This window comes from Dermacentor andersoni, chromosome 1 (genome assembly GCF_023375885.2).
Source record: "Dermacentor andersoni chromosome 1, qqDerAnde1_hic_scaffold, whole genome shotgun sequence".
NCBI lineage: Eukaryota > Metazoa > Arthropoda > Arachnida > Ixodida > Ixodidae > Dermacentor > Dermacentor andersoni.
Window position 1 is genome coordinate 30,599,813 of NC_092814.1, and position 72,089 is coordinate 30,671,901.

The window sequence follows — 72,089 nt, forward strand, 5'->3', positions numbered from 1 at the left end:
GATAATTTTTATGTTTTGCGGAATTTGTAGAAATGGCCTGTGGCAGATATCATAATTCTTGTCACTGAGCTGAATTATTCGAAGAGGTGGACATTATTAGAAGGCGAACTCGAAAGACATCTTCAAGTAATTAGCAAAAATTGACAAATTAACCTTGCTGCACATATTGAAATTAACGAATTGTAGCCTGTGAGTTTGCAAGATGCATCCACTTTAAATGAATTTCCAGAATTACGCCAGTTTCGATATATAATTTTCTGAAGTGCGAGGCGAAATAAATGGGCGTTCCAGTTACTTTTGTGCTCCAATACATAAAAGAGCGTTTTGTTAAAAAAGTAAGTAGACCAAATTTTACGGAGAGTTTCATGACACATATTTTCAACTGGTGTCATTCTGGAGAGTAAGTCCAAGTGGATACGCCTGGCAATCTCAATGGCTACAATTCGTAGATTGCGACATGTGCCGTAATGTAATAAATTAGGAAGTTAATTATTGAATTTTTTAAAATTAGTTCAATATGTGTTTCGATTTTTCGTGCAGGTAATCTCCTCTGAAGGACCCAGCTGAAGGACTAGAATTACGGTATCTTCAACAGGCGATTTGTTAAAAATTGCATAAAACTTAAAAATTATCACGCAGCATATGTGAAGTGCTTGCCAGTTTGCGTAAGCCCCTTTTGTCTCCAATAGCCCATTTGAATATAGTGCCGTGCAATGTTTGTGCCCAATGTTGCACAAACGTCTATTAAATACTAGTGCGTATATGTCAATCTGCCCAACGCAATAGAAGCACATTTATGCTGTGCTTTCACTGCAAGTGCGTGCTCGCAAACACGTAGCCTCGAATGGCAGGCTTTTGAATTGGTGCAAAACAGCAATAACATTAAAGACTGGCCCTCAAGCTCTTGTGTTATTCAGCAGAAGAATGCTTCTTGGGAGCCTGAGTTACATCACACACCAAGTTCAAAATACAAATGAGCTCATTTGAATTCTATTTACACTAAAGCAACACTCAATGGCGCTAAACAATTTAACAATCATTGCATAGCTCCTGCAGCTCAGGTTGAGAGCCTCGTGAGAGCTCAGGTTGAGGCCTTGAGCCACATAAACTGTAAAAGGGGCTGTGATGAAGGTACACTGTGGTACTGCCCAAAGGCTGTTGATACAATCCACATGATTTTGGTAAAGCTCACTGTTTACTAGAACTGAGTGGATTGAAGTCATGATTGTTTTAAATTTCACTCACTATGCCTAAATATTTCTTTCAGATGGTGTACAAGGCGATGTGCAAGTGCATTTCACACCTTGGGGAGCTACAAGATATGCTTTCACAATCCTTGCTGCAAGTGTTCAAATAAAGGGTTTCAAGTTTCAGCACCATGCTGTTTTGCCTGCATGTATTTTCACCGGACCAGTTGGTCCTGTGGCCAGTCACATTAGGAACTAACTGTGACTTGCGACAGCAAGCTGATCCATGCGAGTTCTAGCCAGTTTGTATCCTGCTTGATGCGAGGTTACACCCTGGGATTTCACCTGGGCATGGCTCAACACCATGGCGACCAGTGCTGTGTGCCAGCCCGGACTGTGAGTCTATAGGCGCAACTTCAAGGGGAGTATGGTAGCGCGATTCAAAGACGGGACAAGAGAAGACACAAAGGGACACACACAGCGCTGTGTGTGTCCCTTTGTGTCTTCTCTTGTCCCGTCTTTGAATCGCGCTACCATACTCCCCTTGAAGATGCATTACCAGCAAGCCCACATCGCAACCCTCGTGAACTATAGACGCAAAGTCCGGGCTGGAGATTCTAGCTGGAACCTCTTCCAGCTGAATTACAGCTGGCATTTCTTGCAGCTGGATCCAGCTGGAACCTCTTCCAGCTGAATTACAGCTGGCATTTCTTGCAGCTGGATCCAGCTGGAAGACGTTCCAGTTGGGATATATTCCAGCTGGATTATGGAACCGGAAATTTCACCCAGCTGGATTTTTTCCAGCTGCCTTCCCAGCTAGAAAAGTATCCAGCTGGGTGAAATTTCCAGTTCCATAATCCAGCTGGAAGTAAAAACATTTTCACCTGTATCCAGCGCGCCCGATGCGCCGCTTCGCGAGGCCTTGAAAGAAAACGGTAGAATCTGATGTTAGGATTCAGGCCTTATTGTTCATGCCAGCCCACGACGCAGAAGTAACGACAGTGACGCTTTTTCGAGGCTGAGCTAGGTCTCTCCGGATCGGCGTCGCCGATTCCTTCTGCTTCCAGCATTACGTCTCACGGAGAGTCCGTTTTCGTTAAACTATAGGCTGCGGCTAGCTCGCATTGTGGTCAGCGTGGTCTGTGAGAAGTGACGAGCCTTTTCGCATTCGCAACAGGGCAAAAAAGAGTGCGAATCGACGCAAAACTCGGGCTAGAAACGTGCTTCGCCACAGCCAGTCGCTTGCGCTGCATGCAGCCGGTTCGCGCTACGAAATGCGCCTACCTAATCATGATCTATTGACGCAAAACATCTTTGCTAAAGCTTACCGTTCAGTGTAGTTAACGTGTGATGCCACAAAGAAGACACGCATACACAGACACCAACGTTCAGGCAGACACCACACACCGGTATACAAGCGTTTACGTGCCTGGCGCACTCGTTGAGAATTCAAACTGACGCCATATGCTGACGCGGACGACGCACCGCTGCGCATGCGCAAGAGCTCCGCGCGGCGGGCGTGCGCGCTCCGAGGAGTGTGAGCGCCTTTTCCTTTCTTTCTTCTTTTTTTTTGTCTCTTTCTCTCTCTTTCTCTGCGCGCCATGCCAAAGCCACCTAGAAAAAATGGCTGTGGCTTAGCTAAGGTTAAGCCCAGGATGCGAAGCATACTAGCCTTTATTTTAGTTGTTGAACCACTGTTTAGCCTGGTGAACTGCTGTTGCTTGGCTATATTTGGTTCGGCTAGTAGAAGAAACAACTCATGCGTTACTCTACTTCGTCTTCAAGAGTGGAACGCGACAGCGTTCCCGTCGACCCGCCAAGGGGTGTTAGACAATGGGCTACGGCGCAGCGACTACGCGCCCCGCATTGGACGCGGTGAGCGTCGAGCAACGCAGCGTTCGGCGCGGCAACGAAATGTGCGCCTGAGCAAGCGACGCACGCCTGAGCCTTAGAAACAGCTCGTTTCTAAGGCAACACCGCTAAGGCGCTTTTGTACCGCTTTGAAGCATCGTACTCGTGGCTCAGTGGTAGCGTCTCCGTCTCACACTCAGGAGACCCTGGTTCGATTCCCACCCAGCCCATCTTGCAAGAGTTGAGCCAAAGCCACCTAGAAACAAGCGCAGCTGCTTATATACCGCCGCGACGCCGCGAGCGACGGCGCGAGTTGGAGCCCCGTTTCTCCTCTGTCGTGACGTCACGGTGTCACGTGGTCAGCCTTGAAAGCGACGGCGCGAGTTGGAGCCCCGTTTTTCCTCTGTCGTGACGTCACGGTGTCACGTGGTATGGCATGGGGTCACTAAAGGTCATTGAAGGCGACACCGCCGCGCCTGAGGAGCTGGGTTGAGCCAACACCTAGAGGGTGTTGGTTGAGCTCTAGTAATATGCTTCGCATAAAAAAAGGAAGGCCACCGCACGCCGGTGTGACGTCACGCTAGTCGGACGAGCCGGACAGTCGACGCCGTCGGCGTCTCCGCTCCTAGGTTCGTTGCGCTTGCAGGGTGTCTCTTTGCGCGTCGCGGATACTATGGCATGGGAAAATTAGTGCTGTCCTTAAAGTGCCAGCACCTTATAAATGCATATGCTTCGGTTCGAAAGCAAGACACGTATAGCTGACGCAAAAAATAAGGGGGAGCCGCTGGTTCACCGCAGTCAACACCACCATAGAAAGCAACATTATTTCATACCTTTCTTAGATTACTTGCCTGGCAACATTTCTTTTTTGCGTCTATCGCAACACGACCTGCCTTATTGTGCTTGTGATGTTTGGTCGGGACTAAGACAAGCAAACTGCATGCAGCTTAGTCACTTTAACCTTAGACGGAAAGAAAGAAAGAGGAAAACTGCATATTGAAGACACCGAATATACTTTATTCACAAATTATAAGAACTGCATTCAGAAACAAACATTTTAAATCTTCCATATACAATTATCATTCCCACTCTTGCATTGCGTAAAACAGTCCTCGCTGGACACACGAATATCGAGGTTCATTTTATTGTTAAAATTTTATTATTATAGGGTCACGCACAACTAATTCTCAAATAGAATAAGCTTCCGTCTTTGTTGTACCACTTCTTGTGGTTATTTTATTTCCACCCGCCTTGTTTGCAGGCCTTATTGGTCTTCATAAAATACTGAGATAATGGTGAAAAGTAAGTAAAAAACGAGAGGCCTACTCTCAGTCCTAAAGGAAAACATGCAATTAATGGATTGCGGTAGCATGGAGAGTTCGAATCATAAACAGGTAGCACAATGCACTCAAATAACATTTGAATTGGCCAAAATGCAGGGTTTAAATTTTCATAATGTAGGCAAATAAGTCCTAGCTACGCCACAGGTTTCTTTTTACAAGGGTTCTGTCAACACAAACATACGTAGATGTTCAACAAAACAGAGCTTCATGAATAAAAGATAAATAATGAGAAACATCTCGGGCCTTCAAGGTCTGCAATTTTCGGTCGCTCTTGGCGTTGCGTAATTTGTCGTTTCCTGTGCGGCACAAGTTGTTCAGCAGTGTATTCGCTGCAGCACTTACAACATGCCCCATTACCTCCTGTGCAGGATGACCGAAATCACACACATCGACATCCTCAAAGTCATGAAGGGTAGCGAACACAAGGCCGACAAGAGTATCTTTCTGCCTAGGAAGGCTGAAAAATCGTACGGCATATTCTGGTGTCCTGAGCTTGTCCAATATAATTTCAGTAAAGAGTACAGCATTAACTACAACTGCTCGTGGAAACTTCAGGCCACCCCTTGTCATCTTCGTGATTAATGCATTCTCAGGGTCATCTAGATCGACGTCTTGCATCACAAGGCTTTCACTGCAAGATGCCCATGTCAGCTTTTTTATAGCTGCATGGGCACAATAGCCGGCAACATAGGTTAGTGCCGGTAGCCTTGACGTTTTTTTCTCAATGTCGGAGTCGGTCACAGTGACTTGAAACTGGCCGTTTCCTGAATGTACACTTGTCTCCAACGTGTTCGCGCTCGGTGGTAGTGGAATGTCCAAATCTGGCAGGTCCAGAACCTTCTGCAAACGCAATTTGTTTTCAGATTCATATATCTGCCTTATAGACACGTGGTAATTGGCACCAGACAATTGCCGGTACTTTCCAAAGCGATCCTCTAAGCTATCAGTTTGAAATTTGCCCAAAAGAACATACTCGAAATGAAGCTCTTTGAGACAGTATATGGCAAGTTCGTGCAAGGCATGGGTAGTGTGGCTGAAAGCTATGTGCGTTTCACGTTTCAAGCGGCCATTGTCATGTTCGAGGCTTCTCCAGTGATCAAGCCATTGAACTATTCTCTCTAAGAATTCTAGTTGAGGACATGACGATGAAACTATTGGACCTTGCAATTGATTTCGCAACCGCTGTCCTTTTCTTGGCGTCTTGACGTTAACAATGTTCCACCAAGTCAAAATGGTGTCGACATATTGAGAGGTTTCCTTTGCATGCTGGAACGTTGCAACACTGAGAGCAGCAACAGTAGATGAGTTAAAAATCTTTAAGGCCAGTTTAACGTTCTGCCGTTTCATGTTTGAGGGGTTCAGTGCCTTCAAAGTGAGCGTTGGTGCTAGCTTCAAGAGCTCATGCTTTTCAGCTTCATGCAGCTGGCATAATACCTTGAAAGATGCTGTAAGTATCTTTGGTTCAGCCTCATCACTCTTCGGTTCAGGAAAGTACATGCATTTGCCAATGTTTCTTTGATTCAGCCAGTTATTTCTTATACACTTTAGTGTGTGAACTGGGTCCACCACAAAAAACAGGGGTCGTGATGGGTCAGCAGGATGCTGGTAAACAATGCTGACACTTGCCGGCTTAGCGAAGTAGGACATGGCTTTTCTGTTTATGGAGTTATTGTCCGAGATCACTGCGATTATTCTAAAACCAGATGCCTCTAGATCAAGAACAATCTTCCGAAGGAAGTCGTGCAGTGCCTTAGCATCGATTTGTGCCACAGGAAGGATGTGTACAGCATCCTTGTTTGAAGAAAGCAGGCTCTGTATCATAAATACGTGGGCAGTTTTTGCTGCAGTCGATGAATTTACCGCAGCACCAGTAACCAACCCAGCCTTGTAATCAAAAAATGATTGAAGGTGAATCTCATCAATCATTAACGTTACAGTCTTTTCATGCTCTTTATATGTGCTTACAATACGCTTTGCATAGGAAAGAAAGCTACATTCTTGCTGCTCCGTTTCAGGGCGTACATCGTACGATGAACACAGTCTTCTGATCGTATCAGGATGCGGCATCTTAAGCTTCATCGAACTTCTCAGGAATCTATATGCATGAGGTGAAATTGTGAACAAAAGGCTAGCAAAAACCAATAAATCGGGGGGATATCGGTCAGCATCATTCAAAACAAGATCAACTTGACTCTTCAAGAATTTAAGCACTTCCAAATGCCATTCTTGCAACTCGCATGCGAAATGTTTTCCACTTACTTCCTCTAGCAATGTCGAAACCAATGTCAGTAGATGACGAGCCTTTTCAGAACGCTCAATGCTGATATCCTTACGTGTCTGTTCGATCATGTGTAACACACTTTTCAAATCTCTTAAGTCGCACAGCTTTTCAGGAACTAAAACATCACCACACTTCCTCACACCCGTTTCACCAAAAAAATACTTCGACGCGCAGGTCTGTGGACACGATCACCGAAGTACGGACTGCAGGAGCAGATTGAAGTGACAAGTCCAAAAAGAAAACCTTGGAGCCCTTGTTCAGAACTGTCCAGAAGTCCGAACACTGAAAGCTTGGCAAGGCCTTCATCAAGTCCGCAAAGCTACCAACCAGATTTTTGGCGTCCTCTTCTGCTTGGGTTTGCTGAGAAAGCATTATTGCTTTTTGCAAATATGTGGCTTCCAAGCGCGCTCTTTTGGCAGCCGGCGCTTCTCGAACGCACACTTGCGGACGCGATAAATAGGCAGGGCAATTGGGAAACAAGCTCGCAACTGCAGTTTTCTTCAGACGGATGTTTTTCATGGCAACTTCGACCACTTTTCCTGTCTTGACGTCCGTGTAAGATGTCGTCTTCAAGTAATCCGATGGCAAGAAATGCTTTTCACAGAGCTGAAATAAAAAAAAAAACAAGCCGTTACAGGTAGGAAGCTCGACGAAAACGTTGAATTTACAAACGCGTTGACAGGTGCAGAGACCCATCTATTGTGCACGCGTGCACGAATGCATTGCGCACTATGCTGACGAAACCTATTCGTCTGGAAACACAGAATAACAATAGAGAGAAGAAATACTTACCACTGTGTACTTCGTTGGCGAGAAGTCCTTCCGAGGAACTGCTCTCGTCCATGCTTCCCGAGTGGCTCGGTCAGATGGGAACTTGTGCACTCGGACACTTTGTCCTCCGTCATAATTGGACTTGCAGTTTGGTGCGCAACAACAGCCAGGCATCGTTGCGCTTCCGTGTACGACGAACCACGCACAATCGAAGAAAAGCAATCGCGTTTACGGTGCAGCATGCCCCACCAAAGCCACCAAGCAAATGCTCCACGCGTTGCCGCTCTAGCGTTGCAGCCACGGAGAAAACTTGTTTTCAGAACGCGCGCCGCGTTCTAGAAACGCAGCGCTCCCCCATCCACCGCTACCATCCGACTCTCGTGACGTATTGACAGGGGAGAGGAGGTGATGCGGAGGCCTTACATTTTTTTCTAGGTGGCTTTGGCCATGCGCGCCGGAACGGGTTGCTTTTCTTTTCCATTTTTCATCCTTTTTTCGTGAACGAAGGAAATGCGCTGGCAGGTTGTATTACAAACGCTGTGGGCTATCGTATGAGACTGGAACGCCCACATGGATGAATGCGCTGTTTGAAAAAGCCGTTACAGGGCCCTTCAGGCGCTTGCATTATCGCCAGCGACGATGAGTAATACAGCGCATTTGTAGCATATCTTCCAGCGTACCGCCAAATGTGATGCCCGCACGTACGTTAGTGCTAATTTTCCGCTCCGATGATAGGTCAAAGCAATCAGTACGGCAATGAGGTACTCATATGCGTGGCCGCGCAGGCATACCGCCTGCAAAATACTGGGTGGGCTCAGAGAATTTGGCACATATTTAAAGTGAATGAGAAACTTTGATGAGTTTATAGTGCAGGATATCAGTCAACGAAAAGATGCAGCCGAGATATGAAGACAATGTGAAAAGTATCTCAGAATCGGACGACACACAAAGCACACAACACATGCGCAACATCGGTTCATCGCACACTCACAAAGTCCTCGTTGTCAGCTACAAACATTACGAGTCTCTGTGCTGTTTGCTTGATGCCATGTTTGGAATCCGCTTGTAGCTAAAGTTGGCGTTCATATCCTCTATTATCACAATTGGATCGGTGTTTTGCTTTCTTTATTCTACTGCCGCAAAAGTCATGCTGTGACAACTGTGAAGACTGTCTTGGGATTACCGAGAGCGACTACGTAGATCATATCATGTGGTCAACAAATGCGGAGGTATACACTATGTGTATACTAAAGTCTACAAATAGGCTCTACAGCAATCTCAGCAGTATACAACTTCAGTGGCTTATGTCAAACGCAGCTCCGTATTATCCACCGGTAGCTGCGCTTGTTTACAGCGTACACGGGTTGGGCCCAGATTAACGATTTTTGTCTATTGTCAATCTATAGACGGCATGTAAACCTGAAGCAGTAAGAATTTTACAGTATCGGCTGTTTTCTACTTCACCTCACGCCTTACCACAATCGGTATACGGGCTGTTCGCACAAGTTAACATGACCTTTGGTGACGTCCCACCCTATGGCTTTCATCGGCGGTGATATAGAAAACCGTGGAGAATAATTCGAATGCAAAGAAGTATACGGGATATTTCACTTAATTTGAGCCAGACTTTAACATATGCAAATGCTACGTAGCTGGAGAGAACCAAGGTAATGTTCTTTGCCATCGCTTGGAGATACTCAGATTATTTTTTTGCATTCCCCTGATTAGATAATTAGTGTTAATTAACTTCTCAATTATGTTAATTAGATGAATATTCTCAATGATAAAATTGTAGAGCAACATTAGAAACTCCCGATACAGCTTTCTGTTGCTCGATACGAGCTCCATAGAAGTGTGTGTATATATATATATATATATATATATATATATATATATATATATATATATATATATAGACATATGTATGGGGGGTGCGGTGTACGTGAATGTGTGAAGGTGCGTGTGTGTGAAGAACTAGGTAGAGTGGGAATAGACGAGAAATATACAATCTTATTGACTCTCGTCTATAGACTGCGAATACACAAAAAGAAATAGAAATCGTATTGACTTTCGTCTACAGAAAGCCTATAGATAAATAATAGAGAAAAATAAATAGAGCCTGTATCGACTTTTGTCTATAGGTAGTCTACAGAGGAGAAGTAGACAAAAAAGAAACAAACACCATATCGACTTTTTTCTATAGACCGTCTATAGACTGCGAATAGACAAAAAGAAATAGAAACTTTATCGAATTTCGTCTATAGACTTTGTATCAACAAAAGTCCAAATCTATAGAAAGGCAAGGTCGTCTATAAAAAGTCTATAGACTTTCTATAAGGGCGCCCACGTCCGAGCGCGCGAACTCACCGCGCTGGGCAACCTGGGAGATCTTCGGACTCCAGTCTAGCGGTCTTTAGGGACGTTCTCCTCACTTTTAATGAGATCATCAAACGTACATCATCAGTTGGGCAGGATGGTCTTCCCCCTCCCTCGTGAGAAGCCTTCTATAGAGCCTATAGAGCACAGGCATCTATACCTCCGCATGCTTCAAACCAGGTCATACCCTAGTCTTTATTCCTACAGCCATTTCATCGAAGGCCTTGATCCAACATGCCCAGATTGTGACGCCGATTGTACGTTAGATGCAATTTACAGAATTGCGATACTTTTCATTGCTGAGTTAGGGCTGTAAGCTTCATTGTTTCGTTTTCTGAAAATTTGCGATTTTTTATCAATCTTTAATAAATAATTAAAGACCTAAATAAAAGATTCGCAACCAACAATCACTAGATTTTAGTTTTTTCTTCTGAATTCAACAAACATAATCCAATGCGGTGTAGTGGTTGCCGAGAAAAACGATTTCTCCTTTCTCCTGTGTTTGTATAGGAGGTACTTGGCAGCCACAAATTCGCTGCCAAGCACTCCACAGAGCTATCCTAACCAGTTGTCTTTTATTTTGTCAGAAGGATATTAAAGCAGCTCAACCAAGCAGCAAGAGAAAAAAATAATAATAAAGAGGCTGAAGCCTTGCATAGCTTAAGGCAACATCCAGCTGAGACTCGGGGATAATTAATCTATTGCTGATAAAGTTATGTGCGATAAAGCCATGAAAAAAAAAAGCCTTTCAGTTTCAGTTTCTCCACAGTATTAACCTTATATAGTGGCTCCACGATTGCATGACAAGCTTACACTCAAAGGTGCATCGAGCAAAAGATAATTCCAAAATGGACACGGTCATTCGTGCCAATTAGATAAATGTCAGTGAATGCAGAGTAAGAGCCATTATAATGTCTCGCAGGTTAGCGCACAATGATTTCAGACCAATGAAACATTGAAATATTGGCAAAAGATACCACTTTCCCAGCTTGAGCAACCTCGGCCAGCTCTCCTTAACATGAATGGATCACATAAATATTTGCAGATATCATTTTGCATTCGCAATACTTGTAATAAAAATGTGGAACTTGTAATACTTGTAATAAAAATGTGGAACTTTGAAAATGTGCCTTATCAAAGAATGGTTGTATTATGGCTGGATTATTTCATTGGCGTAAGGTTCGTGCTGATGTCGTGGTCGGTCTATATCATGAAAGGGCAACGTTGAATGTTAACGTAATTAACACCAACGAAAAGCAAGCAACATGTGGCACAAGTGCAGTGCCACAAACACCGCTACCACTACCCGGCACCACTGCAGCGGGGCCGTATATCCCGGCAAGCTTGGAGCAGCTGGTTTTAACGCGACAGCGTTAAGGAGCTCGTGTCGCAGAAAAGCCGGTGTCGGCGCCGGCGGCGTTGGCCGTGAGCGATAAATCCCAGCAGGCACATTATGAATAAAAAACAACTTGCAAGATGAGCAGGGTGGGAATCGAACCAGGGTCTCCGGAGTGTGAGACGGAGACGTTACCATTGAGCCACGAGTTCGATGCTTCAAAGCGGTACAAAAGCGCCTCTAGTGAACGCGGTGTTGCCTTAGAAACGAGCTGTTTCTAAGGCTCAGGCGTGCGTCGCTTGCTCAGGCGCACATTTCGTTGTCGCGCCGAACGCTGCGTTGCTCGACGCTCACCGCGTCCGATGCGGGGCGCGTAGTCGCTGCGCCGTAGCGCGTCTTACACCCCTTGGCGGGTCGACGGGAACGCTGTCGCGTTCCACTCTTGAAGGCGAAGCTTAAGCGTCCTCCAGTTTTTTCGTACCACTCTAGTCGGGTGCATAGGCGTATGTACCGGGAGGGGGGGGAGCACTTGTCCCTCCCACTCTCAGAACTGGGGGGGGGTTGCGCCCACATAGGTACGATTTCTTTATACGTATCCCCTGCTTGAGCAGCTAGGATTGTCTTTCGGGCGTCGCCGCTACGTTCTGTAGAAGATGACGCTCGGCTGTCTGCACTAAGGGTTACTTTGCGGTGCGAGACGCCTGCTGGACGTGCCTTGCAAGCCTGCATTGCTGAGTAAGCTGTCGCCGGGCAGTCCGAAAGAAGTTTAATCTACCATCCCTTGCATCATCCCGTGTTTGTTGTGGCCGTCCTAACCTAACCATATTTTAAAACACAAAATCAGATTTACTTTTTATAGTTTACCGGTATTTAAAGGGCCCCTCACCAGGTCCCCTAGCAAACTTTGGCTATATGCGGGAAGCTGTTAAGTGTCTTCTAGGGAACGTTCTGCCACAAAAAAATTCAAATCGACACATTAATAGCCGAGATAGAAATATTTCAGTGCCGCGAACCCATTATTTCAGGAGGCGAGCTCCACTGCCCAGCGAGACACTCTTTCCAATTGTCGCGTCTAGCCTCCGCAAGCAAAATTCCTTCCCTGCGTTCTCCCATACCGGACATCGAAGGTCGCGTGACGCATACTTCACGGGGTTCACGGGCCCCGCCGTCATTTTTTTTTCTCCTCGCTTTTTTGCGGCGCGGCGCACTTCCGCTGACGGCGTCGCGCGCGAGCTGTTGTGATTGTCTTGTTTCGCGCAGCGTACGACTTTGCGCGCTGTGCACGAGGTCACCTGATTAGCGGTGTAAGTCAGTGCTACACGAATACTGAGGCAGACATAAGAGGATCACAGAATACGATCCCGCGCTGGAGCACGGTAGAATATGACATGGTTTCGATGTCAACGGACGCGACTGCACGACGTGGGAACAAGCAGACGAAATGGAAGTACATCTCTCTTGCTACGGTGCGAAGAAAACCAAAACCATGCGGACATTCGGTTTGTGTGTATTATTTTTTTTCTCTAAGCTTTAATTCGTCCATTCAATCAACATTTTACAGAAGTAACAGATGTTAACTAGAATAATTCTCAAAGTCACGTGTCACCACGAGCGACGTCACAGCAAACACCTGTACGTAGGCGCACTGGCACGTGCACGTCATCCTCCGGCTGGGAAAACGGCGTTCGGTTTGAAATGTCAGATCTTTCAGCGGCGCGTAGCGATGTAATACTTTGCAGGCACGATCGGTATCGCGCATTGTATGCTCTGCACTTGTCAGCTCAATATGGCCAGACCTGATGAGAGGCCCTTTACTCAGTGTTGCCAATTTAACGATGTTGCCGCTAGATCAGCAACCTTCTTTAGCGACTTAAATGAACAATTGGCGATAGTTGAACGACTTATAAGTTAAAAGGGCGCTTACGAAACGGTCTTCTAGAACACAGTTTAATCAAGAGCTACATGTAAGTGGCCGATCGCTGTACGGTGCATAGGCTCCGTGACCATGATGATCCAACAGTTGCCTTCACATTGGTAGCCTTCACATTGCGATCGTGCTTCACAGCACAGTGGTCATCATATCCATCATAGTTCTCACAAAATTTTAAAGTATTTAGTTTTACTTTAAAGTAAAAAGTTTCTTTATGATTTACAAAACCTATTTGAATGCGTTTAAATGCTGCGGATTCAGTGGTGTCACTAAATTCACTGGATGAGCAAGCGGGTCGGAGAGCTAATTTGCGAAAACCAAATAGAATAAATATTGTGTTCAGGTTTAGAACACAGAAGGTGAACGAAACATACTGACTGCGTAAAACAGGCGTAAATATCGGACCAGCTCAGCTCATTCACGCGCGTCTGAAAAAATCGTTTGCGTACGTTTCTCACGGCTTTTGCACCAATCAGTACTTCACGGCGGCTTTCAGGCAGATCAAGGGCGAAAATGTGGTATTTGAACTGTACAAAGCCCGTGTAATTGTCATTGCCATGTTAGCAACATGCGGCCAAGCGCGTTCCGCAGAATGCAGTTTGCTACCACAAACTTCGAGAAGCACAAAATATTTAGCGATAATATGAGATGTGGATAATATGTGCATTTTCATGCTAGGAAAGCTAATTAGTAGTTTGCATTTTTTTAATCGTGCTGTATTTGCAACCTCCCAATCTGAAGGTAATAAAAAATTTAAGATGTCGCAATTCGTTACATAAATATTAGAGGTAGGCGATCGAATATCGACTTTTTCTAATAATAGTGACTACAGTGACGGGGCCCGTCACTTTAACAACAACACTGTAGCGACGGGGCCGTCATGTCCACCGTTTATAGATCCTTTTCCTTTATAAACGGTGGTCATGTCGGGGGGGGGGTCATGTCGGGAGGGGGGGGGGCGAGGACTTACGGAGTCGCCATCTGTCGGAAGCGCCTCACTTGCGTAGTCTGAGGGATAACGCGGCGCGCTCCGCATAGGTTTGGCTATCGGCGCTAAATAAACATACTACGCGGGAGCTCTCCTGGACATTTTTGCAAGTACTCTCGAAATGACAGAAGCACCTTACCTTTAAAATAATAATATTGGACAAACAGAAGGCACAGAATGGTTTACAGACGCTATCTCTTTACCTATACGTACGGTAAGCTGGGACATCGCGCGCGGCCGCCGCGATCGATTCCCCCGAACCGGTTTCTTGCAAAGGTATCAATCGCTAAGAGAAAACTATGTGAAATATGTTCTTATAGTGGGCCGTCTGTGTAACCAAATGGAGCATCACAGAATGAAGCTTCAATGCAGCGATCGCACGGGTTCGCGGTGACCGACTGCGCGTCTACATGCATGTCCGCGCACAATGTTTCGCTTTCGCTGCGAGAGCGTTTTCGCACCGTGCCGTGAGCTTTGTGCCGCAGTATATGAGCATTTGATCGTGCGCAAGCAACCATTGTTGCATGTACGCTATCAGAGCTGTTAAAAAATAATTTCATTATAGCTAGGGACTTCGACGTCTATACGGCGACTTGTGCTGTGCCGTCGCGATGATTCAGTGTTTTCTTTTTCTTTTCTTCTAAAGTCTTCGTAGCTTCAATATCATTATTTCTCAAGTAGCATCACACTGGATGTTTATCGGTCTTCTAAGCGAGCAATTACCCGCTGCTTCTTTTTCTTAATCCAGTACAGTATTCATTGTCTGGTGCTACACAAGCATCAACATATGTGCCATGCCTTTTTTAATGCGCTTTGTACCATTCCCTTTCCATTCCAGTAAACCTTCTTTCTTTCTTTATTATCATCATCATAGGTGTTACAGTGCATACGCAAAAGACTGTTGAACCCAATAGCCGCAGGCTAGTGGATGGGTCCGGATGCGAAATATAATACACATTCGGTACAAGCATAGGGGGATCAATGCAGAGGATGAATGCAACACATTAGCACATTAAAAACAGGAAAAAAAAATTTTTTTACAGCAGGCATAAAAATTATCACCAGTTACATAAATTATCAAACCGCAGAGAGAACGCCAAGCAAGAATACAGGCACCAAATCAGTGGTTTATAGCTAATAAATATGATTGTAGTGCTTTGCCGAAATTTTGTGCCTTTTTTTTATGGAGGGTATGTTGTTCCATGTCTCCAAAGGCTATCAGGGGACACAAGATTGGTGAAAAAGAAATTAAGTCGCCTTTGAGAAAGTTCCTTCAGCAGTTCTGAACGACAGAGTTGAGACAGGTGAAATCCGGAACTATTTCACCGATGATGGGTGGGCCGCGCTCACTGCAACAATTACTCAGAAGCGTAATCATAGTTTGTGGGCATGTAGTGCATGTTGGCAAAGGGTTCATGATAGCGCCATTGGGTGTGACGCGTGTCTGAAGTGGCTGCACTTTAAATGTGTGTCTGTCACATCTACGCCAAAAAGTAAGGTGCGATTTTGTCGGAATTGTGTGAAATTTTCAAAATATGCAAGATTTTCTCAATATGGGCGTGTTCAGATTACGCTAATCAAAGTCCCATTACCATTTCTTTTTGTTTTCTATAGAATTTTATATGTGATGGGCGAATATGTTGACACAAAGGAATAACCCTTAGCTCTGCATGAAACGCTCTAGTTTTCTTGGGAAAACGTTTTATATGAGAAGAAATGGAGCATGCTATTTTTGCGATTTCGCAAAGTTCCAAGTCTGGGGCCCTCCTGCATGCACAATTTTCTTTTGTCATGCTTGTGTATTTTCTCGTGTAAGCCTAACAACTTGTATTGTTTCAAACACTATATTTCCTTTGTTGTCTTCTTATTCTGGGAAAAATTCCTAAACATTTCTCCATGAGCTACGCGCTATGAAGAAACCACTTTTCAGCCTAACCTTCACGCAAGATGTATCGAGATTTGATCACTGATCGCTGAGAAAATATTCATGCCCAACAAAAATGTATCGTGTATGCAGGGGGGCCCCAAACATGGAACTTGGCAAATCGCAAAAATGCTATAATATTCTCCACCTTTTGTCGTATACGATCATAGTCATGGAACCTCGATTACCGTTCTTATATCAACATGTCCATATATATGTTCGTATTTTTGTCATACGTCAATGTGGTGAGCCCGTCTCTGTAGTGCAGATGTTAAAGTGCCGGACTCCGTCACTGTAGCGTAAATGTTAAAGTACCGGGCCCCGTCACTGTTGTATTTACCTTTTCTAATACAAATCGAATACGAATAGTAAGTATCGAATATTGGACAGACATACGCAGGCACACATATTTAAAGCAGGGTATTTATTTCGGTATAGTTAGGAACACGCTTGTACTGAATGGACCGTCAGCTATCACGGACAATTAGGCTTGTTTTAAACACGAGATCACTACAAATAGCCACTTGACACCTTTAGAGCTGCATGGTGGCAAACGAGCTTTCCAAGAATGACAGGCTGCTGAATGACCAACTTTCCATGAACGCAAAATAAATAGTTGTTGAAAAAATATCAGAAGTTATGGAAAAGGAAAAGAAAAAGCTAATGAGGTATTCGTGCGCCCTAGGCACAATAAAAGTCCTGTCACAAGGAAAACATCACTGGTTGTAATGTAAAAGTTAAACCTGCTACATGAATAGACTGCAAGAAAGACTAATTGGCAGGCCAGAAGCAAAAATAATCGTTTGTCATGTATCGTTCGAAAAGAAGGGGAACCGAGCGGCCAGGTTTTGCAAGGGCGCAATTTTTATAAGAACGCTCGTGCATATTTGTTAGTCAGGATCATATGAAACCAACAGATAATGACGAAAAAGAAAGCATAGGGGAAATTATTTGTAGTTTTTAATTAAAGTGTAAAATTGAAAAGCTAAAGGGAAATGGAGGGAAAAAACTACTTGCTGATGGCAAGAGCCAAACCCACAACCTTCGCATTAAGTGCGCATTGCATTACCGATTGTGTTATGGCGACGACAGCAGTTCCCATGTCCACGCATTCTTGCGTATTTATGAATTTATGTATTTACAAGATCTAACCCAATGAGTGTTAACCAGCGCCACATTTCCACTGCAAAATTGAAAAAAACACTTGCATTACTGATTTTGTTTCTGCATTGCTTCGAAAACTTTGTTGCTGATTTACATCTGTTACCTATAATTTGCGATGCTTTCTTGCACAGATGGAGGCCAGTAACCCAATTTTAACATTCAGTTGCGAAATATTTGGTTAGTTCTGATATTCGAAAATGCCAAATAGTTCATTTTCGAATACGAATAAAATATTACACATTAACTACTCGTATTCGAAACTTCAAATATTCACCCACCCTATTGGGGGCGAGCTCCACCACTGGAAAAGCTGGCGCCACCGTCAGAGTGACGTGGCATGAGCGATCACGTGGACACAGCGGCCGCGTCGGCTGCTTCAGAAGCGAGCTGAAAATGAAAGTTTAATGTCCCACCTGCGCTACGGTTCTGATTAAGTGGTGGGGCTTTCCCGCCTTGGGTGTCTGCTTGACAACATTTGAAAGCATTATTATAGGTAGCGGCTGCCTTTGGAAGCGTGCAGCATGGTAGGCTACTGTTCGGTGCCGCAGTGCCGGACGTACGCAACAGAACCGCAAAGACCTGACGTATCCTCAAGGCTCTAATGGACCCAACGAAGACTAAGTGAGAAAGTAACAAGGCCATCCAAAGACTAGTACACCGATTTGAAGGGACAGAAGAAGAGCTACTGGAAAAAGTCCGTGTAAAGTGCTACGGGCAAGATAAACCCGAAGCGTACACGGAGAGATACCGAGGCGAAGAAAACCCCGACCTAGACAGACCCATCACCAGGGAGGAAGTTTTCGCAGCAGTTAAGGCATCAACCCGGAACACAGCAGCAGGTGCGGACAAGATTAGGAACGCACTAATCCGCAACCTTAGTGATGAGGCGGTCACACAGCTGACGAACTTCCTCAACACACATAGGGAAGCTGGGACACTGCCAGAGGAATGGAAACATGCGGAAGGAGTTATGACCCCCAAGCCAGCAAAACAGCTGCTAGTAGAAAACCTACGGCCGATATCACTCTCTTCGTGCCTTGGCAAGTTGTACGAGCGAACCGCGACAAGGAGGCTACAACAATACATGGAAGATGAAGATCTGTATCCCCACAGTATGTTCGGCTTTCGCACCAAATTATCAACCCAAGTCGTCCTACCACAAATTAAAGGGGGGGTTCTAAGCAACATCCCCTACAACGGAGAAAACATAATAATGGCACTCGATGTCAAAGGAGCATTCGACAACGTCAGCCACGCGGCCATCCTCAAGGGACTGGACGATCTCAACAGCGGACGAAGAATCCACGGCTACGTGACAGCGTTCCTATCAAACAGAACAGCCAAGGTGGGGTTAGGAGACCTGCGGACAGACAAGTTCCACACGCCTAACAAAGGAACCCCACAGGGATCCGTGATCTCACCGATCCTTTTCAACATTGAAATGATTGGGATAGCCCGGAAGCTGGAAGAGATCGACGGCATACATCACACCATTTATGCCGACAATATCACCGTCTGGACTAACCAAGGCTCTCTCAGCCAAAAAGAAGAACGACTACAAGCCGCAGCAACATGCGTGGAAGAATGTGTTAGGGAAAGAGGCCTCGCCTGCTCGACGTAGAAGTCAGAGCTCCTGCGAGTCAGAAGAGGAAAACGCTCGGATGAACAAATCAGCGTCACCCTAGAAGGACAAAAGATACGAGAAAAAGAAGCCGTCAGGATTCTGGGAATGTGGGTGCAGAGCAATCAACGCTGCACACACACCATAAACCTACTCAAGCAAGCGACAGCACAGGTGGCACGTATGATCACCCGCATCTCGCAAAAAAGAAGCGTCATGAAGGAGGAAGATACAGTCAAGTTGGTTAAGAGCCTCATAATCAGCCGGATTACGTACGCCCTCCCATATTACAACACAAACAAAGGCGAACGGGACCAGGCCGACGCCATCATAAGGAAAGCATTCAAAACAGCGCTTCGCCTGCCGGCCAACACCTCGACAGAGAAGCTGCTGGCCCTCGAACTCCACAACACGGTCGAGGAGCTCAAAGCACAATTAGGGTCGCAGCTACTCAGACTCCAGCAGACTACCACGTGCAGAAAGCTCCTAAAAAAACTGGGGCACAAAGAAATTGAAAGGGAAGAACAAAGAACGGCAAACCTATCCGATGAGTATCGCAGTACCATCAAGGTAGGGTCCCTGCCAAGAAACATGGACCCGAATTTACACACAGCCAGGCGGAACGCTAGGGCAAAATATGTAGAAAAATACCTAGCAACCAAGGCGAACACGGCATACACGGACGCCGCGGTAGATCCTCGAGAACGAAGGGTAACAGAACAAAGAGTCATCGCGGCAGTAATAGACTCGGACTATAGGGAAATCGCTTGCGCGTCGGCACGGGATTGTACGATAACCGAGGGAGAGGAAATGGCTGTTGCTCTAGCAGCTGTGGAGGGCTACCGCACAAATAGATCCCTTATAGTTCTAACAGACTCCAAGGAAGCATGCCGAAACTACATTAACGGCAGAATCAGTCAAAAAGCGCTCCGAATCTTCCGCCGCGCTGGCCAACAGAATAAACACATTAGACACACCATCTTTTGGGTACCGGGGCACACTGAGATTGAGGGCAACCAAAGGGTCGATAGGATCGTTCGCGAGCATACAAACTGAGCGGACCTAAACAGAGATCCTGAGGACTTCATGACAGTGATCCCAACGTACTCTGACATACTAAATTACCATAGAGGGACGAGGATCAGATATCCCCCGCCTCGCAATACACTCACTCAACAACAGGCAATTTACTGGCGAAAGCTGCAGACAGGAACTTTCCCAAATTTACATATACTATGCAAAATGTTCCCAAGTCAATACACGGACACATGCCCGTGGTGTGGCGCAATACCCACACTTTATCACATCACATGGGAGTGCAATACGAATAAGGCATTCCACAAAATAGAAAATCCGAGTGCGGAGCAGTGGGAGAGCGTGCTCTCCAGCGGCGACCCTAGCCTCCAACGGAGGCTAGTGGATCATGCCCGATGAGCAGCCACACTCAGTGGTGCCCTGGAATAGGGGCGCCAACCATGCAGGCCGGAAATCGTCATCAACCAATAGAAGAGGAAGACATCTGGCCGGACCGCTGAATTACTCTTTCTAGAGCAATAAAGTTTACTTCCTCCTCCTCCTCCTCCGGTGTCAACTTTATTCACACGTAGCCCAGGACAAGAACGCTTAGAACCGGCAAACAGCCATAGGCTACAACTCGGGTATGCAGCAAGCATAGACGTGAAGATTTCTGCTACGGCGCCGGGACTGCCATATGTTCAGCGAGTATATTGCAGAAAACTCGCAGTGAGACGCTCGCCCTCGCTCGCTGCCCCGCTAATGTCATAACAGTTTGGGCTATGAACTTGTTCATGCTAGATACTGGCAAGTTCAGTGGAATGGAAAGGAAGCGGTAAGAAGCCCATTAAAAGAAGCATGGCATATGGTTATGTTCGTGTTATGAATTAACACACTGGATTACGTACAATACAGACGCAGCGGGAAATCGCATGCTGCAGAATACCGGTAAACATTCAGCGCAACGCAACTTGAGAAATAATATTGAAACATCCAAGAATTTAGAAAAAATAAATAAAGATTGAATCGTCGATCGCGACGGCACATCACAGTAGACGCGTAGGCGTCGAAGTCTCTATAACGAAATTATTTTTGAACAACTCTAATAGAGTCCACTCAACAATGGTTGCTTGTGTACTGTCAAATGCTCATATTCTGCGGCCTAAAGCTCACGGCACGGTGCGACAACGCGCTCGCAACGAAAGCGGAACATTACATGCATGTAGACACCCAGTCGGTCGCTGCGAACATGTGCGATCGCTGCACTGAGGCTTCATTCTGTTATGCTCCATTTGGTTATACAGAAAGCCCTCTATAAGAACATATTTCACATAGTTTGCTCTCAGCGTTTGCCTACCTTTCACGCAAGAAGCCGGTTCGGGAGACTGGATCGCAGGCAGTGGCGTTCACTGTACATATTCGGCAAACAGATGGTCTGTAAACGATTCTGTGCTTTCTGTTTGCCCAAGATTACTATTTCGACAGTAAGAAACTTCCCCTGCTTTGAGAGTACTTAGAGAAATGTCCAGGAGGGTTGCCGTGTGGTGTTTTTACTGAGCGCCGTAAGCCAAACTTATGAGGAGCACGCCATGTGATCCCTCATACTACACAAGGGAAGCGCTTCAGACAGATGGAGACTCCGTAACTCCTCGGCTAAGTAGCCCTATACCCTGCTGGTAAATTCATTGATTTCCTTCAGCTGCAAGAACATTACACCAACACGACACGTCTAGGTAAACTCAGAACGACAGAAAGCTGAGCTAGTTGGTAAGGATTCATTATGCAAAAAACAGGTGAGGCGTGCAGACAGGACACAAGAGTAGAGAAGTGGACAACACGAACGCCGACTATCAACTGAAGGGAGCACTGAGGCCAAAAAAGAAGACACAAACTCATCTGCGCAAGCTCAGGTATGGTATCACCACGTGTCAGTCGGGTACATGTGTCGGTCTACGTGAGAGATAACAATTAAGGCACACAATCTCTTCCTTATGTAAAGTAATCGAAGGCAGACTCACACGCACTTCTACCATTATAGATATGCCATGCCTCTACCATAAGACACATATCTTCATTCTTATGCCTGTACAACATCGCGCATTCATCTAACTCTGGCATGCAGTCACAACCTTGGCAATGTAGGGAAAGATTAGAAGGCGATCCACCGGTTGACCTTTTATGTTCCATTAGCCCATGATTGATACACCGTCCTGTTTGCCCCGAGCAGAACTGGCCACAGCTAAGGGGAATTTTATAAACCACACCCATACGACAGTCACTAAAACTCGTTCTTATTGTGCTTCACTGGACAAATATCTGTTCTTTTTTTGCCTTTTACCTGCTCCTTTTTCCTCTGTTCGGTAGCGCATATCTTACCTAGCTTATTGGGAACAGTGAAAGCAACATTAACATCATATCTACTTGCAACTTTTTTAAGCCTGTGCGACACTGAATGAATGTGCGGAATAGCCACTACTCTTTTTTTGCTATTACTGCTTTCTGTAATGACGTCCGTCCCCCCTCGAAATAGACTTCTTTAGGCGCTCAGCCACAGTGGCCACTGCCACAGTAGGATAACCTGCTTCTAATAGGCACCGGACCTGCGCATTAAAACTGGCGCTCATTTTGTGCATGCAGGATCTGGTGAGAGAAGACTCAAGGCACGACATGGCAATTCCGTTTTTTACTACTTTGGAATGCTTGGATTGAAAATTTAGCAACGACTTCGAAGATCTTGGGGAGTACTGCCAACAAACGTGATTTTGTTCGGAGACCAAGGCAATGTCAAGAAACTGAATTATGCGTCGCTGAGGAAATTCGTTGGTAAACTTTAATCCTCCTCCATCAAGTTTAAATTGCTCACTTACTGAGGTAGCAGTGGAATCGAATTCTTCCTTATTGCAGAAAATCAGGTAATCATCAACGTAACGAAATATCTTGATAATGCTATCACCTAAGGCTTTCTCTAAGCAGCTTCTCTACTCTTGTGTCCTGTCTGCACGCCTCACCTCTTTTTTGCATAGGTAAACTCACTTCATGATAGCTTATATTAGAGTGTTTCAAAACACCTGCGTTCTTAAAATCAACTTCAGTTATAGCGAGAATTTTACTTTTTGTCTCACTTCAGTGACATGCTTCAGAAAATATTGGTAACACTAGACTGTAATGTTTCGTAAAGTGCGACTGAAAACCAGGGGGGGGGGGGTAACCTGCAAGTGTCCACCTAGAGGACATGTCTGTTTCATCTGCTGCTGAAGTACTGATTGGCTGGGCTGGGGTACGCGTGAGAAGGGGACAGCACTTCAGCAGCAGACGAAACGAACATGTCCACTAGATGGACAATTACAGAATACCGTCCCAGATCTGTCGATGGCAAAGGTAACTTTCACTGACGCATTCTTCAGCCTTATTTTTCATTGCAATGGCAATCGGGTAATCCGCAAAGGAGGCGATGTTTACAGTACATGCCACTTGGGCCCACTCGGAGTATGCTCCGCCTAATCATGAACTTCTGTATAACCTCCAATGAATATTTTACAATAAGTCAACATGTCATTAACACATAAAATAATGTGTCATTGCTTATCGGTCTGCGGCCGCTAAAGCGGCACCTACCTAACCCCCTCCCACCCACGCTGTGCGCCGGCTTGCTCTGCTACCCTTGGCAGGAGCACTCCGTATCAGGCTTTGTGGTAAACCTTATGAAAAACAAAGATATACTGCACAAGTCAAAGGGGAAATTATATAGAGGTTTACAGCAGTAGGGCTTCCATTGTTGGCGTGGCGTCTGAGCTGACACGGTAGTCACGGCAGGGCAATCCCAGGCAGCACATACTGCGAAGATCCTTTCCAATACCACCCGACCCATCCCCATCTCTTTCGCTCTCTACATATATAGGGTATGTATATATATATATAATTCAATGAGAAGTTCTGTAGGTCCGGTGCACGGCCTGACAAAGGCCGTGCCACGGCCGAAACGTTAAAAACATTAAAGATGCAATTTTCTTAGTGTGCACCTTCGTTTCTAAAACTACATACATATATATATATATACTATAAGCACACAAAAGGTACGAACGAATGCACAAAATGCTTTTTTCCCCCCAATGTTAGGGCTGGGGTCCTGTTTTTGCCACTAAAATCTTACTCATATATATATGTAGACCGATAGATAGGGATGGCTTGCACCCTCACTCGAAAATTAGTTGGTACGCCACTGGTCGTGTGGCACTCTGCAAAAGCTGCGGGCGCACGAGGGTTGCTTACATGGTTGCCTAGGCTGGAGTATAGAATTATACTATGGACTTGAAAGATGGAGAGACTGAAATGCCTCTGCCCATAGCTTCCTAGATTGGGCCGCGCATTCTGCCTGATCTTGGAGTCTTTCCTCTACTCCAACTACTTCTCAGCAGAGTGTGCTCCATGTCAAACTCCGCACTGAACACATGCGTGTTGTCGCTCTTTGGTGTTTCAGCTTGCATGCGGAAAATAATAAAATAAAATAATTTAAGAAAGTTAATAAAAAGATACCATATGCTTCAAATTTTGGATGCACATGGCTGTCATACATGTTTTGCACATCTGCCAGTACCGCTTAGTGCGTGGGTATTCGCGATTCCAGCAATTTAGGTTATAAATGGTCTACGCTGCATCTGATCCTGGATCTGCCGACGTGCTAACACAGTGCTATACACGGTGCTTTAATCACAGTTTCGTTCAACATCTGCTGAACGACCAGAGTTATGTCATGTCATACCACTTTTGCCTCACAGTATCGCACCATATCAAACCATACAGTTGCAGCATGAAGATATGCTTCAACATAATAAAGTTTTTAAAACGTCAAACTTGCAGGTGTGCCCTGCAAGCAACGTGATCAGCTCCAGCAGTCAAGACAATATTTTCCCTACTGTGCAAAGCGATTGCAGACATAGCATTACCATGCGTCACAATTCACTATTTTGCAGCCCTTCCCCATTCCATACTTTAAACTTGATGGTGACCCTTGCTTCACTGCTGATTTTATACTATTCACACAAACCAGAGGCAAGCAGCACAGATTTATTTTCAATAAATAGAAAACTGAATAAATGAAGTTTTGTACAAGCTGAGCAGGAGTGGTCTGTAAGTACTGCCATCAAGGGTTCACAACAATTCTGCACTTTTTTTTTCTTCTTCTTAGTATGGAATAAATATTAGTCAACTTATGCTACATGACAATGGTCAATTAAACTTTTTCTTTAACCATGCTCAGCATGGTTAACCAGCAGGTTCTTGTAGATTATTACGCAAGAAAAGGTCCCTAATTTAATAAAGGAATGTAAAAACCTTGGTTAATTTCAATAAGAGACACCTTGCTGACATGTAGCATCCAAATGGCTGTATTGAGCACAAGAACCGAAGTTTCTTCTGAAATCTTTGAAGCACGAGAGTAGTGGTGATGTACAACATGGTAGCCTCACATGGCAGGGCAATCTTCTAGGACTCCCAGCAAGCAGCACACAAGCATGCTATGTACAACGCCCTTTCACCTATTGTAGCCAGGCTGTGAAAATGTCTAGCTTCTCAGTTCTTTTCATGCTTGCTGGGTTTTGACAGCCCAAGCCAAAATAAACATTTCAGCACCCTACAGTCTATTTTTACAGTCTATTTTTTGCCTATTACAAAACTCAAAGAACGCATTGGAAACCACCTCACTCTCACACATTTATCACCCATGCATTACAGCAGCTTTTACTAACATGCAGTTTGATGCTATTTCAAACAATCTTGTAACATGACTTTTGCAAAATTCAAGCCAATTCTTCACATCTCAATGTCGAATTAATGGAAACAGCAGCATGAGAACTATATATCATACCCTGGATACAAGTTTACTTTTCCACAATGGCCAACAGCAAGTCTTGCATAGAAATATTCCGCACTGTCTTATTGAAATCCAGTGCATTTTTCTTCAAAAAAAAAACAAAAAAACAAACAGAAGATAAAGGGAGCTATGTTAAGAAAGGACCAGCTAAATCAGCCTGTTTTGTTCAGATTTGACTCTCACTACAATGATGTTACAAAGATTTAAGCAAAGAAAAAAAAATAATAAAAACCAAGATGGCAGCATTTTACAAGCACTTCTGAGTTTGTTTTTCCAAGAAATTGCAATATCTTCAATAGGTGCTGCCGAAATTCTTACTGTCTGCTGAATGTTTAAACGAAAGTGATGTGGAAAAAAAAATGACAAACCCTTTCTTCCCAGTGGTGCAGAGAAGATGGCCACATAGGAATTTTTCACACCTAACCATCACTCCATTCAAGTCCAGTGGTTATGTACAGCGCAACAAGCACTGGGCTCTACATTTACAAGTGCACCTCATCTGCAGCCACACACTTCCCATACTTAGGATGTCCAAACAAAGCCATAGAGCCGACCAATGACGAGGCAGCCGTCAGAGGCTGAATGTCACTTCCACACAACTAGCCATCAGTGGATGGTGAGGTGCTCCCGTGCAAACTCGAGAAGCTTGTGGTCGAGCCGAGATACTTCGGCGTGTTGGCATGTTGGAAGCCAATTTGGAATGCTGGCAAGAAGGCTTGTTCTTCGATACACTGAGAGGTTTGTCCGGAACACATTCGACAGTGTCTTCTCTGTCTCGATCGGTGCAGGAGCTCAGGAAAGGGGGCACAACACAAGGCACGACAATGCTGGCATTGGAGTGAGCGGGAAGGAGGTTGATGTGCTGGTTGCCAAGACTTGAGCACTGCAAGAGCTGCTGGCTTGTGTGGGCAACCTTGTGTACAAGGACTGCTGAACCAAAGAGAGTCAGTGCTGCAGCAACATAGGCAATGGCAGATACGGCAATCACCTGTGCGAGAAGAAAGAGGCAGGGACTGAGGCAGCAAGCAACACCACTGGTACAATATTAGTGCACAGCCTACTCACTCCAAAAGTTGATTTTTTTACAAGTGCTTCAAAGGTCAATAAACTTGCCTTCACAAAATGCTAACACAATAGTTTGGCTACTACAAAACACGACTTTGCAAATGCAAAGAGGAAACACTTTTCTGACCCCTTGTATACTCCACTTAAGAAAAAACATTTTCATACTGCCAACACGTGCCACATCTACTGGAAGCAAAATTTATGACCACATATGCGATTTGATTTAGTGTCAAATGCATATGCTTACAGGAGTTGCACCTGACATGATATTTTTAACTCCATTTTTTTGCAATAAATGAAGGCCCAGAACCAAAAATTCACAGGAGAAATGCTGGCAAGCTTAACAGCACCCTGCATAATTTAGTATAATAGCTTTTCTACAGCCCATTTCGGTTTTGTTTCTCTGGAGCTGTCTGTCATGACGTCACGACACGCTAGGTGGTTACATGAGAGCAGGACATCACAACATTTTAACACTCACTCCAGCTCGCTGGTCACCTAGGCTGCTACTCTGTGTGAGGCCTGATGTAGCAGCATAGCAGACAATGAGCGAGACGGAGCGAGTGTCAAAATGCCACAATGTGCTGCTTTCACATGACCACCTTCTGTGTCGTGATGTCACGGTACAAGACGCCTTCTGGAGAGACAAAACCAAAACTGGCTGTAGAAAAGCTACGTATTATATTAAATTATTTAGAGTGCTCCTAGGCTTCCCTGTATTTGTCTAGTGTTTAGAGGCCTAGCATTTTCATTTAAAGTAAAGGTGGAAGAAAAATGAAAAAAAGAAAAGTATGAAATATGTCATTACTCACTTCTTCAACAGTAATATATAAAGGTATCACATGGTGTAATTACTTTAAATTGAGCTTCCACTTTTACCTTTTTTCCCCCCAATTGGTTTGGCAACTATCCTTCACCACTGCTGCTGGCAGCTTCAGCAGTTTCCCACCCAGTTTTTGTGGCTATCCCAATGATCAAATCCTTAGCACACACAAATTTCCAATGCTGATAAAAGTTATTCACACAAAACTTATCAGTTGCATAGGGGTCTTACTGCATGCAATACATTACTTGATGCATGCTAGAACTTCTAACGTGACAAAAAATGAAAAATATCAAAATGTTCCATATTTAGCCAGGATCAATTTGCCGTAAAAAAACCTGCATATAATAAGAGTTGTTTTTTTTTTTTTTTGAAAATTTGACATGCATTATCTTTGTATTGTATTATATTCAGGTACCAAATTTTCCACATTGGGATTCTTCGATTTTCCACTTCTGGCTACCCACGGGCTGCCAGAGCCAGCCATAACGGCTTCGTTTTTCTCGAGTTGCTCCGCCCACCGTGCGACGCACTTCCGACGTGCGTTTGTTTTACTCAGGCTGGACAGTTCTGGCTATGCACGGGCTGCCAGAACCAGCCAGGATGATTGTAGTCCGACTGCTCTCTGGAAGTTCTCCAGCTAGCAGACTACAAAAACAGGCAATGAGCGCCTGCTGCCAACTTTGTGGGGACTTGAATTGCAACATGGGCGCTTGAGGACTTTTACCTCGCTCAGCCAACTGCATAGCTACGGTCCACCTTCTTATTTCCTTACTTCTAGTGTTATCTAAGGTTCTAACGTGCCATTCCGCCTTGTGAGATGGAGCTACAGTCCACCTTCTGATTTCCTTACATCTAGTGTTGTCTAAGGTTTTAACGCGCCATTCCGCCTTGTGAAACGGTGCGATACGAGCGGCGGCGAACCATTTGAAGCTTTTTGTGTGTGTGTGACCCGTGAAGGCTTCCTCACAGCTGTGAACAGCTTGCCGTGCTTTCATGCGTGCATGCTATGTGCATCGTGTTATGCGCACATTGTGGACGCTCATTCCCACACATTGCGGTGGCTTTTCGGTTCATATTTTTCTCTGGTTTTATCCCTTTTCACACCTCTCGCATATATGCAGTGATATTTCCTCTTTCGTTAGCAAAGGCATTGCAGCTATAGCCAGTGTTTGCTCCATCTTTTTCGTCGTATGTTTGGGTGGCGGCTTGAAACCAATGTGTTCTAAAGAGGCCATTGATGTTAAAATAATGCTCTGGTTGAATAATGGCTACATGTACATTAGCTTATTATTCTCATGATCACGACCAATACTGTTTCTCGTCTGAAACGTCTTGCTGGTCACAGGCAGTGTGCATTTTCATACGCCAGCCGCATCCCCAGCTCCTTCAGCACAGGGGCAGAAGAGAAGCACCATCACCCGCAACAAACTTTCTGAAATTGAAGCCCAAGCAGGTTGGGATGAAATGTTATTTATACAAGACCTACCTGATATCCTGCTTTTTATTGTCTTGTCAAAAGATGACAAAACAGCAACTCATCAATGTCGCCTGTGAGTGACGTGATTGCTGTGAGCAGGCATCCTCGAGCGATCGCTTTCAGGAATACAATCACTATGTGCAATTCACATCTTGCATCGGACACATCCGAGGCCGTTTGTGCGCTGTGCAAAGTGCAGTGCCCTGTGCACGTCCTGTGCTGAGTCGCATGAAATCTCGCGAGGATGATCGTATCCCAGAGTGCGAATATATATTTTCAAAATGACAACATATAAATGGCCTGACCACTGATTGTGCGCTGGCCTTGCCAGCTGCTGCCATGCTGGTAACATGTTTACGTTTATCTCGCGGCCAGCTGTCTCGGCGTTTGATTTTGCAAACATCGGGCAGCTTTGGGTTGTCTTGGGACACCAGCCCATGTGACTTCCTATCAGGTCCGGAACTAGCTGGCTGCCAGAACTCCGTAAATCGAAAAGGCCCATAATTTGCAACCTCTAGTCACAGTTTCAGCTTTAAAATCTGCTGCAAAGCATCAGGCCTTTATTGTCCTCAGTCGCTCAATGTTATTTTGTTCCTCCATGGCTGCAATGGAAGCGGAAAACAGAAATCGTAAATGCCTACGCTTGCTGTGCTGAAACATTCACCGAGACCTGTACGTCAGATACCATGCGAGTGACTATGCTGACCATCGTCCCCTTTCCCCATTACTGATCTGCACGATGGCAGCTTCATAGAGGCAGCATGTGGAAAACGATTTAGGCTACTGAAACTAGCAGCAAGTGTCACAGCATGACGGTTAGGAGTGACAAGTTTAACACTATATCAAACTCGAAGGGTATCGCGAAATAGTTCGATATATCGATAATTAAAAATATAATATCCACCTATCTGAAGCTTATCTGAAAACTCCGCACGTCTTGAACCATTTCCAGGGATTGCGGAAAGCAGGATTTAACCTACTTGTTTCACTAAGGCCATCTCGAACACATAAATGTTTAGTTATTTTTTCACACATGATTGTCTCAAGTCGCTCGCGCTGAAGAATGGTTTTTGATATATACTGATCGCAACACTAACCCTAAAAACCCTTGTCACACAGATGCGAGACCACAGTGCGCTTCGCGCATGTCCAAGTGCTTGTTGCATGTTCTTATTCACAATAACATAGAAAAATACACAAAATTAAGAAAGCTGCACAGCGGGTAGGGAAGTAGTGTTTTCAGCCCTAAACAAGTTAAGCCAACTTTGCAGCCATGTGAACTTCGAAGGATCGAGGAAGGATGTGTACACCATCAAGCACACGAAGCCACAAGTGAAGTGCACTGCCAGTGTCTTGCACGAAATTCTACCCTGCCGCGGCAACACGCACATCAGTGGCGCTGCCTCAACGTTCGACTCAATAAACACTCTAACAACCTTCGGCAAAAGCAAGGAAGCAACTTGGCGCTACACTGTAGTGAGTGTAGTAGCACACCTGACTTTCACGCATGAAAGGTTATCAGAATACATAACGAAAAGTATACCTGAAGCTTACACAAGTCAGAAAGGTGGCGCTGCATGTGTTAGCATACCTTCAATAGCTAAAGAAGAAACCAGATTCTCGGAAGGTGCCCCCTAGATTCCCTTCTGAGGGGGATACCACATTTGAAAAAATTTGCGATGGGTCACCTTTTTTTGCGATTTTTAATCTTAATATTTTTTATCAGTGACAATGGGTGTGCACATGTGAGGTGGAGGCTGTGCTCACTTTATGTATTGCCATATTACGATAAAGACAACATTGTTAGACATTGCCTGTGTTGTGTACTTCCTGTCATTCCGTGTCTTGCCGAGCTGTTTCCCACTTCAAAGGACAAACTCAGCAGTGCAAACATCTCCATTTTGGCATTCCGTGTGTGGAGTCATTTAGTGAAAAGATAGTGTGACATTCACCCTTTTTCGTGGAGCACATATCGGACTGGGAGGTCTTTAGCATTTTTGAAGCAACGCGGTGATCTGCCCTTGGCAATAGCAAATGGCTGCAGTTTGCACGAGCCAACCATATTTTCAGCAAGCAAAACTGAGACATGCACCTTCCTCATTTTTCCTCCATGGCATGCACTGCCCTTCATGTTCAATGTCTTCTTTGACGGCATCTGCCAGAACAGTGCCGTTTCAACGGCAACGAATAATTCCGATGGTGCGAGAAGTGATTGAGGCCCCACTGAGATAAGTGCACTTGCAGTGGCGCACCACAGCATTCAATGTATCAAATGTGGCGGTAAACGGGAGTACGATATGCGCTTAGTACAGCGCAGTACTTTGCATGAGATTTCTAAGAGAATGTTCAGACTGTTTGATACAGACAAAAATTCTATGTATACCCAGAATGAACTGTTTACAAAAAATTGATTCTGGGGTTTTACATGCCAAAACCACGATATGATTATGAGGCACACTATAGTGGGGCTCAGCAGCGCATAGCCACCGGGCGACTGTGGCAGATATGGTGGAATAGCTGTTACGTGAATGGGGGATAGGTGTTGCATAAACTTGTCATAAATTGCTGCATGCGTCATGAACACCAAGCTGTCCACAGTAACACCAGTGATACAAGCAATGCACTGAGTGTGGGGAGAAACCCCGAGCTGCTCAAGGCCACAAGTGGGCATGTAGACTTAGTCATAGGGCTCATTTACACTGGTGACTTGCAGAAGTCGTACAACCAAGTTTGTCGCAAAGCGACTGGTCACATACAGTCAAACCTCGGTATAACGAAGCTGTACGTGAAGCACAAAACTTCATTAAATTGCACATTTCGTTAATTCAGTTTCCAAGTTTCAGCAGTAAAGATAATTTCATAAATTCACAGAACATTCCTGATAGATAGCATCTTGTGAGTAATCATTCATAAACAAATCGCAAGATGGTCAGGCCATAATAGTGTGGTTATGAACGCCAGCACACGCAGTGCAGATCGCGCTGAGAGCAATGCATCAGCATGGCTCCCATGGCACCGGAGATTAGCGTTTTGCATCGCACAGCACCGTAAATCTTGGACGCCATGGCTGACTGCGCTTAGGGCCTGCAGCCATCATCAGATGGTGCCCTAAAATTAAAAACAAGAGGGCAAAAAGATAAGAATATTCGTTCAGAGAAGACAGACAAACAGAAATGATGCTGTTTCACCAGAAAGGTGTAGCATTAATGGCAATAGCAAAGAGACAACTACACGAAGTAAGGTTCATAGTTTTATCGGTGTCACATGGGCAGAGCGCGTTCAGGAAAAGATCACTCAATGATCAAGAACACCCGCCGTCACAATGTGAGTGAATGCTTTACACCTCTGCCTCGGAAAGTTGATATTACGCGACTGCCAACACTAGACGCGCAGGAACAAACTGCGCATGAAGGCACCGTCTTGGCTCTGCCTTTGCACTTGCAAAAGATTAGCTCCAAGATACGGAATGCTGCCAGCATATGGACAGTCATGTGCAGCTACCACAAGGGTAGAGGAAAGGAGACGTGTGCGCTAGGGAGAGAGAGCGCATAGGCGTGCATCCCCTACCCCCCTACCCCCTCTATTGCACGCTCGCCCCTTCCCCACCCCGCTCGTGCTGAAGGAATCGTCAGCTCTCGTGTCTCTGAGCACGCCGAGCTGCCGTGCACCTTGCTGCCATGCACCCCACTGCCGTGCACCCTGCTGCCTCCGCAAGTTGTTACTTAAAGGGACGCTAAAGGTTAATATTAAGTCAACGTGGACTGTTGAAATACCATCCCAGAAACCTCGAAACGCTTGTTTCATGCGAAGAAGAGACTTATTTTAAGAGAGAATGCGTTCTGAAGCATCCACGTACCTCTAGCGAAGTTCAAATTGCCCGCCCTCCAATCGAGAAGTGGTGAGGTCATGGTCTCATAGTAACGTTGCGCCGTCGGTGATAAAATGGCACCCGCCTACGGCGCTACGGCTTTTCTTCGCGATGCTGGGCTCGACTTCAGCAATTTAAGAACGTGACCTGCTGCTGAGGGCTTGCGCTGCCGGCATCGTTGCGTGCTACTATGAAGGCAACTGTATGTCATGGCTGTACATATCTGCACATTTGTAGCTTTTCCTTCGTGAAAACCAAATGCCACTTCAACCTGCAGTTATTCGTGCGCTTCGGAGAATGCAGGCAAGACCGACAGAACAGCGCTATGGGAAAGCATTGCTTTGAAAGGCACTCCACACCACTTCAGTAAGTCGGCGTTGAACTCGTAATCCTCTGGACGAAAGTGGAACGAGCATACTATGCGATTTTTTTGGCTCTTTGCCAACGCACTGCGGCAGAGGTATGGCACTTAACCACTTCGAACGGAGAGGTTCACTCGTTGGCCCACAGTGATAAGTAACGTTGGATTCGTCGTTGCAACTGCCCTTAACCAAGTTCCGCGAACCGTTCGCGCATCCCGTGACATTACATCGACGTGGCATTCTCGCTGCTTGTTCCAATTGCAAGTTTCGCGAGCCAGCAGAACCAGCGCAGCACGACGCGATAACGAAACAACTGAAACTCCAAAGCGCGTGCAGCGCAGAGTCGAGCGAAAACGAAACCTTTCTACCACTCATACTACTGAAGGGTAACGTCAAAATGTTTTTTCTTAGAATCGAACAGAAGTAGACAAGTAGCATTTTCTTCAGTCTTATAACCTAATGAAATGATATTTTTAATACGAGTGGTCGAGTACTAGTGACATAAATTATGATGAGGAGTGCATTCGTCATCGGGCTAGTACCGGAATGTCGCTGGGGGATCTCAAATCGTGTCATGCATTTACCTCAATTTCTCGGTTACTAAAGCTCTGTTCGCGATTACATTGACGCCTTAGACGTTCTAGAGCATTGCTTTACCACTTTAACTTGACTTCATAGTAACCTTTAGTGTCCCTTTAACAAATGGCGCAGCGCTGTTTCTTGCATGCGCGATGGTGGGCGCACGCTTCGACGGCATTTTTGCCGCTAGAACTTTTCATGTGGAAGGACGCTTGCAAATAACTTGTTTCTCGGATGACATTTTTATAGTTTTCTGCTAGATTTACCAGCCATACAGGCTCCAAGTAAATGCTTGAAATGGCCAAAAACTTCCTTGAATCGAAACCCTGTCGCAATATTACCTTATTAAATTGTTAAAAAACACACACACTGTTATCAATGGAACCGAGATCGGGAAATAAAAATAGTTCATTACATCACGAATTTCGTTAAATCGAGGTTTGACTGTATAGGGCCGCAGATGCTCGCTTTCATCAAAGAACTACTGTTTTGGGTCAGTTGCTCGCTGCTTGATTGCCGTTGTGTATCAGCCCTTACCCTTCTCCTAAAATTGGAGCTGAAAGCACTCTGGAGGCATTTTGGCTTACATTTAACTACCAGATGGGGAAAACGTTCCCTACATCACTTAATGGCATGCACAATGATAGATTTTTATAATTCCGCTACTACTTCCACCGTATTGCATGCCAAGTATGAAAGGGAGTACGTATGCAAATGCAGACATGCTAAACTATACACAGCCGCATGATGACGAAATGTTTCAAATGTCCATGGAATTCTTGTGATTTTTTTTTAATGAGTGATGAACCCACCTTGATCACACCGTCATAGATTAGTAGCCAACAACGCTTGAGCACAGCACTCTTGCTCAGCACACACACATCCGTGTAAGTGGTCCAACCTCTCTTTGTGGACTCCAAGTATGCAATCCTGAAAAAAATTTCATTCTCAATACAGACAACCAGGTTTTTCTGAGGATAAGCGATCAGCATGAAATCAAACTTGAACAATACCAAGACTACTCCAATGCATTGTTCCGTTTCCAGGTGGCTGAAGATTGCAAAATGTACACTGGGGACCACTCCATGCTTGAGATACCAGCTACAGAATGATTACACATCACACTTTCATGTAATTATGCCAAAGGTGCTCTGGTCAGTTATTTCTAGTTTGCATTTCAATTTAAGTTAATGGTACATTCTATTGCAAAAAAGAAAGACCAGTGTACCGCTGCTGGCAATGCCGAGCCAGAATTTACATTTTGCAGTAGTGTGTGCTGCCAGATACCTCCAGACTCTTAAAATTAAGATGTTAAACTTCTTTTCCTCACCTTGTTTCCATGTTGTCCAGAACACGTGCAAATGCTTTGGGTTTCACATACAGATTCCAGTCCTGGAAGTCAAACAAATAAATATAAATAATCACTTGACAAAACATGCCAAAAAACAAGTTTGGGGGAGGGGGACAGTGTTAATACAATTGTCATACAGGCATTTCACAGGCCTTTGAACCGACTGTATGACTCAACCACAAAACAAGCACTGTACATGGACAGTTTCAATGACCCAAGTTAATAGCCTACTGAGTCGACAGAGTTGTCCAGTACTCAATCAAAATCTCGAAGGCCTTCGAGTGACAGGCATAGGCACCCTTAAAAACAGTGTTTACGCTAGTGTGCTTTAAACTACAAGTGTTGCTCCCGATCCACTACAGAAACACTGCAGACAGCAACCTCAATGCTGCTAGAACATTCAAACAAAATCAAAATTCCATAAAGAAAGACAAACTTGACAATAACTTAGCTAAAAATAATAAATTACTTCCTTGCAACATTAATATCCTCACAGAATTCAAATGAACTTTTTGGATACTTAGTTTGCAGATACATAGCTACTGCTTGCAACAGCGGTATCAAAAGCACTTGATGAGATTTCAGGTTACTGAAATGTTTTAACAGCCACACAGTTTTCCATGTAGCAGAGATAAAACTTTTTCAAGTTACTGAGAGAATTTAAAAGGCCACTTACATTACAGCCAGAAGAGTGCCCATGCGACACAGCTAAAGAACTGTATTAAATTTTCGTGCATACAGGGATACTGTATAAACATGAGAACCAAGTGATAACTAAATGTTTCACTATTATTTCCTTACAAAGTGTGGACAACAGTGAATCTGAATTGCTGTACCTGTAGCAGTCTACATCACTGCTGCAGTGGCAGCACGGTGCAGCTCAATAGACCAAAATGTGTAGTTCACAGCTGATTGGCTTATGAACACACCAACACAAGGAAACTAATTTGCAAAATTATTTATGAAACGTCGCTAAAGCTGTTGCAATTTTTACCTAAAAGGATGGTTCTATCATAATACACCATGCACAATATTTCATTCCTCAGACATGTGCCGCTCACCTATTTTTATCTGAATGTTAAGTTAATAAACTGATCAAGAAAACTATAAACAAATTACAAGCAACATGCCTTCATTTAGTAAAAAAATAAGTCACAGTAGAACCTCCTTAAACCGTACCCGCTTAAACAGTAGTTTCGTTTTAAAAGTTGTATAAAGTCAAATCACCGACTCAACGGCCATTGAACATAATGCATTTTGTATCCGCATAAACCGCACCAGCTAATTGCGTACGTATTGGTTAACATATAATGTTGCCACTTTTCGTCGCGCTATCACGGCGGTGCATTGTCTCCATTGGGCGGCCCAGCAGAACAACAAGTCTCAGAGACCAGAACAAGGGCCTCCAAGTGTCCTGTGCGTTTGCGCATGAAGCCATATCAACATCATTTCAGTGCCGTGCCAGAGCGTTGTGGCTTCGTGTAAGCTAGGACTCGCATCATGCCGAAGCTCGGATAAAAAACACCCAGTGCTCAGCATAGAAGAAAAATTAGACATCGTTTGTGCTATCGAACGTGGCACGAAGAAGACGGCGCTAGCTTGTGACAAGGTTCTACTGTTGACTACAGTGTGTGACATTTGGAATGCGAAAAAGTTGCTCGGCAGTGTTTCTGCGACCGCCAAAGGGTCGCTTAATTAATGACAGTTATGAGGACGACACGGAAAGCGACAGCACAGGCGATTTAGGCCCAACAGTTGCAGAAGCTGCACGTTATGTCAGTCTCATGGATGCAATCATCGCGACGAGAACAGCACCCTGTAATGAAAAAGGCGCCCCACAACTTCTGCAGCACTACCGTGCACGGAGAATATGCAAACCCAACTAGGAACCTGCCATGCGAGTGTTTGCCGAGAAGAGGGGGGCTGGCTAAAAAGCTGGCTCGCAGCTGGACTGCGGCATCGAATGAAAATAACCCACTTTTAGCGTGCAGAGTGAATAAATACTGCATGTTTCTGTCTTTTTATTGCACTGTTTCCGAGTTCTATTTTTGACAGGTAAGTGGGCAATCTCATGTTATTTCGCTTAAGCAGTACTACCGATTAGTACACACTTTTTCCAAGTTCCAGCCAACTACGAGGTTTCACTGTACTCTTGTTTGCATTTCCATTAAATCTGTGCAGAAACAGTAATTTTTGCAGTTCATTTCGAGCTAATGATAAGTGCATACCATCCGGCAGGGGAATTTGCACGAAACCGCTGTTGAATATTCAGATCCTGGTGACTAACTGTGCAGTACACCAGCAGTATACATTTCTGTATTCATGCAAATAGACATGCTTTTTTCTGCCCCAAATATTTTCTTGCCAGTGGGCCATCCCACAAGTAACCATTGATCACGACGTAGTCAGCAAGTTTGACACTCACATGGGTCACAGCCTTAAAACTGACCTGCCGACAACCTCTGTAAATGTTTGTCACATTGCACACCTCATGCTCAATTAAAATGAAAGCACTGCTTGCTGCAACTGCCATTACTACAATGGAGTCCCGTGGGCAGCCAGTCAACATGGTGTCATGCTTGGTGAAAATGCAGTAAAGAAAGTACAAAGCATTCCCACATGGTTCCCATCATGGCAAACAATGATTGTGGCAATGTGCTTTGAAATGCCATTCTGGCACCAGTATGCTTTGGTTGGATGCTAGCCCTAATTTTATGTAGTGCATTTATGGCAAGTGTGCATATCAATATTCAACTCTTTTTTATTCTACTTTTGCTCATTTGTTCTACTGTTCCCTGTGTTTCGAACCTCAACTGTCGCCTCATGTCTTCTATCAATATCAGCGTAAAATGTGCATTAAACCTATACAAGATTTAAAGGTGTTCTAGAAGAGCACGTGAGCGAGACATCACACAATTCCAAGAATTAGCAACGGCCCTGGTGGACCTGTAAAGAAGTCACTGGAACCTACCAGAGCATCCAGAAACTCCCTCTCCAAAAGGTTCAGGTCCTTCAGCTCCATGTTTGCTGATGCAGCCCATTCATTGTTGAAGACCTCATCCTCTTCACCATCGTCGTACAGGAATTTTGAAGCCACGAGCTACAGTTTCAAAAATAAATCTCCCTCAGGTTAGAAGTCCTACATGGCAGGTGGCTGTTAGATACTTCATTATCTATTTAATAAACAGAGTCACACTATAGGAGTAATTGCACAACATCTTTTAATGTGTGTTTAAGGAGGTCCTAGCCCAACAAAACGCAAGAAAAGCTACTAGTTTTTCATGACAGTTAGTCTACTAAATTTTTATTTAATGAAAGACAAAATGCAGCAAATAATTTTTTCATAATAAATAAGCTTACATAGTGTGCTTTGTAGGCGGGTATAAATAGCTGATAAAACTGCTTTAATAACAAAAAACTAAATATTCTGTCAAAATTGTGACATAGATGGAACACATTGCATTTTGACGAATGTTTGGCATCAATTATGCTGGGCAGCATTCCAAGCAAGAAAGAAAGAATGTTGCAATTTTGCCCAAGAGGCCAAGTATCGATAGTGCAAGCAAAATATTAGAAAACTACACAAATTAAGGTTTTTAGTTATGGCGGTCATATAAATTGCAGCAAACATTCATTTACTAATTAAATTAATTCACACGGTGTCGCACGCACACGTGAACAGATGTCACTTGATGACCAAGAACACTCGCTGCCACGTGATGAAGGGCACTACCCCATGTGCAGTGACGTTCAAAGTGTGCAGTGAAGGTAAGGTGCATGTGTGTGTCCGTGCATGTGTGTGTGATGCCTGTTTTCTGTATTGACATGTCAACCATCTCAAATGCCCCAATTAACTAGACCTTACGAGAGGAAACAAACTAACTTTCCCACTGAAAGGAAACTAAAGAGAAAAATGATTTCACCTTTATTAGTAAATTACCCTTCTACATTATCAACAATACCACTATTACCACAAAAAGAGGCTTGGCAATTCAGAAAAGGTGCAAGAAATACAGACTGGCGGCAACGCTGCCTTGAAATTCCTGCATCAGCTTGCCGTGACGTGGATTTTAACTGCATCTCCTAGGCCAACCCAGTTAATTGTCCATCGGTAAAAATGGACTACTAACGTCCTATAATGGAGCCTAACATTGAATTCAGCAAGTTTCAATAATGTTTACTGAGCCAACGCTGGCCCATATACAAAAATTTATTTTGAAATTCGTGACGTCATACTGACATACCAGAGCTAGGGTTTTGGCGCGAAATTTGAAAAAATGAAAACTTTGACCTTCATTTTCTCTTCTAGTAATCTCACAAAAATAATGAGAATAGAGCTTAAAAAAAAATACTTGATCAGTTTAAACTGATCTAGTGTTTCTCTTTAGCATCCCTTTAAATTCTAAAACCTTTTCTGAACGGAAGTCACATAACTTAACACAGCTTATTGACATAATATTCTTATAATAATAATATAATAATAATATATTATATAATATATAACATAATATAACATATATAATAATAAGAATATAACATAATATTCGAAACCCTTTGATTGGATTAATCATGCTACACTTTTAAAAAAGCTAGAGCATTACGGATTCCGTGGGGCATTTTACACACTCATGCAAAGCTTACTTGAGTGATCGCCAGCAGCAGGTACAACTTAATAACTATAAATCAAGCTTTCGATCCCTAACAGCGGAGTACCGCAGGGAAGCATCCTAGGGCCTCTACTATTTAATGTATATATTAATGACGTAGTAAGAATAGATGAAAATACCCAATTTATAGTTTATGCTGACGATACTAGCGTATTTTTTTATTATTATCAGATTTATTGGAAATTCAATATGAAGCAAATAACATACTCTGGAAACTGCACACCTGGAGCGTGAACAATTCGCTAACCATAAATGTAATAACCAAAAAACAAAAGCGATTTTATTTAGAGCTAAAAACAAGAAACTCAACTGATTTAGCGCTTTCTCTTGGTACATCAAAAATTAACGTGGTTCCTGCTGTGAAATGTCTTGGCGTACTCTTTAATGAAAACATGTCCTGGGATTCGCAGTTTGATTCTGTTTGTTCCAGCCTTTCTCGCTCAGTTGGTATATTATTGCGCACACGTTTTCCTTTGCCTGACAAAGTAAAACTGTCGTTGTATAATTCACTTTTCCTTTCAAAACTGTGCTATTGCTACCTTGTCTGGGGAACCACCACAATTTCCAACATTCTGAGGCTTTCTAGATTACAGAAAAAGGCTGTCTGTTTGATTGTCAATGCTCCGTATAATGCACACACAGGGCCCATCTGTAAAAATCTAAACGTAATACCTGTTGTCGACTTGTACGATTCTTTACTAGTGACACGCTACAAACAAGGCATTAAAACACACAATCTGTGCTTGAAAGAACTTGCTCATTTGACTGAAAGAATGCATGTTTATGGCATGTGCGAAATCACTTTTTGGTTTACACCACAGACCCGTACTAACTATGGCCAACAAATGATCGCATATACACTGCCTACTCTTTTAAACAACCAGCATTGTTTTCTGTAATGCTGCTGCTGTTAAGTTTTGATTTTGTGCTGAAAAGTTTCTCCAAGTTTTCATAAATTTTGATGTCGTGCATAAAAGTAAAGTATTTCCGTTTTAATGTTAATTTCAACACTTTTAGTTTTATTTTTCAAACGTATAGTTTTGGCATTGTAAGCTTGTCGCATACGAACATTTGCTGTTGCCCCTGTGAAAGTGCCACTATAGGGTACAGACCCCGTCAAGCTTCTGGCTTTTAGTCAGTGCCCCCAGCATTTTTGTACATACTGTAATGCAACGTAATGCTGAAATAAAATGGAATGAATGTGAAAAAATTCTGAGAGAGATGCTCTCTAAGTATAGACCCAGTATTAGGCGCGTCGAAAATCATTTCAATGTCCCTTTAACTGAAACGCAAATGTATTTTTTAACCCTTTAAGGATGAGACGTATAAATACTCCGAAAAAATGTTTCTTTTTCATCTAAATGTGCAAAACACATCAAGATAAGCATAATCATCAAAAAGCAAAAATATTTTGTGGGAATTTTTTCAGCAATAAGGGAAAACCCCAGACAGGAAACTGGAAGTGGACTTCACCCCAAGTCACCTAAGGCTTCGTTTTCAATTTGTACAGACAGCTCTCATCACACGTGAACCATAGAGGTAACTTTCATTTGTTTTTACATCACACGTGTGACACCACTGCAGCTGGATATCTTGCATCGGCCTGTCTCCTCTGACTTTGCTCTGTTGTTGTTGCCTATCACGTGTGTGGTTCCTACCCACAATGGGGGATTGGCCAAGAAATTGGTGGATTATTCCAAATTAATATGGAGCATAAATTTCCGAATATCTATGGAATTGGCATTGAATAGCGTAGAATTACCTGTTAAAATAAAATCAGAAAAGTCATATGGAATTAGTAATAATTAATTTAAAAGTACAAAAAAATTGAACTTAGCAGGGCATTCGTTTAGATTCTGTCAGAAATGTTTGGACAGCAAAGCAAGCATCCTGGTGGCTGAATCCAAAAGTGGATGCCCCGAAAGAATAGCAGGTTCTGTCAAGTGTAGGCCAATTCTTCGAAAAGGTATTTCTAACAATCTTTTTCTTGCCGCAGTAAAGCGGCGACAAGATAGAAGAAAGTGATGTATCGTCTCCTCATGACAATATGAACAGAGGGGGGAGGGAACCAAACCCAACCTGTGTAAGTAGAAGTTCAGGGAGGGAATGCGGCAACGTAATTTGGTAAGAGAGACCTCAAGCATCTTTGTGTTACAGGATTCGCTACGCCAGGGAAATGCCAGGTGCTTACAATCTGAGAAGCAGTCAGATCTGAGTTTGATAAGGCTATTCTAATTGACCGCATCCGAAATCTAGCCACCGTGATCTGTGCTGTCGCTGGTAGAATAGGAAGAACAGGGCCGGAAAGTAATGTCCTTGCTACTGAATCGGCAGTTTCATTAAAAACAACAACTTTTATGACCAGGTACCCAAATCAAATGAACACATTGCACATGGGCAGGAACTAGCAAGTTGAAGAGTTTTAGCATGGGTGAATCGTTAGTAGTGGTAAGGGAAGAGCATAAAGAAAGGGAGTCTGTAAGAATAGCAGCTGTTGTAATCATTAGGCCTAATTTACGTAAAGCTAGAATTACTGCAAAAAACTCGGCCAGAAAAATAGGAGCAAAATCAGGCAATCTGAAAGAAAAAGACTAGTCAAGTGCAGGACAAAATATTCCAATGCCAGCTTTTTCCTCACTCTGTGAGGCATCTGTTGCAATGATAATGTTTGTTTCTAGGGTGCTTAGGTGGTCTAGCAACATGACGTTTAAGATGCTGTGAGTAGTTTCACGTGGTTTGGGAAAATGTCATCGAACCTGATCTCCTGGTAATTTGAATGCGTATTATTAGGAAGCACATAGTGAATTTGCACATTTAGTGGTTCAAGTAAAGTTTGCACAAATATAATCTGTGGTGTATGAAACCTGGGCCAATGAACAGGAAAAAATAATTCTGGATCGGAGAGGAAAATTATTTGAGGATGGTTTAATGGTGATTCATATAGTCTTAACCCTTTGAAGGTTTTTGCCGTACATGTCAGCAGCGGTGTTCTGTCCTGCAAGGTCTTTGCCGTACGGGTACGGTTTTGACCCTCCGTTTGAAATTTTGCGCCATAATGATGATGCGTGCTCACTGGGAGGTGCTGCCCCCTCTTAGGACTTATAAGAAGCATTTGAAATGTGTGCTACCTTCTTGGGGAGATAAACGGAACTGATTTCTAGCTTCAGCGCGGCGTGCAGACTGCGGCAACACCCCTTTTGCGGTTTCGGTTTCACCGCGTGATCGCAACGGAGGCGCGCGAAACGTCATTTTTCTTTTTGTCGGCACTCTCTTGCAGAGGCGGTGGAAGTTGATTTCTATCTTGATTGGCGCTGCTCTTAGCTTGTTTATTACCGCCGCTCACGAGGTATTCTCGCTCTCTGCGGCAATGCGCTTACGCGAGAGGGTGCCGCAGACATCTGCCCAAGGCAGCCAGCCGCACGCACGCAGAGAAGATGTCATGTGTGCGCCAACACAACTCGTCGCTTCAAGAGAAGAACACACATGCATTTTAGGTGTGCAGACTGCGATAAGGCACTGTGCGGAGACCAGTGTTTCAAGGAGTACCACACTCTGAAATACTATTGAACATTTTGCAGTTCTGAGTGATGCCGACACCAAAATACTGTTCCTAATATTTTTTTTTACTCTTTAATCCCGACTTTATACATCTTGTACATTCAAGATCCGCAATAAAGTAATTTGACCACCTGGGAAAGTTCTTTTCAAAATAATTCGACCCTCAAAGGGTTAAGAAAGTCTGAACGGTCAGAGGGGGAAATCGCCATAAAATGGGAGGGATTCTTGCTTCCAGGTATAATATGGCATTTGCAACGTATTTTGGAAGGCCTAAGCACAGACGTAGCGCCTCTCGTTCTAACAACTAGCGGCCGAAGCGTGTATGATGGAACACCTGAATATAAAACACATACAAATTCTAAAACCGGACGAACATACATTTTATATACCATCAAGAGGGATTTTTTTCGCATACCTGTTCTTCGATTACTCAACCTGCGCAAAAGACCCATTGTACGAGCTCCTTTTGTCGCAATATATTCGATATGCGGCCGCCAGTTAAGGTTTCCATTGTAAATAACTCCAAGGTACTTGAGTGACTCTACTTGTGGGATATCTTCTATATGATAGTTAAGTGATATGTATACTGGGTCTTTAATGGGAAAAACAAGGATAGCACACTTATTAGAATTCAGGTTTAAGTGTAAGCTATATCCAGCCAGCCAGCCAGCCCTGAGATACGACTGCAAAATTTCGTAACGAGAGTATATGTCACTAGCCATACCAAAAAAAGGCAATGTCATCAGCATAAACGTAGGTACTGACACCTGGGTGAACGGGATTTTGCTCAGTAAAATATTAAATAATACAGGTGATAGTACCGATCCCTGAGGCACACCTCTCGTTTGCTTGTGTTTACTAGAAGAATAGCCGCTTCGAAAACAATAGAATTCCCTGTCTTTTAAAAATTCATGCACCCATACTACAATATAGCCGGGAAAGCAATGGCCCTGTAACGGATTTGTTAAAATTGTATGTTCAATGCTTTACATATATCTAAGGAACTAAAGCCGCATATTTTTTTTTTGTCTGGTGATGTTAATGCGACTTTCAAGGTCTACCATGCACATGCCATATTGAATAGCCAGATCTAAATCCAACTTTACAAGGACTCAACAATTGATTTTCATCAATAAACTCTATTAATATGCCCGCGAAGCACACAGTGAGTCGTGTGCCACACTTCTTCCTCATCCAGCCTTCCTGCTCTAAACCAACAAATGACGCTTGGTACCTGTCATTCAGTGTTGGCCGAAGACATTTAGCCAGAAATTTCGTACTCAATACTGAAACTTGACAAGAAAAATGTTTTTTTTTTCTGGTATGTTGCCTGCAGGCAACACTCGTCAATAAAGGGTTAAAGACTGATATCTCGAAAGTGGTGTTTGCTTTAGAATTTCTGCTAAGCAAGCATGACTTCACTATTGCTCAGCTTAAACTTTGCAATTGCAACATTTGCCCTAAAGTGACTAATTAAAATAATTAGTGAATATTCTTGATGAGCTACCTGGACATTGCAGTTTGTGGAAAAAGTACTATGTCCCACCTCACCTTTAGGTAATCCAGAGAAGCCGTTTAAATTGCGCTCTATGCTCCATGCTATCTGTCAGGGCTGGGCAGTATCAAAGATTAAGATACTATTTGGGTATCTTGTATCTGTATCATGATACAGTTGTCAGTACAGGTATCGGTATTTGTATTTTCAATACATCAGTTGAGATATTGACACATGTACTTATCTTTATCGGGCAACCACGTTTCGCCGCCTAACAAATGTAATCGCACAGCGTGGGACGCGCCCGCATGTATCCGAAGTTTCTGGAAAGTTATCGATGCTTCTATCCACTGTCTGTTGTCGCCGAACCATATGTTATCTGATTTCATCACCTGACGCGAATGGTGTAGAACTTTGTGGAAGGCACGCAGGTCCGAACGATTAGTCTGGAACATTCGACGACTGCTCTATAAAAGCCGACGCGCTTGACTCGCTGATCAGATTTCCGACGATCGCCGACTGTGTTCGCCGCTATCGTTGTGCTATAAGTGTAGCCTGTTTTTGTGGGCACAGGTTCGCCCAATAAAAGCTAGTTTTGTATTCCACCGTATTGCTGCTTTCTTCACCGTCACTACCACGTGACAATATCCTGTGCCTTAAGATACACCTACTGCCAGAGTTACTGAAGGCTAGCAAATAATGGCAACTTAAGACGCAGCCATTTAATGTTAGCTCGTAACTTTAATAGCCACAATGATCAGAAAGATGACTACTGCACAGTACGGTGCCTTCTAGAATCCCCACACTTTCCAACTGGAATGACTGTAGAGCGCCAGTAGGCCTCTACTGATAAAATATGGAACTGTGCAGTGCTATATAGTATGTCAAAAACAAGAGCGGTGTACCAAACTAGAAGCGATCGTCAGTTGTTAGAAGAGTACATGATTAATCAGCATTAGTTTCAGAACAGTATATTTATTTATTTATAGATACTGCGATCTTTTACAAGATCTTAGCAGGGTGGGAACATACAAGTACATTCATACAAACATACAGTTCAAGCAATCATGCCGATGCTTGAATTCAACCTGGCAAAAGGACAAAATACATGAAGAAAGGAGCAAATAAACTATGTGCGGTTGAGTCATGAATGGAGGTGCACCTGAAAATATGGCAAGTTCATACCACTTTGTACATTGTGTGTTTCTGTCATGATGGTTTCTGAATATTAAAAATACGAGTCGAGATAAAGTTATCATTTTTGCCAACCAAGCTTTGTAGCAGTGACAGTCATCATAAGTTAACCAATAATTGACCATATATTAATAATCAAAAGTTTTATACTGCATAACTAAGTACTTCCCTAATTGGGCACGTAATTGTGCAATAAACTTTGTGCATAGCACCAGTTTCGTTAAATAACGACTGAAATTATATAATCAAATGCACCACTATTGCAGTTAATAGTTTTTCGTACTGTCTTTCTCCACTGTGAAGAATCATATTTACTGGAACAGCGATGCATGTCGTGGCAAATTTTAATACTGCACATTTTATGATCACAGCTCCAGTCATTGCTAAATAGTGGCACAGGTGCCTGTAATTTAATTCAAAGCAGCCCCCAGAAGTATAGGGATAAACCCGATGAACTTTTTGATGCATTTCTTCTGCTCTCTGCTATTTTGTGGTCGCAACTGCGGCAGACAAAGAGCGTATCATATGTGCAATGTAGGCAGGTGTCGGGACACACTGCAAAGGTGTTTAAAGTTATACCAGCCAAGTAATTTCTTAAAAAAAAGAAAAGGGAATGGCATCACAATTTGTAAGCATAACCTGTACTGCAATTGTTGTGCTCTGTCAAATTGCCACAATATCCCAGCCTTCACATGCATAGCAGCTTTATTGTGCACACAATGAGGCTGCCACCAGAATACACCAATGTTAGGTGCAAGTAGAACCCTCATCGTATCTGTTCTATATACTAGATGACAAAGTATATTTAATAATTAAGAAAATTTTATTATTTCCACATTCTATTGTAACACAAGCCCAACTAGTTTCATGGAGGAGTAACTGTGAAATCTGTGTTATAGAGATTTTCAAAGTAAATGACAATTCCACACATAGAACAGCACATGAGAAGACAGCGACCTTCTAAAAACTTGACTCACCATAGATACCAGGAACAAGTCACAAGATGAAACAGAAGTCATGTACTGTGGGTTCTTGTGTCGCAGTTGGTCCAGGTAAACCATAGCCAGCATCATGGAGCATGGAGTAATACAGGCCCTCCTAGAGCAATGAACACAACGCACTGTAGATACTCTTCAATTGCAGATTTCCTCTCCACACACATAGGGAGAACGTGGTTGCCCACAGTTTCCACCGCTGTGACACTGCAGTTGAAGAGTGCACTATGGAGCAACCATTAACTGATAGCACATGACACAGTCTGCTTGCACAGCATTTCAAATTTGTGTCATGCTATTGTTCTTTAAACACTTACTGCAGCAGCCACGATTACCTTGCCTACTTCCAGCAGTAGACAGCATGTGCACAATTCCACTACAAAACATAAAAATCGGACAGCATGTGTCCACCATCAACACAGTACCGAGATAACTAAGGCGGTTCAGAAAGTAAACCGTTACGAGATTGCACTACTTCGCGTTAGATAAGGACCGAATATGCCTGCCAAAATCTTCTTGCGCGTCAAAGGGCAGCCGCCTGTTCACAGTGCCCGTATTTGAAGAGGTCTTCGTAAAGATTGATGCAATCTTTGTCACGCCAAAGCGTTGTCTCGTTCACAGCATCTTCTTTTTTTTTTTTTTTTTTTGAGTTCTGCGAGCTCTCTTTTTTGTTAGAAAAAAGGTCCGTACGAATTCTGGATTGCTTTAACCCTACAAAGCCCAAACACCATTTCAAGAAAATTAAGATAGCTTGTTCACTATTATTTCTTGTCATGGAGAGTACAATGGTATGGAGAAAACAGTGAAATGATAATTAATTAAAAACTAAATAGAATGGTAGTCATTTAGTTAATATTTTGGTGAACTATCTACAACTGAAAACATGCTCTAGCATATAAAAAAAACGCTAGTATGGGCTCTACATTATGTTTCCAGCACATAAATCAGATATTTTAGTCATCAAATTCAGCGTATCAAAAATGATATGTTGGGCTTTGTGAGGTTAAATGCTGTTATTGGTCATTGCTCAATGTTCTCCACAACTTTTTCATTGGCAATTGATCAATCAGGTAAGTTTACCAAGTTAGCTAACCATATTTGTGCATATGAAGAAATACTCACAGTGACAGCCATCAACAATCCCTAGCATCAACATATACTGTGAACGCTGTTCGCAGTGGCCTCTGTTATTATTTTTAATTCTTGGTGACATTCAAGTGGGATAGCAGCATACCGCAGAAAAAAAGTGAAGTTGATTACTTCATCATTCCATGTTTGCAAGTATTTCACAGTGCTTTCCAAGTAAAAAAAGCCTTTATTTTTGAAAATAATAAAGGGATAAAAATGTTCACTGGGCTTTCTAGTCTGCCTCGCTGACCAATAGTTTGCACAAGCTCAATTATTTGGTCTTATTCGCGGCTCTGCTACAGGTTCCATAAAGCCAACGTAAAATGGCGACCAATATTTTGGATGTCAAACGATGGTGTATTAAAATTTTCCAACTCGATTTGAACAAATTGCGTTAGGAACATCGTTGCCGTGAATGCGATTTCATGTTTTTACTGAACTTTGACAACCACCATTAGGCCGCTGAGGCTGAGGTGCGCTGGTGTGGGAAATAATGTAGCCAGAGTAAAAGCTTGAGTGACAATTATGGCTGCCATTGGGTATTTGTGGCCAAGAAGTTTCACGAAAGCAAGCAGGTGGTTCGTTGGCGTGCTGCACTACGTATTAGCCCGGTAACTGGACATGGTGAATGTGTGAAATGGGTTTGGAACATTAATTTGACCATTCATCAACGCAGATTTACCGATAGCATGCACAAACGAGCACTAAAATGTATAACGAAACTGATGAGCTACACATTGAACAGACCGTGAGTTTTCATTCAGCTGAGAGCACAGGTTTGCTTGCCTACTGTCCCATAAAAAGAGCACCAGTTCAAATCATCCTTAGTTGGCCCGCATAGTTCTCCTAATGCACAAGGCTTATACAAAACATTTGTAATGCATTGTATAGCACAAAACAATTTTCATTTCCATGCGGCCAAGTTACAATGCGCCACTGAAGACACCCACACTCCAAAGAAGCCAACGCTGAAATGTATTGCTTAGGCTTGCTTTCCAGGGCTAAACACTAGAAAACACACGATTATGGCTGTGTGGTTACTACTGAACACACACATCATGCTAAATTTGTCAACTTCTTACGAAATTTGTATTCTGGCGCAGGCTTGTGCAGCTCGATCGTTTGGTGGAAGATAGCATAGCATTTCCATCCTTGGAAATTTATTCACACATATAGGGTGTTTGTACAAAAAAAAAAAAAAAAAATCTAACATATCGAGTTACACAAGTTGGGTGCATAAATATGAACACACAAGTGCGCATGTCTGCCCATCCTTCACATCCAAGTCCATGCTGTTACCAATTTAATAATGTAAATAATAAGCTACTTGCAGCTGCAATGTCACTGGTGTTTAATAAAGGGGGCTCAAGTATAAGTGATGACATCATTTGTGGCCTCATTAGTACTAGAATAGTTGAGAAGCTATGGCAACATACCTTGACACCGATGCTGCATAGTGCATGTCGAGAACTTTAAGCCCATCATTTGGCAGGACCTTTGAAAACATCTCAACAGAGATTCCTGAAACATGCAAAAGTAATGTTACTTCACAAACCTGCTGCTTCGTTACTAGAACTGCCTTGCTCATCAACGAATGACACATAGTAGTCATACTAAGAAAAGATGAAATGCTCTGGCCTCAATCGAAAAATGAGGGGGGGGGGGGGGGGGTTAAATACACGTAATTAACGACGTGAAGAGGTCACAGCAGTGAGTTTTAGAATTTGCGGACAATATGGGCCAAGCGTACGAAAGAACTCAAGCAAGGTTTCGGTTCTGCGTACAGCGTTGTATACACTTTTCCACACGCTAAGTCCATTGCGTCCGTTGTTTCTTAGTTGGAAACTACGCGCAACACTAAAATGCAGTGTGCGGTTGCAGCGCTCCAGGGAGCGAAGTTTCGGCAAGACATCACAGGCGTGTTATGCATGCAATATAGAAATGGCAATAACCTTGTTACTTAAGCAACAATGAAGAAAGTGATCGCTGCGAAGCGGTGCGCATCACAGGGCACAAGTAAGATTCCTGTAAGTAGAGGTTTTAGGCACGGGTGGGCCATGGCGAGCGTAGAAACAGGTAAGCTAACGTGCAACACGAAGTGTGCGTCTCTTCACCTGTCAGCGCCAAGGAAGGTCGGTCCGTCGTCGGCAGTTTTCCATAGTAGAGTGTCTTCCTGATCCGGTCACTGAGTTCCACATGGTCGCCAAATATCTAGCAGGCGAAATAATACGCGAATAAACATATCAGAACTGGCAGAGCAGACTTGTCGCCCACCTTGTTAACGGACACAGCTGCACGCTTTTACGCTAACTGCCTCGCCGTAGAAGACACCACTTTCGCTTCCGTGGACCGTGAAGTGCTTGTTTGGCGCGGGAATGACGCATCGCGGGTGCGTCAACGGCGTTCGAATATGGTATTCGCAGCGAAGGCTACGCACGACGATTACGCTATGTAATTAACATAGCGTAATCATTTTAAATAGGTCACTTTACTACTACGTCAAAATCCCAGTGGAACACAGAACACGATCCAGCCCGACAAAAATAAAACTAAAATCTGAAGGCCGTTCCACACAAGACCGCAGGTGCATCGTCAGGCTACCTCGTAAACGGCGCAATATTATGTTTTCCCGTTGAAGAAGGTCATGAAACGGGCACCTTGTTACACTTCTATCCCTGAAGTCAAAATTATTTACTATTTTTTAAAGTACATTGCTTAAATAATCATTAAAGTATGTTGGAACACCGCTGCACGCGACAGACACCACAGGGCGCTTGGTTGTTCCTTACTTGTAAATTGGGGCCTAAAAGCAGATCCTCCTGGTCGTTGTCAAACGAAATAGCGCGGAATAAGTTCATTTTCATGAGATGATCACCAGCGTCGAAAGCATTTAATGTTTTCCAGGGAACCACGAACGTTTCCGAATACCACTGCCGCAGCCAATCTTTTCGCTCGCGGTCCCGCCTGGTCGCGCTCTCGAGCCTGGCCCGCGTGACGTTATGATGTCTGAACAATGTGGGTGATGGCGCTAGCTGCAAGTTGCATATACTTTATAATAATAAATATACTTTTAAGAAAGTGTTACATTTCACTTCTTAAGTATCACAAAAGCTAATTTGCTTTAAGATAAAATACTTACTACATTTATTTTAAGGTTTTTTTGAGTCCTTGTTTAGGCTATTAAATGCATATGGTTCAAGCTAGTTCAAGCCATAAAATATATTTATTGAAAGTTAGTGGTATGGTTCAAGCAGTTTGAGGCAGGCATTACGGGTTATAATGATCCTGAGGAGGTTTATCTGGGTTTTATTTAATGTGGCACGAGCATGGTGCTCCAACACTGTTTTGTATACATCGAATAAAGCATTCATCGAATAAAGCATTATTTACGACTTTTGTCGTGGCTGTTTGTACCCCGTCACAATATTTATCTCGTCTTATCCGCTACAAGGAATTACCGTGAAAATAGCGCACCTACAAGCATTCGGTTTCGCTTTTATCACACCTTTATTGTATTGAAACATTTGTGAAGAACAAACATTTACTGGCGGTTTTGTGGCATGACGCAGTTGCAGTCGCAACGTGCCTTGTCAAAGTGGCCTACATGGATAGCCATGTAGGCCACTTCGACAAATACCTGATGTGCAAATAATTTCAGTCTCTTTCAACTGTTTGGTACAAATGGCAATGCCATCGATGTTATGGCATTTCCTGTTGCTTGCTTATTCGCTCTATTATGTAACCGCGGACAAATGGCACGAAATGCGAAAAATAGGCACGAAATATTTTGTGCCCATCTGCCGCTACATTTCTGTCTGTCCCAAGGTGCCCTAGCAGGGTTAGCCCTCAAACAGCCGACGAAGAGTGACCGGTGGCACATACAGTTACCATTTCCCACTTAGAAAGTGACCGGTTGTTCGGTTACTGGCGGCTTCTTGACTACTCTCCCATCGGTATGCCCTCGGCAGAAGTCATGCAGACGGAGCACTCGCGACACCGGTCGCCTATGGTGGCGGCCTCTAGCGTTGGCTAGCAGAGATTCTCCTGCATCGCATCATCCGATGAGCTTTTCGAGGGCTGCTTTTGCGGCGGTTGGTTGCAGCAGAGCATCCGACGGAGGGCTTGTTGTCGGTGTTGTCAAGGGATGTTTTCCACTCAGTACACTGGACAACGGCGATCATAATGCGACCTTGTGTGTTCAGAGAGGATTGTTAGAACGTTCTGCGGCACTAGTCGTAGAAATCAGTCAAAGTGAGAAATCTTTTTCATCAGAACATCTACTTATCATGGCTGCGATAGTCGTGTGCCTATGAAAACCCGTGCGTACAAGTGATACAGTTGCCGACCATCTTTTCCCACCGTGTAAAGGACGTTGGCTGCCGAAATGGCTCAGGACATCGAGATTGCCAGTCTGCCGCCCGACGTACGAGAGAAGCTCGCGGAGTTGGAGCTGGAGTTGTCTGAAGGTGAGGCACCCACAAATTCCGTAGGCCTAACAATAGCGACAGCTTAGCAGACGACTAACGCCTCCGATATGCAATCGGTGCAACGTTAATGAAAGTTTCAAATTTATTTAGTATTTAATTTCAGCTGTAGTGATTACGAATTCGTTCGGCCTTACGGCATTCTTGCGCTTACAAATACTTCTACGTATTGAAGCTTGAATTATATTTAGTCTTTGGGCTTATTGGCACGGAAACTAACTTTGTGTCTGTTTCGCGATGCACAATTTAAATACATTTTGTTAATTGAGCTCGCCTTTCAGAAGCACTTTGTCTTGTCTCACTTCGATAATGACTAGAATTCTGACGCTCAATTATATGTTTACGCAGCGATTTCTTTTTTGTTACATTTTTTTAATTCTTTTTTTCAATTGGGCCGCTATGATCTGTTGTCTTGCAACAGTTCACAGTAGCTCATTGTTTCGAAAAAGCGCGTCAATCAGTCGCATGTTGTTACCGCAGAAGCGCCAAGCGATGGAAACATTTTGGACCTATTTCGCGGTGCGGTTCGTTATTGTTGATCGCTCTGGATAGCTGACACGGAAGGTCGAACCTCTCCAACGTCGCAGTCTTGAAGATTTGCCGATGGTGGCGAGTGCTTGGATTAGCCGACTGTGATTGGAAGTGCTTTGGAGTGCTGAATTGAGTTAGTGTTATTCACCGACGCGAAAAAAGAAAAAAAAAAAAAACGCTCACACGCCTAGAAACAGTCGGCAACATAAAAAAAAAAGTTGTTGAATTCAATAATGTTGGTAGGTGTCTTCATTGGCGACAATATCTGTAGTGCTCAGCAAAACCAGAATTTGTCCTACTTGGCGCCGGTTCGTCTGATGCACGCCAGCTTGCTCAGCGCTGAAAGTTTCCCCATAAGCGTGAAGGTTCATTCACTTTGTTCACGCCATCTGCGTTACAGCGTCGCTCGTAGCCACTGCTGTGAAACATCCTTCGCGCGCTCCGTGTTCCTCTTGTGTAGGTACAATCTATCGTGGGCCTGACGTTGTGTAAAATTGGTGTTTATTAAACGCCATCTCAATTGTGGGAACGAAAGGTTATTTTCGCAGAATGAAGCAACCTTCGGTTGGCAGAAAACCACGAGCTCCTCGGAGATGCGTCTGGCCACGCGTCTGACACTTCCGCGTGTTGAAGACATGAAAGCTCCGAGGGCTCTTGGTTTGTCGCTCCTTCCCGCCTGCTTAGCTCACACCATAAAGGAGCCTTCTTCAACCCGTTTGGATAGCTGATTTCACGCTGAAAAGCCCATGTGAAATTGAATCATTCATTGCCCCGCCCGTCCACCGCCGATGATAGAGAACACGCGTGCAGCTTCAGGTCACGTGCTCTTGTTCACACCGTTTGAGCGAATCTTGGAGTTATTTTGCTGTGCGAAATCTTGGCTATAAACGCAGACGAGGTATGCCTGTCATGACAGCTGCATGCGCGAGCGTCATTTTGACTCAGCTTTCTTCGATGAAGTCACTTGGGTGACCTTTGCCGTAATCTGAGTTTATATATGTTCAGCCGGGACTAGAGCAACCTAAGGTCATCTGCGATTCAGTGTTTGTGGTGGTATGCTGCTAAGCACGATGGCGTGGTTTCGTTTCACAGTCGCATTTGAGAACCCAGGTGATCAAAGTAATTAGCCACATCGGCGTCCTTCGCAGCGCCGTTGAACTTTATCAATTGAACTGGTCCAGCGTGCTCATTTGTGAGGTCGTATTTTGGCTAAGGAAGTTCCTCTCATGTTTTACGCTCTGTTTTGCGACTCCGCGATGATTGTCTTGGCCCTGGCCTGGATCCCTCTGCTTCGGCCCGTTTCACTCTCGTTATGTCGTGCGCGCATGTCGATTGGAGCGCTGCATCTCGGTGCTAGACTGGCCTGCGATTTGAGGTCAGCCGGCGGCGGAGGATGCGCTTCCTCGTTGGCGTCTGGCGCCAAGGACGCGCCCATCAAGCTGCCTCTCGCCGTCCGGCGCCCTTCAAGCCGCGCCCGCGCGGTTGAGGCCCACACGCCTGGACTTGGGCATCTCGCATTCTCAATAAGCCATGTGCCGCTAAAAGCCCGCGGTGGCGTAAGTTCTCGCTCTTGAGAAACGTCCGTTTGGCTGTGTTGCTGTGTGCCTACAATGCTGCGCCCAAGGTGGCGCGATCCGCATATTTCGTCCGCAAGGAACTGTTTGAATGTTTAATGCAAGATGAAAAATGGAAGAAAGGCGATCGTACGTTAGTGTTTTGTTTACATAAGCGAGTTCGTGCCCCTCCCAGTGCGCAGCGGGAAGCGTCCACGAAGGCTCAGCTTGCGCGCGTGCCGAATCTATGGCCGGTGGAGCGGAAGCTTTTGGGTGAAGTGGTTGGGTTCTGGCGTTCAGAAAAGTCGCGATAGTGCCTCTTGGCTGTACCCCGGTTGACGCTGTGCGTGGTGGCGCCTTGGCCGAATGAAGCGGTTTGCCTTCGAAGAGAAGGTCCGTACTGCTTTCAGATGTCCAGCTTAGCGAACGCGAATTGTGGCTCCAGTGCCGAACGCGGTAGTGCCAAAGCAGCAGTCGTACCGCGTAGTACCTTGCCGGGACCTGACTCGCAGCCTGCTGCGACACTGACGCGTCACTACTGCGCATGCGCCCGACCGCTGGCCCGTGTCGCATGTAGTACGAATTCGTGCTCTGGAGAAAGTAGCATCATCATCATCAGCTTATTTTTATGCCTACTAGAGCAGGACGAAGGCCTCCAATTACCCCCGTCTTGCGTTAGCTCATTCCAGCTTGTGCCTACAAATTTCCTAATTTCATCACCCCACCTAATTTTCTGCCGTCCTCGACTGCGTTTCCCCTCCCTTGGCACTTACCAAGTATAGGTGGCGTATTGCGTGTTTTGCTTCTTTTGCAGCTTGCGACAAAGCACAACAGCAACGGCGCTATGAGTGGCGTTGAGAAACGCCCATGTATGAGAAACGCCCATGTATACCGTGCATTGGATGCACATTGAAGAACCCCAGGTGGTCAAACGTGGTTTTGGCACGTAAAACCCCAGAATTTAAATTTAAACTTTTGATTCCTCCGCGGAAGCCCAAAACAGCTCGCACGTGCTGTACTGTATAGTTTACGTGTACCGGCCAGCGTGACATCTGTACACGCATCACCGATGCACACGTTGTTCGCTGTTCGACTTCTTTCCTCCCGTGCAGGGTACCAAACTGGACGTCCCTCGACTCCCACCTTTGCTCTCATGCACGTGCTCGTTGAATTCCTCGTCGAGACAGCTCGTTCAATCATTTGTTCTTGGCGCCGGTGTTCGAAGACAAAAGCACGGACGTAATCATACACGCGCGCGCTCAGTTACGTGCAGGCATGCACGTTTGTATACACTCGACTAATGAAACGCAATATTGCGAGCGCTTGATCCGTGGTAGGCATCTCCACAATGCAAAGTTTGCGTGGTCCTTGAGATGAGTTAGAACGCGCGAGTGAGTCCTCTTGCACCACCAGTGAAGAAATAGTGCTGTGAAGCCAGCTTGTGCTCTAGGTTAAAGTTTTTTAAACCCACGAGAGGCAAAAGCTGACGCATGCCGCGGAGACAGAACAAGTGCTGCTACTAACAAATTTATTCTTGACATTTTATACCACTCGTACATTTGAAAGAGGACCTAATTAAGTGACAAGGCGATGAAGTGACAGCGAGGCAATTGTAATGTTACAATGTGCGGTCCGAGAAGCTAATTTTATATATAGGCTTCTCCTTTCCCCGCTCTGTCAATTCTTTCTTTTGTGGCGTGCCGAAAACATGACGCAGAGCTATCAACACGCGCCCACGCGGGGGACCACGGTGACGCGGACATTCTGAACGCTTTTTGGTGTCACCGGGCCGGATATTTACATTCGAGCTTCCACCTTGTGTACGTTCTGATTGGCGGCGGCAGATAGCGCAACCAGGCTATGCGCTTCCCGACGGCATCCTGGAGTAGAGTGCCTGCCGCTGCGGGGAAAATCAAGGAACGAATCAGCACATCGTAATGAAGTGCACAAGGTATTCACCCAGCGATACCGGTACAGCGTCCACCTTCCAGAAGCGCTGGGATTCAATTCATATAATTATTTCTCATGATGTTTTTACTATTTTATAAAAACCCTTCCCCTATGTAATGCCCCTGCGGGGGACCTTTAAGGTAATAAACTGAACTGATGGAAGCACTAGCTGGTCAGCAGGCGCTAGTGCTTCCATCAAGATACGCCCAGAGTATTGGTGGGAGAAAAAAAAAAGAATAGGGTAAAGATATTGATGATCCCGAGTCGTTACAGACATAGGCAACGCCACAATATAGATATAGAGGTTTTAAGGAAGAAAGAAATAATCAAGGATACAATGGGCAAAATACTAGACTGCGTGATATATTCATGTATACGGTAACGCTGTAATGACAGTGAAGAACCACAGTGGCGCAACACGTGTCACGAACGTCTTTATTATATGAACCTGTGCCCATCAAAACAAGTAGCACTCAACACAATGATAGCGGCGAGCACACTCGTCGATCGTCGAATTTGTCAAGGCTGTCGGCTTTTACACATGTCTCGTCGAAGGTTCCAGCGTAATCGCCGGTGCCCGCATGCCTTCCAGAAAGTACTACACGATTCGTGTCGCGCATACAATATGATTACACAAAGTTCGGTGACAGCAGACAACAGATAGAGCCAGCGATAACATTCGAGAAACTTCAGATACAGAAAGGCGCGTCTTGCGCTGAGCGATAACATTGCAACACGGATAGGCTCATAAAAGGAAACGTTCACCGAAAACACTATACGCCAGTCATTATAGTGACTCATTAGCACGCTAGTGCCTATTTGTCGCAGACCCATTACGAAGGGAAATCATCATTATCATTACAGGAGCTGTATACAGGAACACCATCGCGGAGGAAGCCGCAACGCTCGTTTCCAGTGATGTGTCCATGATGCAAGTGAACACTGATATTAATACATCGCAGCCATAGGTACTGATGCGCATTTCACGTATATACTGCATACATAACGCGGTTCATTATGTAAACATCGATAAGCTCCTGTGTTGAGCCGGTTGAGGGTCCAGCCTGGTACTCTGCAGAGCCGCGGCATGAATGCAACGCTCTCGTGAAGCCCGCTGTCGACTACGAGCCTCGTGTTGACGCTGCCCGCTGGAGACAAGCAGCTCACGCGCTCCCGGCCAGTGTCATCACTTTCTCCGCGCGTGACGCCTTCGTGCGGCTCGCTCTGCTCCCAGCCGTCGCTTTTCAAGCCAGGCCCCGCATCTCGTTTTCGATAAACTTCTGTCGCAGGTGTGCGCATAATTGTCCTGTCTGGGAAACGATCGAGATATCCGGGACGCCGCCTTTCGCTTGGCCAACACGCAGCGGAAGTGTGGTTCCTGTGGTGTGCTGCCGTGCGATACCTTGGCCAAGTGGTCAAGTAATCGGAACGAACTCCTTGCGAGGCCGGGATGCGCTTTCCACGGTGTTTTTGCCCTTGGCAGTGTTGAGCCAGGTGAATGCGCTTTATCTATCTGGCCCCGGCACGCGCCTGTGGTGTAGAAATGCGGGAGGGAAAGTCGGCAAACAGTCGGCCACAGCGCATGCAAGGGCGCGCAGCCGGTCTCTCTCTCTCTCTCTCTCTCTCTCTCTCTCTCTCTCTCTCTGTGTGTGTGTGTGTGTGTGTGTGTGTGTGTGTGTGTGTGTGTGTGTGTGTGTGTGTGTGTGTGTGTGTGTGTGTGTGTGCGCGTGACGTTGTTGCTTTTTAGAACCGTTCTTTCACCCACAAGCGCGCGGCTGCGCTGACAGAGCTTCGCACCACGGCGGTTAGCGTTTGTTTTCTGCCCCGTGTTGGACTATGAGGGCTCGCTTGGCGTTCTTGCTATAGGGTTCTGCGACTTCGTGTAAGCCACACCTAATGACGTTACAGCGCCGTGCTATTCAATGCGGCCTCGAAACGTTGCGAAATCGTACAGCGTAAATAAATTTCTTAGCCACGATCTCGGATGTCTTCTAGGTCGTTACGACCCGCCGTGGTTGCTTGGTGGCTTTGGCGTTACGTTACGCTGCTAAGCACGAGGTCGCGAGATCAAATCCCGGCCGCGGCGGCCGTATTTCGATGGGGGTGAAATGTAAAAACACCCGCGTACCGTGCTTTGGGTGCACATTAAATAACCCCAGGTAGTTGAAATTAATCCGGAGTCCTCCACTACGGCGTGCCTCGTAATCAGATCGTGGTTTTGGCACGTGAAAACCCAGAAATTAATATTATTATTATCCACGTCGTTAGGATGTGAGTGAGTGTTTTACATCGAATACGTGCTCTACGAGAGCAGCAGTGATCACCTAATTGATTTCGACCACCTTAGGTTCTTCAATGCGCTCCCACTGGAATGCGGCTACAGAATCAGACCCGTGACCTAGTGTTCGGCAACTGATCCGCCTACATGCTATGGTTAGGCCACTGTAGCGGCACTGCGTGACTCGCTCGAGATTTCTCGCGGTTTGTCAGTGCTAAATTTGGACCCGCAATTTGCGCCGTAATATATATGCTATATAACTATATATAACTATATGCTGTGCTGATATAGTGAACAGCTTCACCTATCTCGTGTATGTCTGATCCGTGGGGCAGAGCTGCACGCTGGTGGCGTGTTGATTCCTTAAATCATGGCACATACTCACAAGGGAGATTGGCCACACAACGTCAAATCGGATGGCTACGAGTTGACTATCTCAAATAGCCAAATTTGAGAAAGAGTCACAGCAGAAACCATCTTCCATGAATATCTAAATCAGTGCGAATCTACCCTGCACGTACGTAGCGCAAAGCCCAAACCAAGTCACGTCCTCCCGGTACTCGCTCGAGGACCGCCACATGTGCGTGCTGCGACACCCCGACGACTTACGATCGGAACCAGAGGCGGTCTCAGACGCTACACGCCGCACCGAATTCGTCTTCAGCAAAGTGCTTTTGAAGCTACGCATCTGCGTCCCGCAAGTGCCGGTCCTCCAATGGGCGCCGCTTGGTCTCGGCGGCATGGCCGTTCGCTTGCCGTGCCGCTACAGTGTGCTAGAATACAATATTCTAGTACACTGTAGTGCCGCTGTCCTTCGGCCGTGCGCAGCTTCTCTGGTTCGCGCTCCATATCTCGTGGGCCCGTCGCTTCGCCACTTCGGTACGCATCGCATGCTTCTGCAGTCTCTGCAGAGCCTTGCACTCTTCCGCTTGATACTTTCATCGAGGGCCCCGTTCTGACAGCAGGTAGAGACCTACGCGCAACATGGCTAGCGCAACCGAGCCACGTCTGTTCGAGCGCGAACATCCCGTACCACCTTGAGGAGCATGGAGGTGCCAAGCCAGCAGCGGCGTGCGAGCGGACGCATGGGGGTGGGCTAGCATCGGCGACAGACGGCCTCGCGTTTGGCCAGCTTGGCTCTGAATAGGCAGAGAAATGCTTCGCACTTAAAAGCGAGAAGAGAACGGTGTCTGATGAGTTTTAACGAAATTTAACAAATAATTGAAAGAGCGTGTGCAAAAATCGCACCACAGAACCTCCCTAGAGACGTAAGGTGCTCGATGCTCCTATAAACTAATGAAGTTAATTTCAAATTACCCCGTAGTTGCGGTGTACAGCTCGAACAATAATAAATTTGGAACAGTCAAATTCGGCATGTCCACTCGACGCTCCTGTGCATGGTGCTTCTGTACATCGTCACGGTGGAGCAACCCCTCGTATACTTGGATTTTGCAAGTTCTTCCGCAGATTTGTTAAAAAAGCTCGATATCATGGCGTTTACCGTGGTTATGTTACATTACAGCCGAAACACGCTCAGTTTGTTTGATTTGACAAATTTCTGACGCCGTTACACGAGCTGGTCGGAAATGTAGTTGAAAAGGGGGGAAAAAAAAAGAAACACGAACGAAAGCACAGCCACGCATACACGCGCGCCTGCAGTTTTTTCTTGGCGCTTTCCTTTGCTTCTGGGATCATTATCTCCGAAGTACCGAGCCATTGCCTAGCCCTTTAACAATCCCTATATACTCGACAGAGACGCTACGCTCTTTTAATAGCAGCGTTACTTTCCTGGGAAGCTTAATCGTGTTGAGAGCTTTAGGTTGGGTGGGGAGTAAAGAGAAATAACTTGAGGTATAGGGCGCGTACGAAACAGCCAGCGTAGGCTGACGACCTTTTTTTTTTTTTCGTTTTTTTTCTCAAGTTAGCTTGGAGGCAGATTGCAGGGGTTATGTTATACACTCGGTGTCTTGTTGGAAACAAAAGGAGTACATTCGTCTGCGGTCTGGACGGCATTGAATGGCGCCCGCGGCTTGTCGGCCGAGGTGAAGGCAACTCAACCGTATGTGACCGTTAGTCGGTCTCTCGCAGTGAAATACGATGCAGCAGCCGTCGCGTGTGCGTTCGCGCCTCGGTGTGCGTTGCATTCCACACACGGCTTTGTAAATGTTAGCTGATGCATGTCGGCGAGAATTTACTTGCATGCAACAGAGAGCCGATGCCATTGCAGTGTTTTTTGCACTTTGGCATACATGGCTGTCGGAGCGCATGCGCAGATAACGGTTCAAACGCGTGCAGTGTTTGCTATAGAAGTTTAAACTTGTGACCTCAGTCATCGGCGGTTACCTCAAGCTGCCTTTTTCAGCTCTTCACTCTGCGTGCTATTAGGTTATCATTCCCATAAGTATAATCGCAGCAGTTATGTAGTAAACGCTAGCTTACAAGCGGCTGCGGGCTCAGCAGTGTGGAACTCTGCGAGAAGTATGTCATTTATCTCGAATAACCACAATTTGTTTCCTTACGACGGAAACACCTAATTCCGTAAGGCCGTCTTTGTGCTGTAACACTCTGGTTCAATACACGGGTGCTCAGTCGCCTGCAAGTACAGTCAGCGAGCGCTCTTTTATCCTCTTATAAAAGCGTTGTGGACAGCAATGTGCCGTGCACTGGAGGTGCCTTCTGTCTTCCATGCAGATAAGGCTGGGGGGGTTAGGAGGTGTGCACTTGAAGTGCACGTGTTAGAACAGTGTAGCATTCTTCCCCCATTTTCTACGCCACGCACATGCAAATTGACATTGCCCGCTACTTAGGCTGGCTTCGTTGATCTCACTCTCCTGTGACAGTAGTGATGGTTGGGCGCATTGGTTGCGATGCGACGTGATGAAAACCGCCGTAGACGGAGAAACGAGAGAGAACGCGCTCGTTTCCTCGTCTGCATCGTTGTCGATCTTGTCGAGCGGAATTCGCAGACTTCCTCGCACATCTCTCAATATGATCCCAGCGGTGTAGTCGTGCCTCCCCGCGTGCCGGCCTTGTGTTGGCGCGGGCCGATGATCGCCGTTCGGGAGGAACGCGGCCACGCAAATTACGAAGCGGAGGAGGCACATCGCGTCGCCGTCATGCGCGCGCGGGGGGCTCGAAAGTCGGTCAGGTCAGATGGGGGCCCGACTGGTTTTTCAAGATGGTTATACAACTACGGGCGGCCGCGGTTCGGTACAAGAGAAGCGACCCACCGATCGGCGTTCTAGGCCGCGACGATGCAAGGCCGCCTCTGTGCTGTGCGCGCTCGTACGTGGCAGCCGCATGGCCACTCGAGTCGGCGTTTTATGGGCACTGCATCTCTCTCCTGTATCCGGCCTGTGCGTGCCTTGTCTCGAGCAGCTTCGACCTGAGGTCGCTGCTGTATGCCCGACTGTCTTGCAGCTGTGCACTCTCGAACGGGCCGAGCGGTTTATCACTTTTTTTTTTTTTTCGCACGCTCAACGTTAGTAGCGCTGCACGGTATGCGCAGAGCGGAGCGCGCGTGCGATCGCATTCGCCCCGGAACGTCCCTCGACGTGCGCGCATTGTGCGGTGGGCGTTCCGGCGATTTGCGCGTTTGTAGTGCGGCATCCCGTGGGCACAGCGAGTGCTTTTTCGCGATTCTGACTGTGCCAGGCGACGACGCTGTCGATTGATTCAACTTTCGTTCACACACTTTTACACGCGGCGGGACATCCACCGCCGTCGCATCAACGTCCTGTCGAGTCGTGTGACCCTTCGAACGTTTCCACGGTTTTGGAAAGCGCGGTGCTCGTGCATGACGGCTGCTCCGTTCTCACAACGGTTTCCATATTTGCGTCGCCAGTATCCGTGTGTTTCTTGGTGTTATATTTAGCCGTGATTCAGGGTGTGGGAGGGGGAAGAATGCAGGCACGTCATGTTGAGCGAAAGGGCACAATGTGCAGTTTGCATTGCCGTGTGTAAAGTATTGTTAAACACTTGCATATTTTTTGTACATACCTTGAATACTTTCGGATTGAACCTGCTTTCAGTTGGTCGTTCGGACCGACATGATGACCTATGTGAACTAGGAAAAAGAAACAAACAAAAGAAAACAAAAACGAACAAGCATTGTGAGTGTGTTGCAATATTTTTGTTGCACGTGGCTCCAGAATTGCGGCAACGACAGTTGAGTACACATCAGCAGCTATACCGCCCGCTGCTGTGGCTCGGTGGCTGTGGCGTTTGCGGTTGAGCACAACGCCACAGGTCGCGGGTTCGACTCCCGTGAGCGGAGGCCACGTTCCGATCGTGGCTCATGCAATCCAAAAACGTTCGTGCAATTGGGTTTGCACGTTAAGGGACCCCAGGTGGTCAAAATTCATCCCAACTCCCTACACTGTACGTTGTCTTTCATAATAAGGCAATGTGCTCTTTGTAGCTATCTATTTTTTATCGAAGGCGAACAGAACAGTTGTTACGCTCTTTACGGTTCCGACCGACTGTGAGCAATAAGTCATGCCATGTTCGATGTGTGGTCACGTATATTAAGCTGCAGCATCAATGAGAGCAGCAAGCACCTTCTCATCGGTGACGGAAAGAGGGCTCAATGGCTATATGTCATGTCAGGTGTTGCTGTTTAGTTTTGTAGTACCTTTCTTTATGTTTATTCTTGTAGTGCTCTTATGTGTTACGATGTTCGTTCGTCTGATCTTATTTTGCTTTTTCCTCCTACCATTTTATTGTAAGTTTCGTGTTCTTGCTCTCTGTGCTTTATTTTGATCTTCTACGTGGCCACTGGTGTCAGTGCAGATATGTTCAGCAAAGATGAGACAGTTTCGATGCCCACGGCCTTTGCCTCCCCTCTTTTCAACTACTGCGTATAACACCGCGCTCTGTTACGAATATATGCAAATGCGTGATGACCGACTGCCGCGGAGCAACAAAGCCTAGATGATTTTGCTTTTCTTTTGTTGCAAGCCTTGTGGCAAAGCAGGTACCAGTAGGAATTGCTTGAGAGCTCTAGGAAAATACTCGCGTAGTCTTATTGCACTGTGGTGCGCGCCTACACCCACTCCAAGCCCTTCTCGGCAATCCTGGGGGAAAAAAATACTGCTGTGTTACTTTCCGCCTTCCAACAGACTGTGCTTCTATTCCTGCATGAAAAGCACAGTGTCCGTCTTCGTGTTTAATAATAATAATAATAATAATAATAATAATAATAATAATAATAATAATAATGATAATAATAACGTTTATTTCCTTCTTGAAACTAATATAAAGACAGATGAGCTGCAGGAAAAGCTGTCCTGAACAGCCTGACAAAGCTGCAGCCTCCATTATCTAAGCAGCAGCGAAAACAACATGGACTATAGTCCGAGGGCGAATCAGAAATTCTTTTCCCCTATTTTTATTAGTCAAAATAAGGTACATACAGATAATTATAAATGTACGTACTATTCCAAGTACCTTACACTATTTTCCCACATAGTCCCCACAACGGTTCAGACATTTGTCCCCTCGTAGCACTAAATTTGAGATGACCCTGTGGTAGGATTCGTCCGGCTGACTGTGGAACCACCGTCGGACTGCTGTCCTGGATTCATCATTGCACGTGAATCGCTGTCCTGCCAGGAACTTCTTCAGGGGCCGAAAACGTAGAAACCACTAGGGGCAAGGTCCGGACTGTATGGTGGGTGGTCCAGACTCTCCCAGTGAAATGACCGGAGATTGTCGGCGGTCCTGATTGCCTCACTTCGCTGCTCGTACGCCGTGGACGTGTAAAGCACAACCGCCATCTTTAAACAACTGACATCAGCGCCGTGCCGCGGAGCTACCGGCAGATAAGGCCGGGCCGGTCGAATAAAGGTCCACCGCTGGGAATGGATATGTTGGCTTCGCATTTACAGCCGTAATTTGGCTTTAAGAGAAATAGGGGAAAAGATTTTCTGTTTCGCCCTCGTACATCGAAGTTGGTAATTGCACGTATAAAATTAACAGCGCGAACAATAGACTAATATTAACAAAAATTTTAATTATATATTTTCCTGTACATCTCTGCAACTTCCGGTAACTACGCATAAACAAGTTGAAATATGCACGTTGATAAGCGTTTAAGAGAGAAGGAAACTACGCTCCATTCCTGAGTTTAGGTGAGATAAAGGCACTGAGCAGTCGTCAGTGTACCTTGCAGTATGCATTACTCATTTTTCTTGTAGCTGAGCCAAATTTCATGTATGTTGTATTTCCTTTTTAAATCGCACATTCAAGCGACATTTGTACAAGCAATGTATTTTTATTACGCCTGTTTCGAGAAAGAAGTCCATACTCGGTACTCTAGAGTGCATTACAAACGTGCCGAATAATTCTTATGTTTGTAGTCTGTGAATTCGTTCTAAGTTGTAGTGCGTTGCCGCACCACACGCTAAATGACAGCAATTAAGGTGGGAATAGAACAGGGAGTTGTGTTAGCTCTAACAACCTACTATACCAGCAACTTGAGGCAGTTATGTTAGGAGATAGCTGGTGTGGTTTTTCCATCGCGTAGTTGCAGAGAACACAACACCTAGGGATTTAAAATTATCCAGAATATCTTATCTCTCGCGAATTTAGTATAATAGTCTGATGCAGAATAGGGCTAGGGCTACTGGTGATTACACAGCTGATTGTTTCCTCCTCAAGCTCTGCTGGTGCGGTGGTTGCTGCCCCGAAATCCATCATCATCCGATTCGACACCTCATTTGACGTCATCGGCGGCTGCAGAACTCGCAGACATTCGCGCTGCTATGGAGTTCACTGTTCAGGGAACCGTCATTGTCAAGGCCTCTTCATTCACTCTAAGGCAGCTAACTCTTCGATGTCTTATACGTTGCTGTTCCGTCACGGGCGTCATAAACAGCTATCCGCTGACAGCAGACTAATTTACCATCACGCAGTCAACAAAACACACATCATGTCTCAGTAGATCGATACCGGGCCCGACCGGGCATTCCTGGTAAGGACAGTAGGGATGAGGCCGCCCGATCTGTTCGCGGTGGTGTATCAGTAGCATTGTCAGCTTCCCTCGCTCGCGCTTACACTGGTACAGCGGAGCTCGAGCGAATTTACCAACACTCTTCTCCGCCGCTCGGATCCACGCATACTCCATCTTCCGCCAGTGGTAACACGAGGTGAACACTTGTGTGCCGCCTTTGGCTCGGTGTTCAGGAATGCCTATTTATTCCGCACTGGAATGACTGGCAGCCCTGCTTGCGACACTTGCGGCTGTGTATCTCCTTTGTGACTGCCGTCGCTACCCTGTAGCTAGAGAAAATACCTTCTGCGTTTGGTAGCTTCTTGGTGGAGGAGGGAATCTTCTCGGACACTGCAGGGTCCACGCCGTGCTCAACACAGCAGCCCGCGTTGCTCCACTACTTCAGGACACTGTAGTTGCTGCATCGCGTTTATTTATTTGTACGGAATTTTTTTTCCTGCTTTTCTTCCCTCTCCTATCACCTCTCATTCTCTATGCCTCCTTTCCCCAGCACAGGGTAGCCAGCGGGTATTTATGCTTGCTGTCCCTATTTTTTCCTACTTCTCCTCCAGGAGAAGAAAAGTCGCGCTTGGACACATCAAAGCCTCAGAGTGTTAGTTTACCGCATAAATTTGAATCGGCAAACTTTTGCCAGAGGCCGAGGTTTCGTTGTCGCATTTTTTTATCCTAAAGCGCTAGCATACTTACCCGGTGCGTAGATTGAGAACGTAAAACCCGATAATTTAATAATGTTTAGTATTCAGTCTGAACTGACACCACGTGTGCCTAGAACTTCACCGGCACGGCATGATCAATATTTTTATTATATATATATATATATATATATATATATATATATATATATATATATATATATATATATATATATATATATCTGAACTGCTGTTCATCTGAACTACTGCACTTGCGCAGCAAACGTGGCCCAGACCGTTTCTGCGATCGTAACGTTGCGAAAATTGCGTTTGAATCTGTGATTGGTTTGGCAGGGCATAAAAGGTTGCAGCAGCAGTGCCAGTATAGGAGCAACACAGATATTTTATCTGTGATAGGTTCGAACGCAATTAGCTGGCTTTGCGCTGAGCCGATTGGTGCGAGTGATTAGACGGAAATGGATGTTGTGAGAGAAATCACGCCCACAGAGCGATATGACGTGAAATCCTTAAATAAATGTGTGTGCCCCCTATCGGCACTTTTTCACTTCTGTATATGCACTTCTATATATTTCACTTCTATAATATGCACTTCTGCGCCCCTAATGAGCGCACGGTTATCTCTCCCTGCCCCGGTGCTACTCTGTTTTTGCTCTCGTTCGTTCCCTCTGTATTGAACCCATTTGCGCACTCCGTGTACTCGTTACGTTCTTTCGGCAACCGCATTTTCATTCTACTATACTGGAATTAGCCGGAGAAGGTGGATGTACGACTAGCAGCATCGCCAACATTTGTGGGCGTTAGCTTTTAAGTTTTAATGGGAGCGTTGTGATTACTCGATCTCCTTTGTATGTAGCCTCGTTGCTTTTCATAAAATGTATGACTGTGCAGCCATATCATTGCCCTTGCTTGCATCCTGATCAAGCCGGAGGGCAAGAGTTGCACTTGGCTCACTTGAGCCTATACACAGTATAGAGCTCGTTGTATTGCATCTCGGGAATAAAGTGGCTCAACTGACTGCCTTGTCGGTGAGCTGCGTAACACGCCACGGCCGTGGTATAGCGTCTCGTTGGCGCGGTGTATACTCGACAGCTCACGGAAAGAATTACATCACAACTGTTCCGAAAAAAATGCAAGTTTGTGGTGATGGGGGGGGGGGGGGGCAGCCAGAGTCGCTTGGTAAAAACATAAATAAAAAGAAAAAGACATAAATAACGGCACAGTAAGGCATCTTCCAGGATGGTCCAGCTGCAGGTGGTTTCGACGCGAAAAAGAAAATGAAACTGACTTGCACTTTCTCTTTTAATAATCAGCCCATATCGCGAATTAATGAAACTGGAGTTTCGAGAGAATGCTTCATTTATCTAAACTGACTTTGGTATTCCTTTAAGGTGGTCAAACTACGGATGCTTTTCCTTTTTGTCTTCGGTTGTCGTCGGCGACAGGAGATCCATCGAGATTTCATAAAAGCGAAAAAGCAGAACGAAAAATGCAGAATGAAGTTGAATTGAAAAAAAGTTCAATCGAATACGTACACGTATACAATTTGGTGTGTGTACGGAGTCTTGTAGTGCGCCGGGAAGAGCGATACTTGGGGTATCGATGTGGACTCGAATGTGGTTTCAGGCCCACTGCCAGTCCGTTACCGAACGCGCTTACATTTCCTTTCCCTCATTCCTATATGGAACGGCTCCGCACGGTACTTCTTTCTGGGTTTTGTTGAAATTTACTCTTGGCGATGCACTGGTGTCTGTCGCAACTGTCGTTCGGCAGTCCCCTTTCCTCGCATGCGACATCGAGACTGTCGTGGAGAATGAGTCTGTTCCGCCTTCGTCTTCTGTTTCGGCACACCGACTGACCGCGCTCGGAAGAGCACGATCTCGCCCAGCGGCGAGGCGCCCCGGGAAGAAGCGCGACAATCAGTTGTGCTTGCTTCGCGTTCACGCGTGAACGCGGAATATTGTGCCGCACCTCGGCTTCGCTAGTCCTTCGCTTTGCGAATGTATAGGGGCTTCCTTGGCACAGAGTGTTGCTAATTTCCCTGGGGGTTAACGTGCCTGGAAGTCTGGTGATGCTGGACGCTGCTTATTAGGTTGTAGGTATTTAAACAACAGGTGTCTAAACAACAGGAACCTCAACTATTGTCCAAGTCTCCATTCGACAAGGGGCCTGACTGCGGAGACGTATCCCTTCTTCGTCCACTGTTGATCATAGCAATTGAGGTGTGTCGTCTCTCATTTTTCATGTGGGCGCACTATCACCTGAGGACCAACCTTAGCACCCCAATATTGTTTCGCGTTATTGAAACGGGCGGCGGCTGCAGTGACCCCATTTAGTCATACGGTTGTGGGGTTTATTAATTGCCAGGCAGAATATGCCTTAGAATACGCGTTTTCAGTTTTCGCCGATTTGAATGCTCTCTCTTTAACTTGCGAATGCTATTAGCATTTTCGCTTCTAGGGAAACAAAAAAGCATACCAATTGGACCTGGATTGGTAACCTCTGGAATTTCCAAAATTCCCCATGAGCCACGCATTGGTGAGGGAGGGAGTGAAATATAGGTGAAATTGGAGGGCACAATATTTTTTGGGAAACGGTGGAATTTCTTGCCTATGTCAGCGCACCTTGCTCCTCCCGCCTCCAGGTGCGCTGACATATAGCCTCACTCGACCCCCTCGTCAACCTCGTGAGCAGTGCCGCCAAACTCCTAAGCTAGTTCTCCCCTAAATAGGATAAAAAGAACCTCCCTGGATTTTTGAGAGGTACAATTGCTTAGCTCGTCAGTGATATTTAAGGTAAACTTTCTTTGTTATCCTAGTAGGCTGGAAATTTATAGTTAAGATTTTTTCCAAGCTCGCTTTTTTTTAAATAAATGTAAGTATAGTGAAGTCGCTTTACTCAGGCTGAAATGGTGTCGCAGTACAAGTTGTGCTAACTAGTGTTTTTCGTGCTAACAACACAGCCTCCTGCTTGAAACCAGAAGCGACCCGGCCGCCTTTTAATTGTCGTGCTCAGCGTATGTGTGTCCGCTTACGCCGAGATTTGCATCTGCAGCATACATTTGTTTTCTCGGTTACAGCGCAATATTTCATTGAAAGGGCGCATAAATCGACAGCATATATCTGTGCCTCATCATCGAGCCCAGGACATCTACACCTTCTCGTGTACTTGGTGAGAGGCGTTCACTACAGGCCACAGTACGACCACAAATCATACTTCGCATGCTATAGTGTAAAGGCAATTTGCACTGAAATCAAAACACGCCGTCACGTCAGCAGTTTCACGTATCGGTCATCGCGTCGTCGCAGCAGTGATTTCTGACGTCTCTCTTTCCTCCACGTCTCAGCGCACATTTTCCCTAGATTTTGAAATTTTTTTTTTCTAAACAAGACCTGAAATTCCTAAATCCAGGGAAATCTCCCTAGGGTTAGCAGCACTGCTCGTGAATGACATCGACCGGGGCTCGGGGAGAGAAGGTCCCCCATGGGACTGGCCGAGCCCGAAGAAGTGTCCGGAGAGACGACTGCAATCGACCGACCGGAGCGGAATTGGCGGCTTTCAAGGCGACCGCGACAGAACACCAAGCAACGACGGTCGCCGGAAGCCGCAGTATCAAGCCTATAGAGAGGCATCCGTTCAAATAAAGTTTTACTAACTCACACTATGTAAGTCCAGGTGAATGCCTAAGCCTATTGCTTGCCTGCCGGCTCATCCAGCATCCCATAACCCGACGCTTCATGTTGGGAATACCCAATTAAACTTTTATTTTATTATCACTGTGTGTGTGTGTGTGTGTGTGTGTGTGTGTGTGTGTGTGTGTGTGTGTGTGCGCGTGTGTGTGCGCGTGTGCGTGTGCGTGTGTGTGTGTGTGCGCGCGCGTGTGTGTGTGTGTGTGTGTGTGTGTGTGTGTGTGTGTGTGTGTGTGTGTGTGTGTGTGTGTGTGTGTGTGTGTGCGCGTGTGTGTGTGTGTGTGTGTGTGTGTGTGTGTGTGTGCGTGCGTGTGTGCGCGCGCCGATGCGCCTCCGAGGTCGGTGGCACCGAGATGCGCGTGCGCGCTGGGAAGTGTCCGTATAGCACCTGTGGGTAGGATGCTATAGCTATAGATCTAGTGGGATCCCCCCTGTGTAAGTTAAGCGCAAATGGGCTTGAATTAGATTGTAGTGGCCCTGCTTTCCCATTCAGTAAGGAAACACGACGAGAAACTACCAATTTGGGGGTGATTCTTTCGGCACAAAGCGTACGTTGCCCTTCCGTGCAGTGGAGGAGCCGTCAAATATCTGCGTTGAGATAATTTTCACCGCCATTCTGCAGCGTTTGCAGTCCCGTTTTTTTTTTTTTATATATCACTCCTTCTCATCTCTGATTTCCACTTTTATTTTCCGATACGACGGGCGTTCTTGGAAGTCGCCTGCAAGGGGATCGCATTGTAGCAAAGAACTGTAAGTCCCGAGTTATTTCTAGAATGCGATATTATACTGTAGACGCGGCACACGGAAATAGTTGTCAAAAAGCGTATTTAATCAAGCGATAACGTTGTTTGGTCAGATCCGCAATGTGTGGCTATATATGTAGCAACACAGCTCTAAGGGCTGTTGTGGACTATTTCAAGAGCACTGGACTAGACTCGAGACCTTAAGGAAGCCACGGTGTTACGCGGTTATACGCATTCCTTCCTCATCATATTTCATCACTTTTTTTTTGGCCCCTTTCCATTTTCCTCTTGTGCAGAGTAGCAGGCCAGAGCATGCTAGCTCAGACCGACCTCTTTCCTCAACTAATTTCTCTCTTTGGCCAGTGCATGGTTTGACAGTACGCAATGCATTCACGTGCGTGTGAAGAGTGGACCTCCGCTCGTTATAGAGGAAACAGCGTTTGTCAAGAGTACGCCCTTGCCAAGTTTCCAGCGCGTGCTCATACGCGTATACGACGTGCAAGTGCTCGTGGGCGTGTGAACGGCTGTCCCAAGCCCCTCTCCGGCCTCAAATTTTGCACCAGCAAGCAAAGACGTCGTTGTTTCTACTTAAGCATGCTCTTCAGGCGTATGACGGTTACGCCTTAAACAATAATTAACGGTGATTGTTCCGTCGAGTGATGCCAAATCGCTCTTTGAAGACTGCTGACTGCGGTCTATCTGTTATTTTTGCACGCGCCTGTACGTGCTTCGCGCACGTTTGCATGTTGGTTTAGTTCCGCCGACCCCTTTTCATGCGTCCCTGTACATGTGACCATGCTACTGTACACCACTGCGGTCACACCCTTTTGCACACGAAGGGAGTTTGTTGCCGCGGCACCGCCGCCATGGACAGGCTGCAAGCGGCGGCGCTGTGTAGCATCAATCACGCCTGGGCACCGCGTGCCATGGACCGCCGCGTGGGCGCATCTTGCGGGAAATAAACACGTGTCGCGTTTCG

The 72,089-nt window shown here is 45.2% G+C and overlaps 1 protein-coding gene and 2 long non-coding RNA genes across 3 annotated transcripts in view; 1 reads left to right on the forward strand and 2 right to left on the reverse strand.

Annotated features, from left to right (window-relative positions):
* LOC129388177 (uncharacterized) overlaps positions 1 to 1,373 on the forward strand; it is a 1,808-nt gene extending 435 nt beyond the window's left edge. The window contains exon 2 of the long non-coding RNA XR_008615207.2: positions 1,268 to 1,373. This is a non-coding gene — a long non-coding RNA (uncharacterized lncRNA). The remainder of the gene's footprint in view (positions 1 to 1,267) is intronic.
* Positions 1,374 to 4,034: 2,661 nt separating this feature from the next.
* LOC126546135 (uncharacterized) lies at positions 4,035 to 8,222 on the reverse strand. Its single transcript, XR_011892442.1, has 2 exons — positions 7,455 to 8,222; positions 4,035 to 7,268 (listed from the first exon to the last, which is right to left on the reverse strand). It is a non-coding gene; the product is annotated as an uncharacterized lncRNA (long non-coding RNA).
* A 17,921-nt stretch (positions 8,223 to 26,143) lies between these two features.
* Positions 26,144 to 51,202, reverse strand: LOC126546130 (protein CNPPD1). Its single transcript, XM_050194236.2, has 8 exons — positions 51,010 to 51,202; positions 50,335 to 50,431; positions 49,657 to 49,741; positions 47,075 to 47,195; positions 38,155 to 38,283; positions 35,163 to 35,224; positions 34,645 to 34,762; positions 26,144 to 26,643 (listed from the first exon to the last, which is right to left on the reverse strand). The coding sequence occupies exons 1-8, from the start codon at positions 51,082 to 51,084 to the stop codon at positions 26,227 to 26,229; spliced, it is 1,104 nt and encodes a 367-aa protein (XP_050050193.1). The 5' UTR covers positions 51,085 to 51,202; the 3' UTR covers positions 26,144 to 26,226.
* Positions 51,203 to 72,089: the final 20,887 nt, after the last annotated feature.

Excerpts from the sequence above, each read along its gene's own strand:
- LOC126546130 (XM_050194236.2), bottom strand. The coding sequence starts at position 51,084 with ATGAAAATGAACTTATTCCGCGCTATTTCGTTTGACAACGACCAGGAG. Across the intron at positions 47,196-49,656 it reads TATGCAGCATCGGTGTCAAG|GAGGGCCTGTATTACTCCAT; the intron begins GTATGTTGCCAT and ends TCATTGCTCTAG. Across the intron at positions 35,225-38,154 it reads GGGAGTTTCTGGATGCTCTG|GACTGGAATCTGTATGTGAA; the intron begins GTAGGTTCCAGT and ends TTTGACTTCCAG.